At 44.8% G+C, this 60,604-nt stretch overlaps 2 protein-coding genes across 6 annotated transcripts; both read right to left on the bottom strand.

The window, feature by feature from the left end:
- Positions 1-9,261: 9,261 nt before the first annotated feature.
- gfod1 (glucose-fructose oxidoreductase domain containing 1) lies at positions 9,262-25,595 on the bottom strand. Of its 3 annotated transcripts, none has more exons than XM_033325781.1 (5): positions 25,039-25,595; positions 16,499-16,692; positions 14,112-16,019; positions 11,467-11,566; positions 9,262-10,863 (listed from the first exon to the last, which is right to left on the bottom strand). In XM_033325781.1, the coding sequence occupies exons 1-3, from the start codon at positions 25,289-25,291 to the stop codon at positions 15,285-15,287; spliced, it is 1,182 nt and encodes a 393-aa protein (XP_033181672.1). In that variant the 5' UTR covers positions 25,292-25,595; the 3' UTR covers positions 9,262-10,863; positions 11,467-11,566; positions 14,112-15,284. The 3 variants fall into 3 exon arrangements, with proteins under 3 accessions (XP_033181672.1, XP_033181671.1, XP_033181673.1); XM_033325780.1 differs by having other exon boundaries at positions 14,142-16,019; XM_033325782.1 differs by having other exon boundaries at positions 14,982-16,019.
- A 1,655-nt stretch (positions 25,596-27,250) lies between these two features.
- On the bottom strand, positions 27,251-54,180 carry slc12a7b (solute carrier family 12 member 7b). Of its 3 annotated transcripts, none has more exons than XM_026292712.1 (26): positions 53,918-54,180; positions 43,650-43,744; positions 43,424-43,558; positions 42,668-42,814; positions 40,228-40,282; positions 39,883-40,013; positions 39,377-39,618; positions 39,009-39,220; positions 38,581-38,748; positions 38,393-38,491; positions 38,093-38,150; positions 37,768-37,942; positions 37,455-37,573; positions 37,220-37,318; positions 36,741-36,860; positions 36,374-36,478; positions 35,586-35,754; positions 35,097-35,292; positions 33,917-34,086; positions 33,677-33,808; positions 33,283-33,390; positions 32,139-32,246; positions 31,824-31,999; positions 31,014-31,028; positions 30,165-30,298; positions 27,251-29,642 (listed from the first exon to the last, which is right to left on the bottom strand). In XM_026292712.1, exons 1-26 carry the CDS (start codon positions 54,000-54,002, stop codon positions 29,551-29,553), a joined length of 3,345 nt encoding a protein of 1,114 aa, XP_026148497.1. In that variant the 5' UTR covers positions 54,003-54,180; the 3' UTR covers positions 27,251-29,550. The 3 variants fall into 3 exon arrangements, with proteins under 3 accessions (XP_026148497.1, XP_026148498.1, XP_026148499.1); XM_026292713.1 differs by having other exon boundaries at positions 31,824-31,993; XM_026292714.1 differs by lacking the exon at positions 31,014-31,028.
- Positions 54,181-60,604: the final 6,424 nt, after the last annotated feature.

Here is a 60,604-nt window from a genome sequence, read left to right as displayed (position 1 = left end):
GGAAGCTTTTTTATTTACACTAAACGAAAAAAGGCAGCAAACTGCCCCACTTCCTGTGGGCAGGTTACACAGCTGCTGGGACCCTGTTCCCAGAGGCCTGATGCTTATGGGGGAGTCCAACGTGAAAAACCCAGTCCACTGCAGTAACAGTGTCCTGTCACCTCAACCCTCATTCTGTTTGAACAGTGGGGGAGGAGACTAATATCAGTCCTGCACGGGGCCTTTTAGAGGGTCAGGACTGTGGCTTTTATACAGACCAGAGAACCAGAATAACATAAGAGAAACAGCAACTATAAGAGGAACTTGTTGTTTCTGACGCACTTTTCTCAGAAAGGTCCCAGAGCTGCCGTCTCCAGAAACTCTGAAACCCTCAGGAAGGTCTGGACTTCCATAGACCTAAACCTGAACACTGATACTGGTCCACTGTGAACTCAGGGAGCTGGAGCGGTTGTAGTTTCTGTTGATGCTGCTGATGGACCCTATGGTCCAACAGTTGGCTGTCAGACCCACAAACACACAGACCCCTAAAGAAAAGCATCGACAACAACAACAGCACAGACTTGGTCATATTTGTTTTTCATATCAACACTGTATCAGCAGCTACGGTTTGATCCCGACACAATCAGCTGGATAGAAAAACCTGAGTCACGTTTACCAGCTCCTTCACAATAAAAGCCTCAAAGCATTTCTGACACCCCTCAATATTTTAAAGACTTTTAAAAATAGAGGCGTCCTTTACTTTGAAGGGCTGACGTCAGGCTGCTTCGTCCCGCGTGATTCACTGAAAACCCCCATTTCCATCAAACACACGTGGTAACAGGAGGAAACAGCCTGTTACTGCCCAAAGTCTCTGTCTGTGGTACTGACCTCTGCAAACACAAACATGGTTTTATTGATTTCACATCAATCACTGATCAATTGACTGTTTATGGAGCCCTGAATCCACAAATGCTCGCAGACAGGAAGTTTCAAAGTTTCTGAACCAGGCCATTGAAGTGACACAGTAAAAAAAAAAAAAACAGAAAACAGGTAGTCCAGCCACACGGACATGAAGCCAGAGTCCAGTGGACTCAGAGCAGGCAGCACAACAACTGTCTTTAAAGCTGGGCCTCTGTTCTGGGCTCAGCTGCAGCTTTAATGTGGATTCTTCAGCGGATCAGGACTTTGTGTCCACAGGAAGTCACGGCCTGTTGTTTCCTCCTTTAGTTTCAGAGGCTTTGTGTGGACCCAGGTTCTTCCCTCCACAGTCCACAGAGAGAAAAGTGAGTGTGAGCCTCCAACAGTCAGATCATAATAATGTTGGATTAACACTCACCTGCCTCAGCTTCTCTTTTCCTCCTCCTGCTGTCTGCTCTCAACATGGAGTCTGAGCTCACCCACTGGACACTTCCTGTTGCACCACAGGAAGTCACATGACTCTGTGGTTACAGCAGTACCACTATACACACATGAGTACACTACCCGCTCTGATCTGGGTTTAATGTTGTACTGCAGCTCTACTGGGTACTGAACTTACAGGTACTACTTATATACTTCTAGCCTGCTTTTTAGTGTATTTGCAGTACACTTTGAAGTACACGGCAAATAAACTGTGATATATACTGTTAGTTAGTACTCACATTACACTCCAATCCTTTTAGTGTATTTGCAGAAAGACCAGTCCAACCAGGATCCCAAGCCCACTACACAACAAAGTCCAGGACATGGTCCCAGCAGCTGGGACTCTGAGGGTCCAGGTACCAACAAGTGGAATCTGAACTCACGGACTCAACATTTTCTGCTGCGCCACATTTATAGGAAGTCACATGACCCTGAGTGCGTCTGCGTGTTAGCGATCACACAAACACACACACTTTAACATGACGTGTTCATGAGCTTCTCTCAGCTTGAACAGGGAGAATTAAAATGTTTTTGAGTCCAAATCAAAAATAAATAAGAACAATCCCAGGTTTCTTTTCAGCACTGTAGCCAGGCTGACAAAAAGTCACAGCTCTGTTGAGCCCAGTGTTCCCTTAGCTCTCAGCAGTGATGAATTTATGAGTTTCTTTACAAATAAAATCACAACTATTAGAGATAAAATTCAGCAGATGCTTCCTATACCTGCAAAAAATGAATCTTCTACTACAGTAGCTCTTGAATCATCTGTTGGACCTCAGTTATGTTTAGACTGCTTCTCTCCCATAGATCTCTCTGAATTTACATCAGTAGTTGCTTCATCGAAATCATCAACGTGTCTCTTAGACCCCATCCCGACTAGACTGCTTAAAGGCACCCTGCCATTAATGAACTCATCTTTATTGGACTTGGTAAATTTATCTCTAGTATCAGGCTACGTACCACAGGCCTTTAAGACTGCAGTAATCAAACCTTTACTCAAAAAGCCTAGTCTTGATCCAGGAGTCTTGGCTAATTATAGACCAATATCCAACCTGCCATTTATTTCTAAAATCCTAGAAAAAGCTGTTGCTAAGCAGCTATCAGACCACTTACACAGGAGTGAACTATTTGATGATTTTCAATCAGGATTTAGAGCACATCATAGTACAGAAACAGCACTGTTGAAAGTTACCAACGATCTTCTCTTAGCCTCAGATAATGGACTTGTTTCAATACTTGTCCTCCTAGACCTTAGTGCAGCATTCGACACCATTGACCACAACATCTTATTACAGAGACTGGAGCATGTGATTGGTATCAGAGGAACAGCGTTAAAGTGGTTCCAATCCTATTTATCGGACAGATTCCAGTTTGTTCATGTCCATGATGAACCTTCCACACGAACAAAAGTTAGTTATGGAGTTCCACAAGGCTCCGTGCTAGGACCGATTCTGTTCACCCTGTACATGCTTCCTTTGGGCTATGTCATTAGGAAGCACTCTATTAATTACCACTGCTATGCAGATGACACTCAGTTATATCTATCTATTAAACCTGTTAACACAAACCAGTTAACCAGACTTCAAGCCTGTCTAACTGACATAAAGGCCTGGATGACCAGTAACTTTTTACTTTTAAACTCTGAGAAAACAGAAGTCATTATATTTGGGCCAAAAAATCTCAGAAATAACTTTTCTCAAATTATAGCTACTCTAGATGGCATAGCCCTGGCCTCCAGCACTACTGTAAAAAACCTTGGAGTTATTTTTGACCAGGACATGTCCTTTAACTCACACATAAAACAAATCTCTAGAACTGCATTCTTTCACCTGCGCAACATTGTCAAAATTAGGAACATCCTGTCTCAAAATGATGCAGAAAAACTAGTCATACATTTGTTACCTCAAGGCTAGATACTGTAACTCATTACTATCTGGATGTCCCAATATCCCCATAAAAAGCCTCCAGTTAATCCAGAATGCCTCAGCCAGAGTCCTTTAACATGACGTGTTCATGAGCTTCTCTCAGCTTGAACAGGGAGAATTAAAGTGTGTTTGAGTCCAAATCATCATCATCATGTTTCATCATATTGAAATGGCCCATTTGACTGAGTGGGAACATGTGTCCAGGCATCTCAGGTTGTGAAGCACATTCATTCATACTGTTTCTAGTCCTGTCTGTACGAAGCTCATGGTGTTTGGAAATGAAATCACATGTTTAGTCACAAAGTCTCCTCGTTCTTCTTCTATGTTGCTTTTACGTTCATGGTAGATAAAGTCCTGTTTCCTCTCTAACTAATGAAATATATACGGCTCTGAAAAGAAGAACTGAATCCCTGCTGTTTCATCCCAAGACCTTCTTCTGCTCCCTCTTCCAGGAGTTAGTCGGCCTCCACTTGTCCACGTCCACTGAGGTCTGACAGAAAGGCCGTTTGATTGACACAAAGGGGGTCATCAGGTCCACAACAACACCAACACTGGGCTACCCACAGATGAGCCTGTCTGTTAATATGCTCAGCTACATGAAGACGACGATGGTAAAAAGGGTCAAATCTGGCCGGAACAATCAACCGATCAGTCGACCTCTAGGGTTGAGGTCACACAGCATCTGAGTGACATCATCTTCATCCTCAGACAGACAGAGACCACTCATGGTCTATAGACGGAGACATGGTCCTCACCATCTGGATCTATGTCTGTCTGACACAAGGTGCTGCGACACATCAGTGATGTGGTTCCTCACAGGATCATTATGAACTCAGGACTAACAGACTTTGGTCTCTGGATTAAAGCTCAGCTCCTGGAGCAGACGTCACTTTGCAGCTCATGGGGCCACATTTGATTCATTCACTTGGTACAAAGACAGTTTGATTTGATGTGTGGATTTTCAAAATAAAACACAAATATTTCTACAATATTAAGATGAATGAAATTGATCATTTCAAGACTAAAGACAGAACAAATGCATTAAAAAGACACGACTGCATGTTTATGTACCAAATGTTCTGTTCACCTCTTGGTGTTAGTCGTGTTTTATGTCAGAGGAGCCTGGTTGTTCCTAAAAGTCAAATATTTGAAGAGAACTTCAACTTACTTTGCTGACTTCATGAGGATCCACCCGGGACACCCAAGCTGCTTCGTCCCACGGGATTTACTGGATCCACCAAAGACATGATGATGAGGAGGAAACAGTCTGTTACTGGTCAAACGTCTGTCAACAAATCCAGTGTTTCCTGTTTGTTTGTGTCTGACTGTGGAAACACACAGAGTATCAGAGGAATCAGAGACAAATGAATCCACATCATGTGTTCTAACTTCTTCCTGTGCAGTTGTCAGGTCCTGACATATTAAACACATGGATGAAGTGTGAAAAACAAACATTGGAAACTGTCCCTCCAGAGGCCTGGGGCCAGTTCTCCGTACGTCCTTATCACATCTGAGATGATCTGATCCAGCTAATCGTTCTCTGGCTGATCAGGTTCTTCAAACACACCTGTTGTTGATGATCAGTTTGACTGGACTGAGTTATCTGAGATCACTGCACGTCCATGCTCTGGTTTAAAAGGGGCCATGTGTCCATAGTAGAAACACTGATCAGCTACGCTGCTATTGGTTCCCACTTTTTCTCAGCGACAGAACGAGAACTCTTAATGGAGGGCTATGGAGGGTTCCAACACTGAATTAGAACATCAGGGAACAGCTCCAAGGCTGCAAAAGCCAAGAGGGAGGGTTGGCAAATTAAATGTGTAAGTAGTGACAGTGTTAGATGTTTCATCACTTCTTACACTTTATATGATGCACTTTTCTTTGTTAATGTTCATAATTACTTTAATCTTTTATATTAGAGCCACCACAGGACCCACTAGAACCTGGGAACAAGTAAAGGTGAACTACAAGAACATTCTCCAAAATGGGAATATGAACTACATGTACTGTTCTTTTTAAAGACTGTGGCATGACGGGCTTGTTTGTTTATATCAGCAACCAGGAAAAAGGCAGAGCAAAACCAAAAACAGGTGCTGGTCCTGCACCCCCACGTCACAGCCCTGCAGAAGAGCTGGCCGTTGGGTTAAATGTGAACCGGCCCAAAGTTCAGAACATCCCTGGGGGCAGGTCTTCCTTAGACCCACAGCAGCAGCACCTTCATTCCTGGTAAAGAGGCTTTTGATTCTCTGTGTGTGCTGTGAAATGATTGGTTCCTACCTTGTAGCTGGTGTGATCCACATGTCAGCTACAGTCACTTCAGCTGTTAGACCTTGAGTAGTGCTCTGAACTGCACTGACATGAAAGGAAGCAGCTAAACCGACTCTGACTGAAGGTAAAAGTGCTGCTGTGTCTTTCACTGGGTGTCTCATTGTGATCAAAGTCTTTTCCCTTTGTGCAGTTTCACGTAACACACCAACACTTTGACCTGTTCCTGTGCAAGTGGTGGCTGAAGCCTGTGCAGGGAGTTTTTCCATCAGTAGTGAGGACAGTGTGTCACTTTGTCACACCATTTATTGTCTTTGCACAGGACAGTGAAGAAACCCTCTGGGATGATGAGTGTCCTTTGGAGGAAGAACCTGTAGGTGCACGACTACACAGAAACACACACTTTATAATACACACTATAAAGCTGATGTGTTGACTGATGAACTTCCTGTTTCTGACTGCAGTATGAGTCCACATGTGCAGAGAAGTGATACAGAGGTGGACAGTGCTGCACATCTGTTTGGTTTGGTTTTGACAGCTCAGGTTCTTTTCTCAGCAAATGCCACAGGGTGACATCTGTTCCCTCTATAGACGTCGTCTGCAGCTTAGACTGAATATTTGGAATTAAAAACCAAACCTGAAGGGAGAAATGGATCCAACGGCTAAAGAAGAAGAAACTTGCACTAGAGATAGAGGTGCTGCCAAAGGAACTTCAGAGTAAGGACTTAAACACCATTTCACCCAGAGCACGACTGTTGACTTTGCATAACAACGTCTGTCTCTGCAGGAAAAGATTAACCTTTTTATCAATGAAAACCACATTTGACACGTCTGTGTCTTTATTTATTTTTAGAATTCCTCTCAAAAACAGTGTCCCACAATCCTGTGCAGCTCTGCCACTAGGTTGGTCCAAGTGCACTGGCTGGAGGTCGTCATCAGGCTGCACCTCCTCTCCTTTCTAATGGTGCTGATGTTGTGTGATACAGCACATGTGACAGTGATGCCCTGTCAGGTTCAACCCTCAGACTGTTCAGACCCTGAAATCTTCCCTTTAGTTGCCCAAAGGTCATGTCACTGCCTTGTCCTGCCTAGACCTGCATTGTAATGGGTTTGTGGCCCAGGATAGGGGTCAGGGAATGTGGTCATAAAATCCTGCCTACAGGCATAGCACCTGTCCCCATGCAGGATCCCATTGTAGTCCCCTGTACGATGGTCAAATGCAGTTGTGTTAGCCCAGAATAAGTGTGTAAAAGCTTGACATTCATATTTTCTTACCACATTTAAATAATGTGCATCAACGTGAAAAGTCTTGAGTCAGTCCCAGATCCTGGCTTTTGGCTCCCACGTGGTGATATGGCCCATAGAGTCCCACACCATCTAAGACTCTTTAGTCAGTCACCTGCACTTATTGGACACATTCCTGTATATATTACCAATCCACCATAAAAAGAACTGTAATAGTAACTCACCTGCACATTGATACTGTGAACCCCCTTTAGGTTTACAAAACCCCCTTCACTGGGGCCTGGAGGGGCCTTGGTAAGAATGTGTGTGCAGCCTATGGCACCAGTCACATTAGGAAAGCCTGGGGCACAGTCAGTTCATATTTACTGGTGTGGTCTCAGTCACATGGTTTTCATTAACAAGTAGAATGTACCTGCAATGGCCACAAAGCTGTTTTACTACTTGGGGTCTTAAGTGGCTTGGAAAGACCACAGAACCCCCTAAAAACTGCTTGAGGGCCAAGTAAACTTTGGCCAAGTTCTCCACATCTGCAATAGTGTAAAGGAAAGTGCCACCTACAAAGAATCTCAGCGTGATGCCCAGTTTGTGCTGCTGCTAAAGGCCAAACTTTTAAAATGAGGTTCCAGCTAATTAATTATGTCAATGACAAACTCAGGTGAAAAACCATGTTGTTCAGAAAGTCCAGGATCCTGGTCTCCAGCCTGCTGGGACTGTTATTACTTCAGTCCTTATTAAAGCTGTTTACAGCACCAGGGGAACAGGTCTGAGTCTATTGTGTTGGTGTTTGTTTCAGCCACAACATGAGGAGCTGCAGCTGAAGCTTCAGGGCTGAAGCTCAGAAACTACAGGTCCCAGCAGAAACATCAGTCAGTTGGTTGATGGGAAATTAAACCACAGCTGTCTGGTCTTTCTGTGGATCTATTTTAGTCCGGTCCGTGTCCCAGGTTTGAGCCCAGCTCGTCTCCCTGTGTGTCGTCTAAGTGCAGTTGAGCCAAAAACCCAGTGTTGGATGTTTGAGCCTCAGCAGCACCACCTGCTGTCCAAAGCAACAAACTACCTGGCTGAAGTCACAGCTCCTCACACATCCTGCAGTACAACAAGGACTTTGACAGCACTGGACTGCTGATACTGGTCCTGACTGTGAAGACTAGTGTTCATGAAAATCTCCAGCTGTGGTAGAGGTGATGGTGACAGGCTGGAGCAGTGGATTTATCAGCAGGAAGAGGAGCCGTAAGTTCAAATATAATAGGGAAGTGGTCTGAGAGGCAAGTGTTAAGTTATTTCTAAAATGGAGACTGGAAAGACCACATGAGGTTATAAGGTCCAGTGTGTGTCTGTGCTGATGTGTGGGGCCATGTACTGATTGTGTCAGGTCAAAAGAGGACAAGAGACTCTGAATCTCATTAACCAGTTGGCTGGACGGACAACACACATATATGAATATTAAAATCTAACCCTAACCCCCTGAGCTCTGGGCCCCTGGTTAATCCACCTATGACCTTTAGACAGTTCTAGCACCCCCTTATGGGTCGTCTCCTGCACAAATAAACCAGGGAATTGAATGAATATACAATATAGATGAAATGAACAAAGGCAGTGCTACCTGCTCACCTTAGCATGGCTTCCACTGTCACTTCCTGTTGGCTTCAAAAGATGCAAGACAAGAAATAAATGAAAAGGAGCCAAAAACACAGAAACTGAGGCCAGAGAGAAGAAAGTGACATCAAATGACAATGTTGTGTCTCCATCTAGTGGCTGAAACAAACAACAACACTTGGTTATTTGGTTTGTCCCATTCACTGCTACTTTCTACAGAACTACATTACAGAGACGAAGCTTGGACTTTGGACTGCACAGCATTTCTCTATATATGAGATTTCTTCTATAGTTCATTTAGAAGTAATAATTAGAGTCTTTATAGTTTGTTGTTTGGAAATAAACTGAATTCAAATGTCAAACCTGCCAAAATATTCATTGGATCTTTGAAACGGAGTTTGTTTTTAGTTTGATGTCATTATGTGTTTTTCATTCATTGTTTCACTAAGAAGAACTAGAAGAACTCAAAGCTCAAAGTGTGACAAGGACTTTAGTCTCACACTTTAGAGGAGGAGGAAGTAGCTTCTATGATTTCCTTGTTGTCATCAGTCTCTTCAGCTTCTGTCCATAACAAAGATGTTTCTCAGACTCTATATTGTCCAGTAACAACAACAATAAAGACGTGGCAGGCTGCTCTTTTCTAAACTCACAGTGAACAGTGAGGACAATGTGCTGTTCCTTGGGCTTTGAAAAACACCTTCTGGTCCACCTTCATGTCTCCGTGACTCCAGCTGGACCTCAGCGCCGATCGACGACCCTTTGGACCGACACGTCCGTGACGGCGGCCCGGTCCGAGGGACACGAGCGTAAACGCCCGAAGCTTCCCACAGGAAATAATCACAGGTCACAGCTGTATTTGATATTGTTTTATGCTTCACCTGACACACAACAGACACATGTAGGCCTGAGACAGGCAGGTCTGATCCACTGATATTACATAGACATCACATGTTTTGAATCCAGCTGCAGTGGGGCAGCAATCAAACAGAAAATCCCATTTTGTCCCACTTTCACACACACAACCTCAGCCTCACTCCCAGTCTGAGTCCACGTGCAGGGAGACGAGACAGAATCACACAGTGGATCAGAAAAGACCAAGAGGAGGGAGGTGATTTAGCAGAAGTTCACTCTCAGAGAACTAAATGGCATTTTGTCCTCAACAGACTCCTACGGTAAATACATTCTGTAGATTAAGACGCATAAAGACATATTCAGATTACAGGATATTCAGAAGTCAATGCATTCACATTCTACACTAATACAAACTCATATTGGATATAGTGCACAGCCAGATGGACCTTTTACTTTGAAAGGACACAGAGAGAGAAAGAAGTGGTGTATTAGCTTTGGTTCCTTATCACATGATGTGGTTCCTACTCTCCTGTTTTTATTTCTGTTTATTTCTCCCCCTCAGTCAGTCGCCAATTTGCATCGGCTGGAAAAGCAAAGACAAACAACTGATCCACCTGTTGGGACCAACAGCCGGTTCCTCCTCAGCAGCCTATTCCAGTCCTGTAGCTCAGTGTTAACACAACATCAGTTTGTTGTCTGAACATCAGCTGGGACATGTCAACAACTTCTCAACAGGCAGAAAAACACCTGGAGAAGGATTTAGCCCAGAAAAGAAAAGCTCTCAGATATTTCACAGAAAACATGTCGTGCTGCTGATGCTTCAAATGCAGAGACCACTGTGCATTAAACAGCAGTGAAGGATGATCGTTGGATTCAAAGGCTCATGTAGAAATCCTTTTTTCTTTCTCTCAGCGTCAGCATCATAATGAGACCAAAGACATGTTGCATGTGTCTGTTTTCATGGAGGACCATGAGTTTGTGTGGACATGGATAAACCTCCAGGCAGCACCGATTCAATCTGGTCTCTGGACTTTAAAGGATTCCAGAGATCCGATCAGACTCATGTCAGGACTTCCTGTGGGGCCTTAAACACCATCTCACCGTTAAGACGCTGAATCAGATCGATGTCAGTTTGTGTCCCCAGCTGATTGACACACAATATGTTTCTTATGGATGGATATTCACAGCCAGATGCCAAAACCTGTGCAGCTCTGAGTTCTACCAAGATTTCAACTCTACTGGTCTAAAAACAGGTGATGAAAGGGGGCAGGTCCATGTGCACCTCATGTCATGAAGCTAACAGAGATCTTTGACTGAAGGTCAACCACTAATTCCCACTGGAAAAGTAGATGAGACCATCAATGACATGTTTCTGCAGCATTTTCACAGCACAGAGTTTCTGTGAAGTGAGATTAAAGCTGCAGCATCATTTCCTGTAGCTAACAGCTAATAATAATGGAGGAGGCTCATTGGAGAGAGCCATGTGTTTCATTTGAATCACAGGGAGAGTTAGGACTCTGTTCACTTTCAGCTCATTCCAAATGTTCAGATTTAACATGCAGACATGCTCCATCTTCAGACTCACATATTAGAATGAGTAGATCTGAAATATAGAGAAACAAGATTCAAGTCCCAGGTGTCTGCACTGGAGCTGGAACAAACACTAAATAATGTCGTTCTAGGAAATATTTGCATTTGTATTGATTTGTTTGGACAATAAATGGATCATATGAAGGTTTAAAAGACACAAGAACAGAAAAAGATTTGTACAGCGAAGATCAAAAACTCCAAAGGTTTGATCATCACGTCTCAACAGAAGGAATTTCAAAATCCAACCGATCCAAAGAAACAACATGAGACATGAATAAATGTCAAAGATTATTATGTTGTTGCAAACTTGTCCAGTCAGATCAGATTGAAAAATCTCCAATGATTCTTTATTGTAGCTACTTCACTGCACTGGTTTATGTGTGTATTGAATAATTCAACTGGAAACAATCATTGGAAAGTCTGAGACACCAAATCAGGCTGATTCAGACATTTGGAGATAAACTACATGTGAAATATACATGAAGATCAAAAATGATCCCAATATTTAGTTTAGAAAATAAAGGAGCTGAGTGTTCAGTTCATCTACTTAGAGCAACTCTCACTAATCTTTTCTGGAAACATCCTTGGAAGTTAGGAAACAATTTGTTGAACCAACCTGTTGATTTGGTTGATGATGTTATTCCAGTTTCCATGATATTTCATCTTAGTTTGGCATCAGACTTTTTCCTGATGACGTCTGAGAAAGTGGATTATTCCTAAAGTAAAGACAATCATTAGATTGACAGGAAATATTACACACTTCAATTTACTGAGACTGAAGAAAAATCGATTCCATTGACACAATTGAGACATTTTTCTAGTTCACCATTTGTGCTGTTCATTTCCCAAATCCACAGTTTGGAAAAGGGAACAAACTAGAACATCATGTGCATAAAGTCAATGTAGGTGAAGGAGCAGGAGCCATGTGATGAATAAGAACGGGCCCTTTTGGTACCACACAGGAAATATCAGCAGGATATTAGTGTTCACATCAGTTCAACACTAATATACTGTTTCTGATTAGCAATAGAATTGAATCCAACTGAGGCTCTTATCTTAGACTCCCTGGTCATATCTATCATGGAGAAACTCATTCTAGTTCAATCTCTTGGTTTCAATCTGACATTTGTGTTGGACTTCTGTTTTCAGACAAAGGGGGAAAGTAGAGATGGAAAGTTCAGAAGGTGTTTGGTGACACGATGGGAAATAACAGAGGTTTGGAAATATCAGTGTTGTTGAGGCAGAGCGGTTAACAAGGATTGTGAGGATGAGGATGGATTTATTTCCTAAAACTAGAGGAAAGGAACAAACGTCTGTATATCTGACTGTGGCCTCAGCAAAGCTTAGTGTGATGAAAACCAAAAGACAAAACAGCCATTACTGCTACGTCCTGGGACTAACGAGTCCTTCTGACTTCTCCTCGTCTCGTCCGATCGATATCACGTAGACGAGAAACCGAGAAGCTGGACGCTCCAAACAAACACTGCAGATCAGTTCCCAAAACTTCAAGAGCAAAGAGACAAAGTCCAAACCTCAGCACTGACTGAAACATGTTCCAGTTCCTGAGCTTTGACAAATCAAACACATATTGCATTGGTTTATTTCTGCTTCATACAAACACATTGTTTTAGAAGATTCTCTAGATCCATTTTCAGTAGTTGGCACATAGACAGTATTTCAGCACAGCTTGAAGAACTTGACTCCACACATCACAGGTGCCAAAACAAGAAAGAACTTATCAATCCTTTTGGCTCATAGGCCACTGTTGTTTTCTTCTTCACCTGTATAACAAACATTATTGGCTCATATGTTTGATGGTCTGTTTCCTGTTTCAACTGAACAACAGATAAATGACTTCACTTCATTCTCATCATGACAAGACAAATGTCTCTATTCCTCAGCACTGACTGCACACGTGATACGTAAAGCAGGAGCTGTACTCATGCTCCATGCAGAGGACCAAGAGAAATATGCTCATATACCCTCATTTCCAGACTAGGAGTCACTTTGTTTACTTGTCCTGTGACTTTCCACAGTCACTACCTTTAGAATCAACTCAGGACTCAACTGAAGATCATCTGAATATACAGATCAATCAATATGTTGACACTAAACTCTGACTCCTCATGGAACAGCAGTGAAAATATCAGTCTCAGACCAAATGGTGTTGACATGTGGGGTCCCCCAGGGGTCCATCTTGGGACCCCTTTTGTTCAATCTTTACATGTTTCCTTTAGGCCAGTTAATACACAGCAATAATGTGTCCTACCATAACTATGCAGATGACACTCAGATTTACATTTCACTCACAGCTGGTGAACATGGACCAATCGACTCACTGTGCAGCTGTATTGAACAGATCACTCTGTGGATGCAAAACAACTCTCTCCAAATAAACAGTGACAAGACTGAAATAATCATCTTTGGGCCTCAGAAACAAAGAGAAAGTGTCAGCAGTCACCTCGAGTCTCTGTCTCTAAAATCTAAAAATCAAGTTAGAAATCTAGGGGTAATCATGGACTCAGACATGAATTTTAACAGCCACATTAAATCGATAACATCGTCAGCATTTTACCATCTCAAAAACATTGCCAGAATCAAAGGGATCATGTCTAAACCAGACTTGGAAAGACTCATCCATGCTTTTATCTCTAGCAGGTTAGATTACTGTAGACTTCAAAACAGCACTGCTTGTGTATAAGTCTCTTCATGGCTCAGCACCACATTACATCTCTGACATGTTGGTGCCATATGAACCATCTCGAACTCTGAGAACATCAGGGACAGGCCTTCTGCTCGTGCCCAGAGTCAGGACTAAACAGGGAGAAGCAGTGTTTCAGTTCTATGCAGCTAAAACCTGGAATAGTCTTCATGATGATGTTAGACAAGCCTCATCTCTGGCAATGTTTAAGTCCAAGCTAAAAACCTTTCTTTTTAGTGTGGCATATGACATATGACCAGACTAGATCTGACAGTGTTTTATCCAAACCGATCTATCTGCACTCAGTTTCCTCTAATATTCATTTTTAATTAATGTTAACTTTTTATTATTATTATTTTTATTCTTGTTTATGTATATTTAACCTGTCTTTTATTTCTGTAAAGCACTTTGAATTACTCTGTGTATGAATTGTGCTATATAAATAAACTTGCCTTGAAAATGCTGCTCCAAACAAAGAGCTATACTGCAGACTGCAAAGTGCAGCTAATAAAGTCTGCAGCTAAAACCCAGTTTGGACTGAGTGTTGACATTCAGACAACCTGAGAGAGGAGGAGGAGACGCTGCTTCACCTTCTCCCTGATGTTGGTGCAGTTGTTGAACGTTCTTTGACACAGATGAAGGAATTTCATGAAGCACTTCTGCTTGTTGTTCTGTCTAGTCCACGTTCTTCACAGGCTCATTTAGTCTAGAATTAGGATCATTAGAAATGGGACTTATCCAGCCAAGAGACTTCTAGATGTTCTTCTCTCTTCAACAAGGCTGTTTTTGCTCAAAATCACTAATATTCTGCTGCCACTTCTAGTCTGGAAAATACGCTCCAATATTTTTCTGTCTCTGAGATTTGTTTTTTATTTGTGCCATCAAAGTAGAACTGGAGCTGCAGCTTGTGGATTAATCAGCAACTAGTTTCAGATGCTTGTCACTAATTTAGTTGGCAGAGATTCTTCAAATGAGGCTCCAGGCAGTTACAGATGGTCACATGGGAACAACCGTCCTTCTCATTGGATGTTCTTCTTCTAAGACAAACAACCATCAGATAAAAACCAAGTGTTTCTGCTTTGGACGTCCATTTAGGATGCACAAGCTGTTGGAACAGCATCAAGACAAACTCTAACTTAACCTCATCCCTTTATTCCAGGCTGGTAAACCCAATTCTTTGTCCTACCAATGACAGCCTCACTACACTGTGTTCTTCAATGAGAAAGTCCATCCCTGTGACACACCAACACATTATTGACTTTTTCTCACTTATTTCACCTAGAAAGAAAATCTAGAGCACAGACAGACTAAAGCTCTCACACACACAGAGTCTGGACACATTCACTTGGTCCAACTAGGGACTACTTCAGATTTTAACCACAGTGGGACCCAGTTTTAACCAAGACCACGTCCTTCTCCCTCAGACCCACAGTGTGACCTGCTGATTTCCAGGGCCAGTTGTGTAGAAGAAGAACAGACGGTGGTCCTTTGGACTTCCTGTTGCATGATTTCCAAGTGCATGGCAGAACACAAACCAGTGAAGACTTCTTTGTAAATAAAGGTTTGAATATTAAACAGAATTCTTTTCCTCCACGAGAAGCAGGTTGTGAAGAAACCAGAACTTATAGTGGTTCATCCTTTCTCTTAGTAACAGCAACAGATTGAACAGGATCAAAATGAAGAACTAAATCCCATGACCTCGTGTTTGCAGGGTAACCAGGGTCCTGATGATGTTAACAATACAGGGACATCCTGCTGCGCCGCATGGCCTCACTGATCAGGTAAGCTGGGCTGACCTCTGGTTCCTCTGTCATCACCACAATCTTCTGCCATTCTCCGCACTGGTTCGATTTCTTGATGGCGTCCACCACACAGAGAGAATACAGGCAGTCTTCAAAGGTAGCGGCCATCGTCAGAGGCCTCCCGTCCCACGTCCGCCGGTCTTCTTGGTCCTGAAAGGCCTGCCGCACAGCCTGGATCATGCGGATCATCCCGGTAAGATACGGGGATGGGATGTCACTGAAGGCCTTCTCTGGCAGGGAAGCCTTTTCAAGCGGTGTGGCGTCTTTGAGCAGCAGCTCTGGGCTGCCACCGGTTCCCCCACTGTTCTTTTGTCCGTACAGATCTGTCCCCGTGACCGTCAACCGCCCATCGGTCCCCACGACAATCACTTCCTGACGAAACTCTCCAGGCACGTTGAAGTTGAGCGTGACGGTGCAGCAGGCCCCGCCCTCCAACACCATCTGGAAGGTGCAGAAGTCGTCACTGGTGATCTGGCGGATGCCCCGGATGTGGGCCGTCTGTTTGACGAAGGTCTTTAGGAAACCGTGCACTTTTGCTGCGTGCTGGCCGGTCAGGAACGTGAGCAGATCGATGATGTAGCTGCCGACCGAGTGCAGGCCGCCACCCCCCATCAGATCATCACAGCTCCAGTTGTATTTCTTCCCCAGGAGACTACCGCTGTGGACCTTTGGACCAAAGAGGAGAAACAGCTGGTTTGTACAGAGTCAGGACTTTTAACATTTGGAAATGTTCAAATAAGAAATGCAAGAGCTGCAGCAGTTTATACAGTACAGGGTCAAAGGTCATGTCAGAAAGGAGCCATATTACATGAGCCACCACAATCACACAACTAAAACCTGCTGCGTGTTCAGTAACCTGGATATGATCTAACCCTAACCCTGGGCCAACATGCAAATCCAAAAACAGCCTCAGCATCTTTCATGCACCCATGGGTGTCAGCAAACATTTCCTTTCCTTTCCAAATCAGGAAGTAAAGATTAAAGTGGTTCTTAGTAATGAGCTGAGAGTGATAACGTACCTTCCATGGGGGTTTATGTTTAATCATGCTGGTCTTGTGGTTCCTGGTCTAACTCAACCAAAGTACAGTTTTATGAATCATAAACAAAAACAGAGCTGCCTCCATGTCCAGTAAACATCATCTCACCTGAGCCTCACAGACCAGAAGCTCCCCAATGTACCCTTCTTCCAAGAGCTCCTTCATCCGAACGAAAGCTGGCAAGAAACGCAGCACATTTCCCATGATGCTCAGCAGCTTAGGGTAGTACTGGGCTGCCGACATCATTCGGAAAGCATCCAGAGGCGTGGCCGTCCTGTCGCAGATCACGTTCTTTCCAATACCTTAGAGAAAACAACAGACACGCAGTGAGTTTCACTGTTGTGCCGCAGACTGTCACTGACCTGGACTTCCACACTGTGTTTCTGTGGAGGTTCTGTTCTGTTTCCAGAGTCTGGTTAGAACCCCAGTAATTTGTCATATCACAGTGATGGCAGGTTAAATGTGTTGCAGGAGCATTTTGAAACAGTAATGGCCTCGTGTTTTCCAGTGTCAGCTGAGGATTTCTAGCATTTCTAATAGTTTTGTGCAGTGAGGCTGAACCTGGAAGAGCTTTGCCTTATCAATATGAATCAGCTGTTACTGATCAATATACAGGAGCTGTTGTCTGAGCTTCAGGTCCATCAGTGAGAAGCATCATCTCATCCAGCTGTTAACGCCTTTGGACTGGAAGGAGCACAGCGTTCCTAAATGTGTTCAGTGTTCTCACCTCACAGGCTGAACCATCAGAGAAGTGGCTGCACGTTAATGCGCTCACTAAAAGCACATGTTAAGAACCAGTGTTCACTCAGCAGGGTGGTCACTGTAGGAAAGAGGAACCTTAAAGTACAGAAACTGACTGAACCTTCTCTAATTATTCAAAGTGGAACTAAACCCTCAGCTTTAAATAAATAAACCCACCCACTCATTTCAAGACTGAAGCAGCTTTTTCAGTTAATACACTGAAAACTGTTGGAGGATGTTCCCACAGGAACTATAACAGAACCATGATGGTTCTTAGAACATTGTTTTTGGGACTGTTATAGCTCCTTCGTCAGCATAAATACAGTGTTTATGTTCTGTACAGTACAACAGGAACCATGAGAACCGTATGTTTAAGCCAACACAGAACCAACAAATCCCATTTGAACAGTTTAACAGTGTAAACAACAGATTTCAACACAGAAACTTTCAGATCAAACAGTCAGAGAACCAGTTCTAGGAACGATCCCACTGAGGAACAGACCTGAGAACTACAGACCTCAGGTTCCATCAGTGGTCCTACTGGTGGTCTGAACGGGAACAGACAAAAGGTCTGTGGTTCTCAGGTCTGTTCCTCAGGACTACACTGGAAAACTGGAAATGATTCATTTCTTTGATACACGGTTTCAAACGTTCTCCCACTGCTAAATGTGAAATGTCCATATTTGACAACACATGAGTGAACAGAACAGCTGATAGATCCTGACATTCTACAGGAATAACTTTGGACTAAACACAGACAAACACTTTAGAACGTCATCGATCCTTAGAGAAGCTGAATGAGTTAAGTTTAGTGCGGTTCTCCTGTTAGTGTCCTCTTCCAACCAGCAGGTGTCACTGCTGCTTTTGCTTAGAGCTGCTGACTCAGAAAATCATTTGTTGGCCTGATTCTCATTTAAACTTTTAAACACATCCATTTAAAGTAACAAACATTTAAGGGAACAACTGACACAAATTGTGCTGAATATAATTTTGCACTGAGGCTCAAAGGAACCCTGGCTGTTCCTGTGTTAACCTTTTGACCTCATGTTCTTTGGATGGTTCCTGCCTCCCTGACTCAGGTGCACTACAGGTGCCTGATGGCAGCACGTTGGGTCATATCCCTTAGTGAGCGTGAGTCGTAGGGAGAAGCCACAGGTGATAACATGCTGTTGGAGCGAGATACGAACAGAGATTGTCAATAAAGACAAGAGCCCCACTCTGTCTATTTTAGGCCTGGGCTTGAAAAATCCAACTGATCTTCCTTTAAAACACTGAATCATGAAATCCATGGATGTATTTTTAAATGTCTGCCATGAGTCCACCTGCGAGGGAGAACCTAAACATGAAGAAGCTACAACAGCGTCGGGCCTGATATCAGACGTGTGGCAGCGTTTTGGATTCAAAAGTATGACGACCAAGAAGAGCTGGACCAAAGCAAAGCAGAACCGAGCTGTGCCGACCCGAGGTAAAATATTGTGGAAACACCACAAATCTCCAAAAGCTTTAGAACAGACATCAGTCAGCATCAACGTCTGTAATAACCAGGCAGGATCGGTTTGGAAATGGAAACATCAGGAGTCGACACTGATTCGATTCATGAAATTGGAAGTGATACCCAGTCCTGGTCTATAGGTCCTAATCTGCTGGAGATCTACTTCAAGGACCTTCAGAATCTGGATGATCAAGCACAGAATAAGTGAATCACACAGTGATGGGATTTAGTTTGGGATTTAGTGGAGCGTCAGAACTATACTCCAATAAAATGTCTTAATAAAATATGTCTTCCTGTAATTTAAGTGGACTGACCCTTTAAATGGCCTGGACCATCTGCTGTGACTATAGTGGACTGTGTGTGTGTGTGTGTGTGTGTGTGTGTGTGTGTGTGTGTGTGTGTGTGTGCGTGTGAGTGTGTGTGTGTGCGTGCGTGAGATTAGGTCTAAAGCTGCACTCTGGTTCTCCAGGGTCTAATTAACTGCTGGGCTGAACTGCTACCACTCCTTTGTTATCTCACACACACACACACACACACACACACACACACACACACACACACACACACACACACACACACACACACTTTCTGTCCCATTTGCATTTTACTGCCACAACTTGTTTTCCTGTCAGTGACACTTCGAGCAGAAAACATCAAGTCTTTTAGTTTCTGTAACTGCAAAGTTCAAATGAAGGAACAGTTTAGTTCATTCAGGTTCTAATGAGCAGTTGGAACGTTCTACCACAGCGACCTGGCAGACAAAATGAACAGAGCTGTGTGTTATCTGTTCACACACGACTCCATGACTGAGCTCCACCTACATTAATAACACGTAGTCAATGATTGATCACCCACAGAGACTGTGGCTGCTGCTAATGTTCCACTGATGCCTCAGAAAACTGATGCTAATGACTTTAGAGCAAAACACCAAGCATGAGATCAGCGTCTGAAGCAGACTGCAGCTGCACTGTGGGTCTGGGTTCAGACTCACAAGCTGAACTGTGTTTTTACATTATTGGTTCTCCAGGTGGAACCGTAACGTAAAGCTGCCTGTAGTTTCAAGGTCAGCTGGTCTCCTCTGTTCTGGCAGCTTCTTTCAACAGCAGGAAACAATCTGCAGCAGCAGAGTCTGTGTCTGAAGCTGCTTTAAAAGTTATGACAACCCTGAGAACCTTTGGGAAGCCTCTTACAACAAGAACCTGCTGATGTTCTCCTCCTCTGGTACAACGCTAACACCTGGAAAGAAAACGTGCGTGTGCTACAGGCCTCCATGGATCAGGTGAAGGCTTCATCCACACAGTGTCTCCTGCTCAAACCCAATGAGGTTAATGTGCTCGAGGTTAATGTGTGATGCACCAAAGAGTCAAAGAATAATCTAACTGTGTCTGAGCAGCCAATACTTTGATTTATTGATTGATTTATTGGAGACTCAGTGTAGTGACACAGAAAAGTAAACACTGGTCTCAGCTGGTCAGGATGTATGGGGGGCCATAATATGACAGTGGATGCTAACAAAGCTCTGTCAAGGCCAAATGTGTCAACGTGTTCGTCATAGGGTTAGAAAGTGTGAGGCAGTGTTGTGTTTACAGGTCGATCTACTGCTCAAAGGGCCAAAACTATCAAACAGGATCGTTTTAGTGCAGGAGATTGGTGTTGAACTTGTAGTTTCATTCTCCAAAACAAAGTCAGGTTTGATGTTATTCCAGGAAAATGTCTAGAAATATTGACTTAAGTGTCTTCTTTATATAAACGATGGGATGAACGTTGTTTCTCTTCTTTTCCAAAACATCAGTTCTCTAGAAAAACAGAAGAATCCTTCATTTGAACTTTGAGTCATTTATGAGAAGAGCCTGGATGGACAGAAACATTAACATGAACCTGAGGCTAAATTACTTCTCACACATGAAAACAGACAACAGACACAGGAAGATGTGTCTTTGATCTGTCGCTGCTCATGATGTTCTTCTCCCCCACGTCACTCGTTACATTTCTGCCTGTTATGGTCAGGAAGTGACAGAGAAGATGCCTCAGTGTCACACAGACACTGTTCCCGCCCACACCGAGCACAACAGGAAACCAGACACTTCACTGTGCTGCACCTAAATATCACTTCCTGCACCGGTTTGAAGTGTAGAGGCCTAACTCATCAGTCTGTCTCACCAAAGGAGGCCACGTTTCATGTTTCGTGCTCTGCCTTCAAATGAAGCTGAAAGAAGCTGCAGAAGCTGTGCGAGGTACAACCAGGTCACCTGATCTCACATCTGCAGCCTCTCGCCCTCGGCCCCTGAGGGCCAATTATAAAGACACACACGGGCCTATTCCTGAACACTGGGACACAGAGGATTTAACAAACCTTACTGGACTGTGAGGCTACACAGTGATCAGACCTGTGGCAGAAACAGAAACAATACAGCACCTGATGTGTTGGTGCAGCTGATTATACAGGGGTCTGTGTTTTCAGACTGTTACAAACAAACAATAAGCAGGTGTGTTGTCATCAGTCTGTTCTGGGGAGGAAAAGCCTTAATTACTCTGGTTAGTGAGACTTAAACCAGTGACCTGATGAACAGCAACAACACTACATGGTGCCAGTGCAGCAAGAGAATAAAGCTCATGAGACCCTGTGTTCCTTGTGTTCTGTAGGAGAACCTTCACCTGAGGAACACATCTGACTCTTCAGCTGTTTGATTCTCTTCATCCTTCAGTCTGTTGCTCATAGAGGCTCATGGGAAGGATGAGAGACAAACAGGAAGAGCCTGCATCACTTCTCCACACAAGACAAATCATATTAAGGCTGTAAGGGAAGAAGGAAGCTCTTCAACAGCTCAGCTGATTATACAGGTGTTGGTGTCTGAGCTGACAGAAACCACAACAGCAGCCTGAGCTGATTTATATATATGTCATAGTACATATGTGTATATGATGGTAAACCTCTGCAGTTTATATATATATATATATATATATATATACATATATATATATGTCATAGTACATATGTGTACATGACGGTAAACGTCTGCAGTTTATATATATATATACATCATAGTACATATGTGTACATGATGGTAAACGTCTCCTCTCCCACCTCGGTGTCAGTCAAACACACAGGGACAGGAAACACACCTGACACTTGTGTGTTCTCTTTATGTTTCACTTCAACTTTCAGATCCTCTTTCAACACAAACATGAGAACGCACCAAAACTAAAGAGCAGAATCAGTCAAGATTGACTGATTTAGTTGATCTGTGTAAAAAAGATGATTATAAAAAAGAAAAGTTAAGTTCCACGATCTTTTCCTTCAGGATCATTTGACACTAAGTCTGTCTCACCTGAATCACCTGAGCTGTACGACTGAATACCTGTTCTACTCAGATCTATTTCTATGACACAGTGTTAAAGTGTGTACAGTGAAACATGTCAGCATCTTTAGAAAAGGCCAGAGAGGCTCAGTCTCACTCCCACACACTGGTCTGCAGAACAGCCTCACACACACCTGCCCTGGAAGGCAGACTGAAGGTGGACAACGTGAGGCGGTTTCTGCAGACCCGGTCCTAACTAGTCCTAACTAGTGACATCAGATGCCTCAGGAATGTCACCGCACAAGGAGGGAGGAGGAACAACAGCCACTAAAATCTTCTTGGAAGGAGAGAAGCTGCTCAACAAGCCTGACTGGTTTCCTGCTGTCAGACCGACTGGTTTTCAGACCGACTGGTTTTCAGACCGACTGGTTTTCAGACCGACTGGTTTTCAGACCGACTGGTTTTCAGACCGACTGTCATAGTCTGAGCTTATTTGTTTTAATCCGAACATGTGACGGTTTTTCACTTCACAGGCTGTTTTGGAGAAACTGAAAATATATGTGGGAATATGTCAAGTTTAAAGTCCTCCTTGTTCTAGTGCTGATACAGGACCAGGCCGGTCCACATCACTGAGACTTAATGTAGCGCTGATACAGGACTAGGCCGGTCCAGATCACTGAGACTCGCTGTAGTGCTGTTACAGGACCAGGCCGGTCCAGATCACTGAGACTCGCTGTAGTGCTGATACAGGACAAGGCCGGTCCACATCACTGAGACTTAATGTAGCGCTGATACAGGACTAGGCCGGTCCAGATCACTGAGACTTAATGTAGCGCTGATACAGGACTAGGCCGGTCCAGATCACTGAGACTTAATGTAGCGCTGATACAGGACCAGGCCGGTCCAGATCACTGAGACTCGCGGTAGTGCTGTTACAGGACTAGGCCGGTCCAGATCACTGAGACTTAATGTAGCGCTGTTACAGGACTAGGCCGGTCCAGATCACTGAGACTTAATGTAGCGCTGATACAGGACTAGGCCGGTCCAGATCACTGAGACTTAATGTAGTGCTGTTACAGGACTAGGCCGGTCCAGATCACTGAGACTTAATGTAGTGCTGTTACAGGACCAGGCCGGTCCAGATCACTGAGACTTAATGTAGTGCTGTTACAGGACCAGGCCGGTCCAGATCACTGAGACTCGCTGTAGTGCTGTTACAGGACTAGGCCGGTCCAGATCACTGAGACTTGTCTAATCATACAGGTAGATCAATATGGACGAAATCACTGACGGAGGAGATGAAAACTGCTTAGTCCTGTTTTTGGAAATGTCTTCAAAGTTCACATTCCTCCGATGTGTTGACAAAGACTGATCACACTAAGAAGTCCGCTCATGAGTCAAGCCATGAGCCAGACAGGCGGATTAGTATCAGCTCACACACCCTGAAGGGAAAGAACGTTAGTACGTAATGTTGTTATTACATTTGCTTAACAAATGAAAAACAGTCAGAGACCTAATCAGACCACAACACGAGTCAGTGCTGAGAGTAATGATCAGCCCTGCACTGTTTTAGTGCACAACAATCAGTATTTACAGCAGTAAACACTGTAATACAAGACAGCTCCACTCTCCAAAGGCCAGAGCCCACCTGAGTCCACCTGAGCCCACCTGAGTCCACCTGAGTCCACCTGAGTCCACCTGAGTCCACCTGAGTCCAAACACAGTCAAATGTTTGCAGACTCAGAGCCAAACGGCAGAGGACCCAAACTCAACCAGGCAGCTCTCAGTGACGCTGGGAGGAAATGAGGGGCAGACGGGGAGAATGGCCACTGACATCAGTGTGGTTTACTGGAATATATATGACCTTTGACCTTTAGCTGCTCTCCTAAAGGCCTCCTGATGTCAGACACACTAAGTCGTTTATAGACCCTGAGCCCACATGAATCGTGGTCCCACAACAGTCAGGTTTCATAACCTGGGACCACCATAACGTTCCACAGGAGAACGAGTTTGCTGCTGTCTGGATGTTTCTGACGTTAACGTTCCTCCTCATGTTTGTTCCTGTGCTGATGTTCCAAACTGAACGTATCAGATGGAGCTGAAACAATAAGCAGGTTATTACAATCATCACAGCTTCATCTTTGACCGGTCCGTCATACGGGAGCATCTGGGTCGGTCCTGAGGCCCAGGACTTTAGTTACTAACAGGACATTTAATTTCACATCATCACCTGAACAATGTTCCACTTTGAAAGGAAACGCAGCAGCTTAGAACCCTCAGACATTAAATTACCAACGTGTGTTAGTCTGGTTAAAGTCTAGTCTAATCTAGTCTAATCTAGTCCCAGTTAACTGTTTTATGTTTTATCGGGCATCACCTGCAGGTTTGGGTCCACATGTCTGACCCGTCAGACTAAATGTGATCTACAAAACAGTCACTGCTCCAGATTCGACCTGGAATGACCCTTGGTCTGTTTCTGACAGGCTGAAACTGGACTTGTTTACACAGGTCCATCATCTGTACCCCCTTAGTTCTAACCAGGGTCCCAGGGACCTGCTGGAGCCTATCCCAGCTCTCTTTGGGTGAAAGGCAGGGGTCCACCCTGGACAGGTCCCCAGTCCATCACAGGGCCACATAGAGACCAACAACCTCACACACTCACACTCACTCCTATGGGCAATTTAGAGTCACCAATCAACCTGACATACATGTTTTTGGACTGTGGGAGGAAACCAGAGTACCTGGAGAAAACCCACACAAGCACAGGGAGAACATGCAGACTCCACACAGAAAGGCCCCTGATGGGTTTCAAACCAGGAACCTCCTTGATGTGAGGCAACAGTGCTAACCACTAATCCACCATGCTTCCTCTTTAAAGGTCATAAGATCAGATCTGTGCCCATAATACGCATCATCCACCCTCAGTTCACCTGCACCTTCAGGCCTCTAACCAGGAGCTCCCTCAATGAAGGAGGCTCCTGTGCTCCTGTGCCCCCCCAGCCCAGCTAACCCAGGACCAGCCTCAGAGGCCTCTGGGTGTCTAATGAAACAGGGAAACAGCCACCTTGCACCCAGCATCCACCCCACGACAATAAGGCCGCAGCAGCAAAGCTCACCCAGGGTTTTCACCGCGATCTGTCTCGTCAGAGGCGGCGGCAGGTTGATGCAGACCAGATCCACATCCTGGTGCAGCAGCACGTCGTCGATCCGGTTGGTGTAAAACGGCACGTTCATCTCCTTGGCCAGTTCCTCCGCCTCCTCCTGGGTCCGGCCCCACAGCGCCTTGACTGCGAAGCCCTCGGTCTTCAGGAGCGGGACGATGACCCTGGTGGTCAGGCTGGTCCCGAACACGCCGACCCCGGGCAGCATGGCTCCGGTGTGTGCGGCTCTCAGGGCGTTTTCCGAGCTAAGGACGAAGCCTCGTCCTGCTGCAGCTGCGGGGAAGCAGCGACCGGGACCCCGAGGGAGGCCATCCACCTGCGGTCAGACGGCCGCGGGGCTGCGCGCTCCCGTGGCCCCGGTATCGGCCATGAACCGGATCAAACGCCCGGTAGAAGCTTTAACAGACTGAAACTCGACCGCGTCGTCCTCCACCGCAGCAGGAGCACAATGCCGAGGGCTGCTGTCGGTGCTGCAGTCCGGACCTGCAGGGTCAAGCTAGAGTCTCTGACATGACCGGGCGACCGGAAATGTCAAAATAAAAGGTTTACCGACAAGCATCTTAATCCTCAGCAAGTTATCGATGTTTTAACAACAACAACAACAACAATAATAATAATAATAATAAACACATACATTTTTATTATTATTATTATCGTTAGTGATACTAGTACAAAATAAAAAACTCGTATCATGGACAACTTCCGGTCTTTTTTGACTGTCACTTTATGCAGCTGTTGTTTCCTTCCCCTCCCGTTTAAACCTACATGTATTTATTTACATTTGTGTATTATTTATTATTTACATTTATTTATTTTTATTTGCCTTTATTTAAACAGGAAGTCCCAAACTGGAGGTCTCTGATGCAAAGTCAGAACTTACAAAATACACAATAAAACAATAAAACAATAAAAAATAGCAGCTATTCATACACAATAGCTCTTCATGATCCTCCTGAGCTCATTAATGGATATGACACATATGTGTTGGAAAACATGGTGCAGGGGAACCCGAGGTCAGTCCAGGTCCAGGGAACACTTAGGAGGAACCACTTGGATATGGTTCTGAAGTTGTTGCCTATGAATAGTTAATGACGTCTAACCAAGTCACAGAGCAGTGATGAGTCATTTAAGAGGAAACGTAGAGACTCATGATGCACTGACTCAAGACTCTTAGAGACATGGACAGTCCATCACTAATCCAGGTAGACAGGAGGCCTCCACCAGCTTTTACTTTGTAGGGAAGGAGAACCAGGACTCATTTGACATATTTGTCATGTGTTGGACTAAACAGGGTGACTGGGACACTGGAGCACAGTTATAAAAACATACAGAGGAGAACAAGTGGGGATATGCTCAGTATCCTCCTGTTTTCTCTGCAAGTCATGTCTCCAGGTGTCATATCAAATTAACTGCTGGTCCAGAAACCCAAAGGGATCTGGAAAGTCTGTGCCACATTAAAGCTCCAAACAGCCTGTAATGTGATAAGTGTGATCTATCACCGTCTTTAGGGCCAAAAGGTCACACTAATAAAAGTCTGTTAAATGATTTTACACACATAACTGAGGACCACAAGGTCGCCATCTGGTGGGACAGGCTTGCTCCTACAACATGGACTCTTTGTGTGTCCTAGTTTATGAGGATCTTTGGTTTTACACACCAGATCTGGTTGTGACTCCTTTTCCTGAAGCTGCTTCTCTTTGTCACACACAGATATGGGATTTTCTTTTCGTGCCAAAAGCTGTTGACGATGCTAAAATGAACTTTTACAAGTGTCGGTCGCTGGTTCCACATCGTGTACGTCACACCTGGTTCCTACTAGTACCTACTCTGGAGCAGGAGCTAAAAAAGTCCCAGGGGGTCTGAATCTTCCCTTTCCATCAAAATGAGAGAAGCAACTACGTGCAGAACTGTTCCTTTAATTATCAGCCCACAGTGTAATGTCACACATCAAACAGCACATTGGCATGAAAAAGGTTCCACACAAAAACGACAAAGGTTCATATGTAAGAACGACAACATTTCAGCTCTTTTAATAATTACTCACACACTCCACACAAACACACACCTTACACAAACACACACCTCACACAAACACTCAGCTGGCCCTCCCATACAGCAGAGGCTTTATTTACCATTTCTAAATGTAACGTGAGTCATGGAAGTGATGTTTTTATTGAATTATTTTATTTTCATTATTAACACAAATGAAAGTTGGTAATTATTTTTATTGAATCGTTGTTTGAGCGAAGCCTCAGTGACATGTTGAGGTAGATAAACTCCAGTCACCTCAAACATCAGAGCTGAAACATGGTTTAATGTGTTAGTGTAAACAAAAACTAATAACTTCCAGTGTTTCAAACTAGACATGTTTGATTTATATATATACAGAGAATTATCTCTGTGTGTTTGGAGGCTAAGATATGAAACTAAAAGAAATAATTCATACATGATAATTATTCGAACAGTTCACGTGAACCCTGGGTGCTGTACTCGTGTGTCCTTCCAGTCCAGGTGGGTTGGAATCAAACAAGTGCAGTCATTTTCACAGGTATGTTCTCTCTTCCTCTAAAATAACACTTAATGTAACAGAAGATCAGGTTATATGTCAATGAACACAACTATTTAGTTATACAGGCATATATCAACAACACAACACACACACGTCACACGGCCTTACAAAGAACTGCAAGACCATATGACGTTCTGCTTAACAAAATACTGCTCAGCTAACTTTAAAAAGAAGGTACTGAGGTAAATATGCATGAAGTTATTCTTTTCACTTCAATTGATCCAAATCAGAAGGTTCGAAATATCCTGGAAATGTCCATAGTTACTGTATGTGCAGAATTTGAGAATTACCAGAAGAAACATGGCGTAAATGATGAGATCCAGCATTAAGCGTCTAAGGATTAAAGAGGGTCAATGTGAGCAGCCACAGCAGGTCCTTGTTCAACACTTCCAGTCTCTTATTTTGGCACTTTTCCTCCTCCATATATACATAACGCAGGTCATCTCCTCAGTCTGGGACTCACAGGCCCAGAATTGTTGGTTTTTTAGTTTAACATCAACATTGAAACAGTAAATTAGATGGAAATGTTTGCCGTGTACGTTTTATCATGAACGTAGTCACCAAACAAAGTGTTACTGTAGGCGATAACGTCAAGAACACAACAATGTAAGTGCTGAATGTTCCGTAGTGCAAAGTTAATTTGTGCTTTTACATTTGAAAACGTTTGTTAAATGCTAATAACATAACAAGGCAAATTAATCTGCAGACTAGTCAATCTGTAAGACTAACTAGTTTATAGAATATATAACTATGTTATATTAACTAGTTTATATAACTATGTTATCTTAACTAGTCGTATGTCACCTTCATTTCCAACAGCACTACTGCAGACACTATAAATACACTTTGTACACATGAATATGTTAACAGATTATATTAACGTTGATTGTTAATTATGGCTATTTCCCATATTAAACAACATCGTGACTGATGATGAAGATGAAGGTGAAGATCCAACACCAGCATCCTGTCAGACTTTCCATCTACAGACGTTTACCGTGGTTCTAGACAGACTGCTGTCTAAGGACATTTCTCTAGTCAGAATGAAAACAAGTTTCTGAAAACTCCTAAATAGCAAATTGAGATGCAGAAAGTGTTTGATCTTAAAACCCAGACTGTTGTTCTGGTGAGATTTCTGTGGCACAGCACAAAGTCTAGTTTTCTACGTGTCTCTATAAACAGACTAATGACGAATGAAGGTAAATCAGTAAAGTGTTGGGCCACCATGTGCCAGAACAGCTGGACTGTGCTTTGATTCTACCGGTGTCTCACGGTTCTTCCAAACGGACCTGATGGTGGAGCAGAGCGCCGTCTGACGTGTGTCCAGGTTCTACCACTAGTGTTGACCATACAGTGACCCCCCTCCTCACAGACGGGGCCATGGTGGAAGAGACCAGTCCCATCAGGACAGAAATGTAATAAGCTGATCACCCAACAGATTCTGGACCCCCAGATTCTGGACCCCCTCACTGTGATTCCCTTTAATCCCCTTTAATCTGTTATTCGTTTATGTAGCTTCTAGTCTTCTTTCAGGTCCAGCAACCTCTCAGAGTCACGTGCACCAGACGACATTAACCAGTCATATCACACGTGAGCTTCTTTGCCCATGTTTGCACGTGAAGTGCCAGCAACACGCTAAGATCCAAACAGGAGGGAAAGAACATAAAAACATAAGTTAAATGAAAATAGAAAGTTTCTCTTCTCTGTCTCCCATATTGCCCATCATGGAATCACGTCGAGCTTGCTGTCTCAGCTGGTCCAATGATTCAGCAGTTTTCTTCAGTCCAGGGTCCCCCAGTCAATCAAACATGGTCCCGCCTCCAAGAACCCTGCCCTCCACTGAGCCCAGTTAGACTTCTTCATCCCAGAACCATGCAGGGTAGGACATGAGAGGTATTTTAGGAGTAGATGGTGATGACTTCACGGCCACCTCCTCGCACCAGGAGAACCCGGTTCAGTCCCTCGAGCAGAACCTCCAGGAACTCCATGTCTGAGCAGAGATCAGTCAGGGTATAACAGACAGGGGCCTGGAGACCATTACACAGCACTGAACCCCCCCTCTCAGATCTCATCCTAACAGTGGGGGTCACAAAGTCACAAAGTGACTCCAGGATTTGAAAGGTGGAAAATATTTTTAATGTGTTTTAAAGCTGAAGGTTAAACATTTAAAACTAAATGAAAGAACTTCTTTCTTCGGTCAATGGTACAAATCTTCTTCAGGCTTTTGAAGCTCGACCTCTCGTTCTGTTTCTGAGCCCGTTTTAACACAGGAAATGATCTGAAGCTGCAACAGCAGCTCTGAAAAGAGCTGAATCACTGGGAGGAGGGTGTTGAATGTCAACAGGAAGTTTCAACAGCTTGAAGACAGTTTGGTATCACTGAAAATATCAAACATTATTTTATATGTTTATATTTTACACTTTTCAACATCTATTTTCAACCTTTCAAATTTTCATGCTTATAAATCCTGCCATCACTGACAGTCAGAATGAACGGCTTTAATTCAGGATACAGTTTTCATCTCCTCCTCTGTTCTGTGGTGGGCCCGGCATGTTGAGCAGAACCAGGTGAGCCCCCTGTGATTTGTTGACCACCACCTCGTTCAGCTTGACGGCCGTGTGCATCCGACGGACATTAGTCTGGTTCCTAACATGACAGGAGCCAAACCACATACGGTGTGTTGGTTAAAGGACTTCTTCAGTACTTTAAACCCAGTGTGAAAACTGGAGCTGCCATCACATGTAAAAACACATGAATCTCCAGGACCACAGCAGAAAAAGCACAGGTGCTGCTCAACACGTCAGTGATATAGTCACTAATGCTGGACTCAGTCCTGAGTAAAGACTCTGAGTCCTTCTGTCAATGGGACATTTCAGTTCTCACTTTATCCTGATGTGGCACTGACTGGAGATTCAACACGGACCAAAGCGAAGGGTCTGAGTCCTTCCTGAGTGACACACTTTGTCATGTTAGTCATGTTAGTTTCAAACAGAAATCAGGAAACAGATGGAACATGCAGATTCATGCCCCAGAATCCAACGTGATTATTTTACCATCAGCCTTTAATAAAAGAAAAGGCATTTTTCCATGTGGCCTCTTCATCATCACAGTGTTGGATCATGGGGCAGCTGATCACATTAAGGAGGAGTCAACACTGATTGGATCAGGAATCACTGGGTGGATAATGGGAGGGAAGCTCATGCAGACAAAACAATATAGAACATCCATGCAAATTAAACACCACAGGACAGACAGCCACAGACACCCACAGACACTCACAGACACTCACAGACACACACACAGACTGAGGACACAGCACGAAACAACAAATATGGCCTAAAGCGAAGAAGACGGGACTTACAGACTCTCCCACTCTCTAGAAGGAGGAAAATGGGACAAAACAACAGAAACAGGTTTAGATGTTTCTGTGTCAGCTTCCAAATGAAATCTTGCTGTGACACCCAAAGGTGACTGGAGACCCAGAGAGTCACATTAAGGTGTTCACCTTGGTGATTCATGTCCTGTGAGACTTTCTGATGTTTGAACTACACATCATGTATCAGGCAGGTACAGTACTGAGGCGGAGCCTATGTGGTCTGGCCGTGCACTGAGACTGAAATGGCTGGAGTGTGCACACACACATGCATACACACACACACCAATGCAGCCTGAATGCACACACACATGCACACACTTGTCCCATTTCATCCTGTCAGACTCATTACAGCTACAACTACAAACACTGTGGTACTGTCAGTACTGAATGTAGTACTGCAGTATATATATTTATGTCCTTCATGAGTGATACACACACATAGATATACAGATACACATTCTATTACAGTGACACCTGTCAAGTCTAATGGTTGGGACCAGGGTCATAACCAGGTCGACCGACTGTAGATTCATCTTTTTAATCTCATTCATCCTTTCTGAGAGAGGCCATGTTGACTCCTGTGCACAGTATTTGGCAGGAAGTGCTAATGTTACGGTGGATCAGTGTGTTTTATTTTCCAGTAAAATACAAAGTCGATCTCTAATGTACCTTTAATCTGAAATGTTCACATCTACAGGACAAGACTTTCTCTTCCTGTTTGTTTAGTCCTTGAGTTAGAAACATGCATATGTTGTTTACTGGAGACTGGATCAGAGCAAACAAATGTTTACTTACGGTTTCATGTTAAACAGGTCACGCACAGCCACATTGGCATTTGCCTCGCGGTTACGGTTACGCTCTGTGAACAGCTTATCCTTGGTCCAGGTCATGTGGACCCGCTCGGGCCCGGTGTCGGACTTGTCGTTGACTGTGGCCTGAGTCGCTGAGTTCCTGTCATGGAGGAGCTGGGCCTCGATAGAAAGACCAAAAAGACGGTTGGTGGTTTATCCATTTATTTTCTGTGTTTGTATCTATTTTCTATTCCTGTTGTGTTTATGTGCAGGCCAGTGTGTCCAACAGGGAAATACGATGAGGTATCAAAGTGGCTACCTCATCCTCCTGAGCAGCCTCCATGGACGAGGGCTGCTGGCTGCTCTGGGTAGCACCTTGGTTCTTCCTCCGGATCGAGCTGCGCGATTCATCAGTGATACTCTGAATCTGAGCAGTGCAGATCAGATCATCATCAGAACAGAGCACATTGTAATAAAGTGCAGCTGCTGTCCAGATTTTGTTCAAATCCTGCTTCACTTAGATACAGACAGACAGACAGACAGGCAGACAGAGAGACAGACAGACAGACAGGCAGACAGAGAGACAGACAGACAGGCAGACAGACAGGCAGACAGACAGAGAGACAGACAGACAGGCAGACAGACAGAGAGACAGACAGACAGGCAGACAGACAGGCAGACAGACAGACAGGCAGACAGACAGGCAGACAGACAGAGAGACAGACAGAGAGACAGACAGACAGGCAGACAGACAGGCAGACAGACAGACAGGCAGACAGACAGGCAGACAGACAGAGAGACAGACAGACAGGCAGACAGAGAGACAGAGAGACAGACAGACAGAGAGACAGACAGACAGACAGGCAGACAGAGAGACAGACAGACAGGCAGACAGACAGGCAGACAGACAGACAGGCAGACAGACAGGCAGACAGACAGAGAGACAGACAGACAGGCAGACAGAGAGACAGAGAGACAGACAGACAGAGAGACAGACAGACAGGCAGACAGACAGGCAGACAGACAGACAGGCAGACAGACAGGCAGACAGACAGAGAGACAGACAGACAGGCAGACAGAGAGACAGACAGACAGACAGGCAGACAGAGAGACAGACAGACAGGCAGACAGACAGGCAGACAGACAGACAGGCAGACAGACAGGCAGACAGACAGAGAGACAGACAGACAGGCAGACAGAGAGACAGAGAGACAGACAGACAGACAGACAGGCAGACAGGCAGACAGAGAGACAGAGAGACAGACAGACAGACAGACAGGCAGACAGACAGGCAGACAGACAGACAGGCAGACAGACAGGCAGACAGACAGAGAGACAGACAGACAGGCAGACAGAGAGACAGAGAGACAGACAGACAGACAGACAGGCAGACAGGCAGACAGAGAGACAGACAGGCAGACAGACAGACACAGACACAGACACAGACAGACTCCATAGATTACCTCTCTCTCCCTCTCAGTCCTGGATAGTTGCATCTGCTTCAGCATCTGAGACCTCTGCTCCATCACCAGTGTCTTTTCATAGGTGAAGGCTGAGATGTCGCTATCATGCTGCACAACAACAACATAAACTGAAACCACAGCTTCCAGCTTTAGTTTGTTATAAACCTTGTTCCATAATCTGCCTCGGTCACGTCTTCGGTTGTAACAGACGATCTCACAATGGATCCTGGAGTTTATCCCCTTTATAAAGACTCAATCAGCTGTTCAGGTCAGAGACTGGAAGGTGACCAGAGATGTTTTCAAGCTACGTCTGCCTGTGACACTGGGTAACTCTTTAATCTCACGTTAACCTGCTGCTGACAGCCAACACATTTATCTAATCACACAGACTCACCATCTCCACCACCTCCACCTCTGCATCCAGTCGTAAGTGGTAAAGGAACATCTGGAGATCTTTCTTCATTTGGATGCTGTTGTCGTCCATTTGGGCCACGGTGAAAATACGCATCTTACATTTCCTCCACACCTGGAGGGAGATCAGACAGTCATTTGTTTCTTCTTCTCTCAGGAAGTACCATGAACAAGAGTCCGCAGTCATTGGTTAAAGAGAGACAAACACAACACACACACCAACCTTGTGCTGTCGTAGCAGGAAGGGCAGCAGCATCAGCATACCTCCATCATGAACCACCCACCACACATCAATGGTGCCCTCGCCCAGGCGGTCCTGGTTGGTGGGGAAACTGTCAATGTTCTTAGCCACAAGTAAGGCCTGATGGGCCGCCGTGGTCTCCCGCACTGTTTCTGGACAGGAAGAGGACAGAGTGTGTTTATGGGCCGCTGCTAATTACTCAGTGCTGGTTGTCTATGAAGGCGCTGACTCAGCACAGATGTGCACATAAAGAATATTAGTAGATTCTCATTTCTCTGACTGCAGGTTAAACCAATGTGGCTTCTATTTATTGTCCCAGATTCCTTCTGATTTTGCTTCTCTTCTGGAAATTATAGATAAAACCACACAAATCTCATCCAGCAGCATGAAGCCAGTGTCACTGCAGGATACATCTGACAACCACAGACCTATGACCACCTTGCTGCATTTCTGATTCTTTGGCAGCTTGGTCAGCTGCTGTGATGATGTCTAGACCAGTGCTCATGAAATTAAACAGGGGGAATGTCCCTCAGCAGAAATGGGACACATGGGACTGGATGATTCTTCACCAAGGCCAACATTAAGCCAGAGGTCATCAGTAGGCATGGGGGATCTGGCTTCAGGACCGTACGGAAATGTTGTCTACACTTTCAGTGCTCTCAAACTTAGGGATCTTCATCCAATCACTAAGAACCAACTCAATAGTCTGGTGGTTTCTGATCAGGTAGGAAATCCAAGTCAAGGAAGACGACTTTGGCTTTTGCCGTGAAACAGTCCCAAGCAAACTGGGCCTAAAGGCTGAACTGGCCTCCAAAACACAAGTTCACATGTCTAGTAATGAAGGATTCTGCTCTTTGCAGCTACCACAAGGGGGCAGTGTCCACCAGTCAACATGTGGGTCTGTCATCCTGAGAGTCTGCTGACACTCTGCTACAACAGAGTGGAAAACACTGCAGCATTTCCAACAGTCATATCTGTAAACAGCTTCTCCTCCAACACACAAACTCAGGTCTGTGTCATTTCAAAAAGCAGAACCACATAACCCAACTCCACATGAAGCTACCCCAAGACAAGCATCTACCCAGCAAGAACCCAGAACCATCTCCAGCCCCGAGACAAGCATCTACCCAGCAAGAACCCAGAACCATCTCCAGCTCTGTACCTATAAAATTCCTCCATGACACTGGGTCATTGGACTGCCTCCAGGTTCCAGGCCAGGCCATTAGGACTGTATTGTGCTTCATTCCCCCCAACCCAGCAGACTGGATGAGGTGGGAGACGCCATCTCTGAGGTTTGAAGACACCACGACGTGACAGAAACCTTTGGTCCGCTCTGCCGACATGTGAGACTTGATGTTCTGGATAAAACATGGGAGAGAACCACAATGAAGGACGTGGGGTAGAAAACTTTACTAACTGATTCATCGTATCAGCAGTGAAGACCTTTACTGTTCAGTTCCTGCTCATTCAAAACAATGTCCATGACCACAGCAGCCGGTGTCAGTCAGGGCTGACGCAGCACTTACATTCACACACGTAGAAGAAAAACATCTGATCTCGATGACTCCCACTAAGACGCTGAGCTGTGGAAGGTCAGATCTTTACACAAGCAGCATAAAACATGATCCGTGGTATTTAAGGTGTGTTTCACCTGCTCAGTCTTCTTGGCCTCCGTCTCTTTAGTGAGATAGGTTCCCTCTAAAACGCTTCCCACTATGGTCAGGCCTTTTCCTGCCTTCAGCTGGGTACAGAACGACAGCAGACGAGGATGTTTGACGCCGTGATCTGAGTCCAGGTTCAGGAGTACCAGCAACTGAGGCCTGAGCACATCAAGAGGGACACGGATATTTGTTTGTCTCACACAGAAACCAGAGTAAAGTGATTAGGAATCAGCACACACACACGGGGAACCTCTGTCTGAACGCTGGTTTTGGTGGTTGGTTTATGATTCACACAGAGAACCTTTAGTTTGTGCTTAGTCAGGTCCAGTTTGTTTTATTGAGGTCACTGATTTTGACACAGCCACTTATCGTCACATATTTGGGTCAAGGGTCAAGATATTTGTCACTGCACCAAATCAACTGTGTATCTGACCCGGCAGCATTTACTCTGGATCCTTTCAGGCTGCAAAGTCTTATCTTCCCCACGTTCCCTAAACATACCACCATGCAAGGTCATGTGAGGTCATGTGAGGTCATGCAAGGTCATGTGAGGTCATGTGAGGTCATGCAAGGTCATGTGAGGTCATGCAAGGTCATGTGAGGTCATGTGAGGTCACGTGGCGTGGGGTCAGCCATTGCCTCTGTAAAGATGAATCAAATTCCCCCTCTGTCTATTCTGGTCTGTGTTTTACACACCCTGACAGTGACAGGTGGCACCGTATCAACTGTAACACACACACACACACACACACACACACACACACACACACACACACACCTCCAGTTCTTGGTGTGGGGCGGAGCCTCCTCAAGGCGAATCAGAGCATAGCGAGCTGCATTGAGAGACAGACCACGAATGCCATCCCCCCACTCCTTCTCTGCCCTGAAACATAAAACGACTGACAATGAGATAAACAACAATAACAAACATGACTCACATAAAAATAGACTTTAATGGTGTTTCAACAACAACAACCTGTGTGTTTGCTCCAACAGTGACGTTCTGTACAACATCTATAGGTGTTTCAGAGCTCACACTGAAACATGCACTGTCAGTGCTTATAGTCTCCAATGTATGTGAAGCTCTTCTGCTCCAAAACGTTGATGTGAATGATGTGAATGTTGTGAATGAGGCCAGTCCTTACCCTCTGTATTCTATGTATTTGTAGATGCAACCAGCAATGGCCATGGCAACAATAGCATAGTACCAGGAGGAGATAAACATCAGGGCAAGACACAGGCTCATCCCCAGGAAGGACAGAGTCCTGTGGAGACAAGTAGTCCAATCCATTAAATACATCTCCATTCATTTTAATAGAGTCAGTGCAGTTCACTAAGATGACAACAAAGATATTTAGCTTTCCAAATGTCATAACACACACACACACACACACACACACACACACACACACACACACACACACACACACACACACACACACACACACACACACACACACACACACACACACAGGATAATACAGCTCATTTGTGTCGACTTATATTTCTAAAGAAAACGTCAGTAGTAGATTGTTGACAGAATAAACTACATGTTTTATTATGTCCCTGTCTGAAAGTAACGACAGAGAATGTCGTGCACATAATACATTGACTGCAAACCCACCAGTGGTAATATTTGAAGCGTGGTCTCCAGTTGGGAGTCCGCAGCAGAGTCTGAACAGCACAGGCGAGGTTGACAAACAGGTAACACATGAGGAAAAACCTGCAGGAGGATGAGACAAATCCTAGAACACTTCTCTCCCATCATGCCTAGCTCCACGTTGTGACCCCAGGTAAGGGGCTTAAAGATAAAGATAAATACATCGAGCTTATTTCTGGTGAAACAAACAAATACTGACATGGAAAGGATAGGAGCGACAGAGTCCAGGGAGGCGATGAGGATGCCGATCTCACAGATCCCAGCAGTCAACAGCAGAGCCCAGGTGGGTTCTCCATTAGCCTTCCCATGACCAAAGACCTAACATACAGAGTCAGGTGTTAACGTTTAGGGTGAACATGTGTATGGAAGCTTTTTGGTGACTTTATTTAATTTGCAGAGCACAAATCAGTAATATTTCCATAATTTCACAGCTTCTCCTCCGTCTGTGAAGAGCTTCAGCAGCTGCAGAAACAGCAGCGGACTAACAAACTTCTGCTCTGACTGTGACTGACCTGGAGGAAAGGCACGATGCCGTCACGTGCGATGGCCTGTAGCAGGCGGGGGGCACCGGTTAAGCTCTGCAGCCCTGCCCCACAGCAGGAGAAGAAGGATCCAATCACAATAACCCAGGGTGACGGCCAAGATAACGTTCCTATGACGAGGTTCCCTTTAACGGAGTCACCAAATCTGCAATGAAAGGACCATCATACACATTTTCATTCAGCCACGTCACGTGTTTATATATATATATGTGTGTATATGTAGGATCCATCTGATCATTTGTCTGTCGCTGAGTGTGATGTGTGTGTCTGGCTTTGTGATGACTGAGGCTCCTACTTGTCTCGAAGCAAAACTCCCTCGATGCAAGCTCCAAATAGAACCACACAGCTGATGTCTGGGAAGGGCAGTTCAGGAGGGTATTTTTATTCCACAGCTGTGAGGCTTTAAAGTCAAATACTGACAGGTGCTTTTGTTTTGGTCCTAAAGAGTCCGAGGGAACATTTGCTCTAACATGTGGCAGCTTGAGCTCTGATTCAAACCATCAAACTAATAATACTAATTTGACAACTCTGGCTTTAATAAACACTTCAGACATTTCTCCAGATGTTCAGCGCCACAGCAAAAGTTCAGGGATACAGATGATGGACGTGGTGGTGATAGCCAGGATGGTTCCAATGGGGATGGACTTCTGGGCGTCCCGTAGGTCACCTGATCGGTTTGAACCAGCCATGATACCTGGAAGGAGAAAGTCACACATGAAATATTAAGAAATAAAATGGTTCATAAGTCCGTAACACCAACTCCAACATAGCAGAGCGTGTTACCAGTGACTGATGGGAAGTAGATGCCGACCAGCAGCGTGAAGAAAGTGGTGATGTCATTGACCACGTAGGGCATGTAGAGATCCTGGGTAGGGTCACTTCCCCCTGAAGACGGCAGCTTCTTGTTTTCTACCAACACACCGGCTGGGCCGTACTCTGACCACATGTTCTCTGCATGAGAGGCAGAGAGAGGAAGATCTGAATCCAAGCAACAGACGCTGTAATAACATGTTTCCTTAGATGAAAACAAATAGGAATAAAACTGAAATCTGAACAAGAGGAGGAGGAAACAGATCAAAACACTCAGCACACACAGTTATTTACTACAAACTTGACTGGAGCCACACTAGTCTATGTAGTTCCTGTAGTTCCTGTGTGGGAACTAAAGGCAGGAAACCCTTTTTTAAAAAGCACAGTGTCTGTGCTCCAACCTGAGATGACTCCGCTGGTCAGCCCGGGGATGCCCTGCACCTGGGTCACATTGTTGTTGAAGAAATAGTCGTTGCAGGTGGCATTGAGCTCGGGCCCATCACAGAACAGCCTCCACAGCTTGGTGGTGACTGTCATGTTCTCTATAAAGTCTGTCTTAAGACACTTGTCAAAATGCTGGTTCTGCAGAGTTCTGTTCCCCAACATGCAAACACTGTATGAGGGAAAGATGAGTCAGACACACGAGTTAGACATAAAGCCAATGTTTTATAATCATGTAGAAATGTGACTATGTGACTACTAAATGAACGACTATGGCTCAGTGGGAAGACCAGTCCAGGACTTTTTGTTTTTAAAAAAGTGGACTCACGGAAAGTCTGGTGGTTCAAAGATGGTCTTGATGACGCCGGCATAGATGGCGAGGATGGAGAGGATGACACAGGCCAGGAAGACCAGAGCGAGCTTGTTAACATACTTCACACCCACAAAGACAACCACCGCCATCATGGCCAGGCAGCACGTGCCATAAACACGCATGTTATTGAGCAGGGCATCTGCCTCATCCTCCTTCCTCTCGGCTATGAAGATGGCCGCCTTAGGCACGATGTAGGTCTAAAGACACAGAGAGGACAAACAGCAACACACACTCATCAGCTTCAGCAAGGAGACGTCAAAAAACGTCACCTCTCACCCCTTTGTTTACAAAAACCTGACGACATTTAAATTCTGAATTTAAATGATATGAGTTCCATAATTAATTCCACAAGTTAAAATGTCAGTCTGGTCAAACACCTGTGGGTGAAAAGGAAAGACGCCTCCCCTGAATCTTAACTACAGATGCAGGATATCACCTGTTCACCTTATGGAGTCACTCACCAGCAGAATCTCAATAGTGCCCAGGATGTACATGGAGCCAGCAAAGGTCGTCCCCAGGTAGAAACAGAGACCTACAGCTCCACCGAACTCTGGGCCCAGAGATCTGGAAATCATGTAATAGGAACCTCCAGCTGGGAGAAAAGAGGATAGTGACGTTTATTAAACAAACATTTTATTTATAATTCTGTCAAATAGTCTGAGGCAAAAACATGACCTTTAAATAAAGATGTCAGTAAGAACACACCAGCTACTGAAATATATTATTTTATCCTTTTAAGAAACGAAAACAAAAAGACTAATCATTTGCAGTCACACTTCCTTTTCTATTCCTTCACATCTTCATACCTGGCACGACACCATTGGTGGCGATGGCACTCATGGATATGGCTGTTAACATGGTCTGTGGAGACAGAGGATCAGGTTCAGACCTTCAAACAGAATGTGGATCTATATCTCTGTGATCCACTAAGTCCAGAGTTCCACACTACAGAGCCAGTACTGCAGCTTGTTTCAGACCATTATGGGATGTAAGGGTCATTGTTGCTGAGTATATTTATAAAAGCCTGTTACATAACAGGACGGGGAAAGGACAGAAAGCCTCAAGATAAGAAGCATCAAAGAGCCGAACAAAAGGGAGGAAGACTTTGGGTGAAAGAAAGAGGACGAGGAAAAGGCATGAAAGTGGAGGAACAAAGAAAAGGGAGGATGTGGAGGAGGAGAACGAGGACAAGGTCAGGACCAAGATAAACCGGGTGCTATTTGCTGGGCGTCCTGTTTAAAGTGGCGGACAACGTAGAGTAAAGCCAATTACGTGACAGTTTTACCTCCTGCTTCTAGTGAAAGCCTAAGCAGCTATGTGGCCTCGGCAGCTTGGGCCTGGCCACAAATAAACAAAGCAGCATGTCCTCACTGATAAAAGACTCAGTTCCCACAATCCATCTGGGCTGAGGTGGAGTGACAACAGGATCATCCATCACCAAAAACTAACCAGTGATATAAATATCTAAGTGTCAGTCTGTTGGAATAAAGACACCTCCAGGTAACTCAGAGTCACCTGTAGACCTAGTCTGGATTGGACTGTGGGGTAAAGCTGCAGTACCTGGACAAAGACTATGTCCACATATGTCCACACATAAAGAGCCATGGTTTTCTGCTGGGTCTTTCCAACATATAGAAACAGAAACGTCTGGGATTCATGGCTTCGATTGGTCCTTGGTCCTTTTCTGGTTTTGTCCACAGTGTAAATTAAATGGAGGCTGGTAGAGCATTTCATCATGGGACAGAAATAGTCCTGAGGGGTTTGTGCTTTTCCTGATTAAGCTGAAGTAATCCCTGCAGCGGGATTGGCAAATATAGGCACCGTGTGTGTGTGTGTGTGTGTGTGTGTGTGTGTGTGGAGGGATTACACATCAAGCTGCCAAGTATCATCAGACACTAGTGTGTGTGTGGGAACAGTCACCTGTGGCTAAATATAGAAGGGGTGCTGGTCATTGTTGGGTTGCAGTCCCCAGTTCCCAGTCCTCAGTCCCCAGTCCCCAGTCCTTAGTCCCCAGTCCTCAGTCCCCAGTCCCCAATCCTCAGTCCTCAGTCCCCAGTCCTCAGTCCTCAGTCCTCAATCCTCAGTCCCCAGTCCCCAGTCCTCAGTCCCCAGTCCCCAGTCCTCAGTCCCCAGTCCCCAGTCCTCAGTCCTCAGTCCTCAGTCCCCAGTCCCCAGTCCCCAGTCCTCAGTCCCCAGTCCTCAGTCCTCAGTCCCCAGTCCTCAGTCCTCAATCCTCAGTCCCCAGTCCCCAGTCCCCAGTCCTCAGTCCCCAGTCCCCAGTCCTCAGTCCCCAATCCTCAGTCCCCAGTCCCCAGTCCTCAGTCCCCAGTCATACTTTCAGCTACAAACTGAACAATGTCTCTATATTTTTACTTCAGTTCAACTTTCATGTCACTCACACTGTCCCTTTAAGTCAACTTTCTCTGAACCTCTGTAAAAAGAGGCAGAAGGTTCAGAGGTCAAAGGTGACATTCTCAGATTAATTAATCTAAATATTTTCTAACTCGACCTCAGGCCACAGACTGGACTCTTGATAAACCGTTTTCTCATCAGTTCTAGATCAGTTTGTCTGGATCCACCAAAACCAGCAGGCCTATAGATTTGTTGTCCTGAGCCTTAATGGACAGAAGAACCACCAACCACACACACACACACACACACACACACACACACACGTTTCCACTTGGCCATTAGCTGCAGCTGTAAATGAAGTTCAGCTCTTCATGTTATTAAACACTCACCCACTGAACTTCAGCCTCATCCAGTTCTTAAATAAACTAAAAACTCACATTAGGTTTTTCACACTTATTGACATTTGACACTGTTCGTCCTGTTTCCTTTTCCTCTCGACTCTGCTGCTTCGTCACACACATTATTTCACTGCAGCTTCTCCCAGTGTCCAGCAACTATTCAAACCATTTGACAGTTCGGCTTCAGAAACTGTATTTTCTGGTCCATCGGTGTAATCAATACATTTCCACCCTACAGCATTAAAGGCTGAAGCAGAGACTTTGCCCCCAGTGTCAGCAAAACACAGACGCCCTTGTTAGACTCCTCTTCACCATCAGTGCCATGGATTCATTAAATGACTGGGTATGTACTTTGATTTTGCTGGTCATTGTTGTATTTGTAGTTCTAGAACCTCACATCTCTAGATAAGGACAGATATTATAGGAAATAATAATAATAATGTAACAATAATAATCTTAATGCCATTACTGCATCTGAGAGTGATCGAGTACTCACACAAGAGCAGCACAAGCCAACGATGACCAGGGACTCCAAGATCCCTGCAGTACCGACAATCCATGTGAGGCGCAGAAACAGGATCACCCCTAGAATATTCTGGAGGCAGGGCAGGTAGACTCCCATGAAGGTTCCCATCTGTGGGCTCTATAGAGAGAAAAGACAATTACTGGACCAATCGAGCGTCAGCTTCGCCCAGTTGTTCCGTTATCATCTAATGGGAGGAGCCTGAGGCATAAATATGAAAACATCTTCAAGTCAAATGTTTGACTGGTCTTTGGACTGGTCTTTGGACTGCTCTTTGGACTGCTCTTTGGACTGCTCTTTGGACTGCTCTTTGGACTGCTCTTTGGACTGCTCTTTGGACTGCTCTTTGGACTGCTCTTTGGACTGCTCTTTGGACAGATGAAAAGCTAGAGAGCCTGATAAACAGGAGACTCTGGGTCATACAGGTATTTTGTAAGACACATCACTGCTCTATGTAAGTGTTGCTGTGTTTTATAACTACATGTGTCCAACTATTGTTTCTACCTGAAACTGACTTGGGGTCTAAAATCTTCAGTCTTTAGCTTTAGGAACCACAGAAGTTCCTAAAACCACACAGTCCTTCTGTGTAATAACTGGTTCAAGCTTTAATGTGGCAGGACGGATGGAAATGTATTAGACGCTTTAGTGCAAAGCAACAACACAGCATGAAAACATTTATATTAAATATAATAAAATGTAAAACTGCAGTATCCACTGAACACTGAGCACCTTAACAGCCTTCTTCTTGGAGCCTTCATCGTCATCATCAGCATCCTCGTGTTCCTGGGCACCCTGGGTGAGGTTGGTGTAGTTTGCCACTTTATTAAGCAGCGATGACACCATGGGGTTACTGTCCATTTCCTCCTGCAACAGACAAAGGAGACATTACAACAATCCAGATGTGGTTAACGATGATTTGCTAAAGCTGGTGGAAGAATAACTGCTGGTCTGTTACCTCAAACAGAGCCATGTTTGTGCCGTCATAGCTGTTGCCTTTGTCGTTGTCAGTGCTGTTGATGAAGGGACTGTTTTCCTTTGGGACCCCATCACCTGTGCAAACACAAACACAGGTGATGGCACATAAACACACCCCACTACCCATAGTTCCACACCACGAATGAAGAAGATGCCACAGTGAGAGTTTCTTCCGTAACATCACTATCTCAAGTCTTCAGTGAATATTCTTCAGTTCAGTTCTGCTGCTTCTCCCTTGTGCTCAAATGAGGGTTGGGGAACCCAAACAGACGTTCTAGTGCAGGTGCAGGGCTCTTTAAAGGCATGAAGCCCTGAATCTGAGAACGTCTTCAATGAATCACGCTTGGATGAACTTAATTCTGTAATACTACTATAATGCCACTTCCTGTATACGTATATGGTCGTACTCCCATAAATAATAAAGAATACATTAAGGTTAATTACAGACCCCCCCAATAGGGGCTAAGGCCCCCTATATCTAAGTCACACTCACACACTCACACTCACACTCACACACACACACACACACACACACACACAGAAGCAAACAAACGAACGATTATCTAATCTGATTATACAAACATATCTTTAGTAAACCTTCAGTGTAGTTAAGAAAGATCAACATGTTGAACTTACACAGTCGATCCACATCATACGGCCTCAAACCAGTTAATTCTCTAATTCAACCTGAGGACGCACAAATACACAGCAGACTGTGTCTTCAACACAGTTAAACACTGTACTGCATCAAGACACAAGTACAAATGCAGTACTCATTAGATAATGTGTACTAATGTTTATTGGTTAACTTTATTAACAACCAGTCCTCTGGTCCATCTCATTAGTCCCTGGAGCTGGACTGTGGATTTCATGGGTAACTTTTACTACTTGATCCAGCTGCAGGAGGATAAGAGGCTTAGTCTGCTGGTAATCACAGGGAAAGTCACTCTGTCCTTGGTCTGCATGCAGTGGGAAATCTACACTTAACTCATTCCTTCTTTTGTGTGTCACAATATAATTATTACTATTGTTGTCCCCCAGACAGAGAGCCAGGGCCGCTGAGAAGGGTGGCCCCTGAAGCAAGCTGGGCCGATCAGAGGCAAACTGGAACCTGAACCCTTCTGCAGAGCAGTCCCATAGACAGGAACATTTATGGTCATGGTCTCTGCTGGGATGGCCAAGCCGCATACAGCAACAGGACTTGGGCAGCAAGTGTCCTCTGGACCACTTGGAGCATCAACATGGGCATCCCCTCTGGGCCACAAGAGGTGTCATCATGGCTGGACCCCTCTGGGCCACAGGAGGCATCGGTGTGGTTGGCCCCTCTGGCTGCTGAAGATGTCAGCATGAGTGGCCGCATCTAGGTTGCAGGAAGTGTCCCCTCTATGCAGCAGGAGTTGTCAATATAGACAGCCCCCTCTGGGGTGCAGGAGTGCAGGGACTCTGGAAAAACCCTGGAGCTACTCCACCCTTATACTGTTGACTCCTCCAGAGCTTGGCAGCACAACTGACACAGATTCATATATGAACTGGGGCTCAGACCAGGATTGGGGGGCAGGGACACAGGCTGGGATTTAGACCCATGCAGGGACCCAGATTCAGGGAGGGATGTGGACTGGGGATCTGGTGGTGGCTCTGTATGTGGAGCTAATTATGGAGCTGTTTGGGGAACTGGCCATTAAACCTGACAAGACCCTGTCAACATGAGAGAGCACAGCTGAGTCTCATGAGGGCCTGGACCTCTGACGACAGACTGTGGGTCACATTCCCATCATGGAGCAGTCGTCACATTCAGTTACGACAGTTAGTTGTTTCAGCTTGAGTTAGATAATGTGGGTGCAGACAGAGAGAAGCAATGAAAGATGGTTTCCACTTTAATCTAAGTAGAGGTTCCTCTGCAGTGTCAGCATGAACTGCTCGTCACGTAAAGAGAAGCAGGGTTAAGTAAATCCTGCAGAAGAAGAGAGAAGGGGAAGCCAGAGATGAGGAATAACAAGTTACAAGACGATACAGGAAACTATGGTCTGTATCATGTGTCAGGATCGATACAGCTAAGACTGTCTGTCTGAAGACTCTGTTAATATGCTGGGCTGAAAACCACTGGTGCTGTTCAAGACACTGGGATAACAGAACATTTGAGGTGGAGCCTCAAAGCTTCCACAAGCTGAGATAACAGGAAGTGAATTAGATCAATTATGGATGAATTTAATTATTTATCTGTCAATATGTTTTAAGAGAGTCCGATAAAAACCATGACGCCTGCCAAGAGCAGTTTTAACCTGAGACTGTTATTGTCTTTGGGTGGGAAAACGAAATAAGCTACGTGGAGAAAGGTTGGAGCCAAGCTGGTGTGATCATGGGGCTGATGGTTCAGGGAATGAGCAGGACACAGTGGAGTCTAGGCCCAGACTTTGTTATGTAAACTACCCAGCCGACCATCATCCTGTAGAGGCCTGGATCAGGGGGTGGACTCTGGCTGGAGCTGGTCCTAACTGACACGGGTCGGGAGGCGTGGAACATCCTGTCTGATGGCTGATTTTATGCCAGGATGCAGGGTTTTCCTGGGAGGATTTAGTTTGGTGTTGGGCGTGGGAGGATGCAGCCAGCCTATCAGTCATACATCACTTCCGCCCGTCCTACACACCACAGGTAACGCTTCTCTTAAATGACACCAGCTAAATCCTCTTTCAGGATTAAACTGGCAGCACCGTTTCCAACTGGGCTGACGTTCCCTCTGTTAAAGGTGTCTGTTGCTGAGGTTCTTTATTTGCCCATCAGGAAGTGCTTACAGGTTAGAAGGTTGTTATCACAGAGGCCACACAAACACTGGTGCTCAAACTTTATGTTTGGGTTTTTCAAAGACTGTCACCAAAATGTAGAGTGTTGAGTTAAAGAGCTTCAGACAGTGTGGGAGAACAGTTTTACCTCAGGACCCCACTAAATTATGTCTTGGGAACATAAGACATCAACGACTAAACATATTCAGATTTTAAATACACCACAATTTCCAATTCTGAATTTGACTCGTTGACTAACAGAATAAAAATAAAGTTCAGGTCATGAAATCCTCCTGTGACCTGTGACCTGTGACCTTTCCAAATCCTTTTGCTGCCACACAGGACAAAGACGACGTGTGTGTTTCCTACAGTCCTGACTGTTGGTGTGTGCACAGCAACATGCCTGTTCACGTGTGAATGTGCTGTGGTCCGGTCCTGAGGGACATGATCCAGATTCATGTACAGTAGCACCGACGAGCCTTGTTAGCAGATGTTAGCCTCTGTGCTCATTACTGACACAGCTCCACAGGAAACCCCACTGATGTCCAACATCATTAGGAAGAGTTGGTCCTTATTATCCACAGGGGCAGTAGATTTTAAACTCAGGGCTTAGCACCGTCACCATATATTTCATATTTCTAACAGAAACTCCCAGCTCGTCCCTGAGGTCTGCCTTTTCCTTTGAGTATATTTTTATACTATTTAAGCTACTAAATGTACTTTAGTGCCGCAGGATCTGATATTGTGGCAGTTTGTACATGTACGTGTCAGGTCACTAAACCTGTTGACCAGGACCCTGAGACAGTCTTGGTTGGAGTAGAGGAGGTGACTAAATTTATAAAGACACAGCTTCAGATTCCTTTAGCTCTTTAGTTTATTAGCTTGGCCCCAAACTTCAGCTAAATCTGAACCTTGTTTTCAGTGAAACTCTAACAAGTTAATTAAATCCTTGTTCTCCTTCTGGTTCAGGTTATTGTAGAGTTATTCTAATATTCTCACCTACCCAGATTATGTCAATTCAACTTTAATTCAACACAAAAACTAAAATATAATAAATTCAGTTTTCATGCCTTCATTTGAATTTGATTTAAAGAATTAAATCTAGTTATTCTTCTTCTCTCAGGAGTTTATTTTCCCTCATCCCTGAACCATCAGCACACGCCTGGACTCTAACACAAAACTACCAGAGACACTAAATAACATTTACATTAAGACAAGTGCAAGTTTGTCCCACACAGAGACCAGTCTGTCCCGCACAGAGACCAGAGACCAGTTTGTCCCACACAGAGACCAGTCTGCCCCGCACAAAGACCAGAGACCAGTTTGTCCCACACAGAGACCAGTCTGCCCCGCACAAAGACCAGAGACCAGTTTGTCCCACACAGAGACCAGTCTGTCCCGGACAGAGACCAGTCTGTCCTGCACTGAGGACAACTTGGGTTGATAAAGTCTTGTAGCTTGGTGTCTGTCTTGCTACAGGTGGATTCAACAGTACAGACAGACAGACAGTACATACAGACTGACTAACAGACAGTAGACAGTCAGTACAGACAGACAGAGAGTACAGACAGACAGACTGACAGACAGACAGACAGTAGACAGTCAGTACAGACAGACAGAGAGTACAGACAGACAGAGTGACAGACAGTAGACTGACTGACAGTACAGACAGACAGACTACCTAACAGACAGTACAGACAGACTGACAGACACTCACTGACTGACAGTACAGACAGAGTGACAGACAGTAGACTGACTGACTGACTGCCAGTACAGACTGACTGACTGACTGACTGACTGACTGACTGACTCACAGACTGCAGCTGTATCGTCATTAAATATTAGTGTTGATAAACATCTCTGTGTTACTGTGATATGTCACAGCCAAAGGACGGAGGCTGCAGAATAAACACAGACTGTATATTTTTGTGTCTGGTCTTGGTTTTGTTGCTGAGAGAACAAAGAGAGAACAAAGATAAAACTTCACTCCGACCTTATTGCTGAACTTTGGCTGCTGGTGTGACAAGAGTCACGGTTTGACCTTCAGCTGAACTGATGTTTCTAAAGTGCGTTATAAAATAGTCATTTGAGAAAGTTTCTTTAAAATAGAGCAGAAAGATAAAATATACAGAGACCTAAGCCTGGTCCTGGTCCTGGTCCTGGTTCTATACTGTGGAGCAGTGAATTATTAAAATGATCTGCACATGTTTGATCAGGTATTAAAACAGTATCAAGTCACAGTTTTTGTCCTGATTCATTTTAAAACTGGGATAAAGTTAAAGTTCATCTCTGCCCAGTGACTTTCACCGATTCACCTGCAGGTTCAGGTGTCACTGATAAATGACCGTGCATCCTATTTGTCCCCACTAAGCTGCATGCGGTGGCGAACCGTAAGCTGCCTAACTCTGTTTAGTTCATGACTCACTGCACCAAACAAAACAGCAGAAGAAAGAAAAGCTGGAGAACAATGTTCATTTCAAACGGAGACAAGTCAGGACTCAGCTCACACCTGCAACGACCGCACAAACGTTCAAAAAGCAAACGGCAGCTGAAGCGGCAGCAGCCAAACGTACCCTTACGTCGAGAGCCTGCCCTGTGCTCCATTCTGAGGAGCTGGAAGGGGGCGGGTGGGGAGGGTCCTAGTTGTGGTCCCTGGGGAACTCCAGTGAGGGGGGTCCAAAGTACAGAGGTAAAAGCAAGTGAAGCGCAGAAGTCGGGAATGCTGCCTGTGCTGTGTGGATTAATGAGAGGATCAGCTGCTGCTGTGACAGAGTGTGTGAGAAACAGCCCTGTGACATCAGACAAGCATCACACACACACTGACACACACACACACTGTCACTAACACTGACACACACACACACACACTGACACACACACACTGATACACACTGACACTAACACTAACACATGCTAACACATACACACACACACACAGTCACTAACACTAACAGTGACACACACACACACACACACAGATACACACTGACACTAACACACACTAGTACATACACACACACACACACACTGACACTAACACTGACACACACACACACACACACTGATACACACTGACACTAACACTAACACACGCTAACACACGCTAACACACACTAAAACATGTTAACACACACACACAAACACACACATTTACACACACAAACACACACGCTAACAACAGGTGGCATCAAACAGCTGTTTGTTTCAATATATATGTTGTTTTATTTTCAAACTCATTCTATTGTTGTTATTCTATTGTTATTCTATTATTATTCTATTATTATTATTATTATTCTATTATTATAGGAATCCTAACCAACTCTACTCTCTGCATTTGGCCACAGGTTCTCATCCACATCACATCGTATGTGTTCTAGGACAACACACCTAGAGAAGAGTCTTTGTCCATGTCTGATCCATCCCTGTCAGTCTCATATGAGCACACGTCCAGTCAGGCTGCAGTCACTGTGTCCAGGAGAGACATCTGATCATGAGGTTGTTGGTCATAAACATTCCACCTCCATGATTTATTACACGATCGATTATAGTTGCCCTGATCTCATCTGAGTCTACAGCTCCTGATCTTCCTCTTCTTCTTCTTCCTCCATCACACACGTCTCCCTCTTGGTCTTTCAGCCACTTGTCTATGTCCATGTCTACGTCACAATGCAAATTATTTATCTAAATTATTGTCCCCTTTTAATAGATGGCAATGAAAATTATGTAAAGGAGACAAAACAAAGGCTGAGCTGCAGATGATTTTGAACCAATAATCATTTATTATTTGAAACTGCAGATAATTCTGTTCCCTAATTTAACTGATCTCCAGCCTGAGCTTCAACTGTTTGAATCTTTATAATAATATCAAGTTTGAATGACAGACTGACAGTGAACTTCACTGAGGCTTGGCAGCTCCACCTTACATGTGAGTTAGTTTTAAATGACTGCTTCAAAGTCATAACATATGAATGACACTTAAACTCAGTATTTGATTTATGTGCAAACTTTAGTTCAGAGTCATCAGATAAAACATTGACGCCTTTTAAAAAATTGTCAGATGATGAAAATGACCTGGGACGGTCGGAGCTGGATGTGCTGCAGAGACACTCCGAGACCAGACAGTGGTTCATAAACCTTGTACTGGTTTGTCTGCGGTTGATGTGGTGGATAAATCTGTCCATCTAAGACACTGGGGACACTAATCAGCTAATGAGATTAGACTAATCCTGGACTTTTATGAAGCACAGGAGTCAAAGCTTTAAAACCACCTATCACTGCATATAAATACTGCATATAAATACTGCATATAAATACTGTGAGTATTAGTATCACCGGCCCAAGGACACAGGGGGAGCTCCGAGTGTCATAATACCTGGGAAAGAGAAAAACTTGTTTCCATCTTTATCACTGTCATGGCCCAGATGTGACAAGGCGGAGCTCAAAGACGAGCTACCAAACGACACAGCACCAAAGATTTAGTGGCATCAAGCTCAACTTGGGTTCATGTTGGACTTTTATAATGTGTGTATCGCTCACTGTGTGTGTGTGTGTGTGTGTGTGTGTGTGTGTTGTGCTCGAGGGTTTAAAAGCTTAAGGCTTCATTAAGATGAACAACACAGCTCGTTACACAACAGTGTCCACACACAGTAGTAGCTGCTCCCAGTGTGTGTCTGTTGTGGTACAGCTCAGCATGTGTTTCTCTATAATGTCAGTAGGTGGCGCTCAGCTTCCACCACCAGACTGTGGCTCACAGTGTAATAAATGTGTCCTCAGAAAGTGGAATAAAGAAAGAGGGTTGATGTAAACTGGGATTATTGTGTGGACCAGGGACCTGCTGGAGCCTATCCCAGCTCTCTTTGGGTGAAAGGCAGGGGTCCACCCTGGACAGGTCCCCAGTCCATCACAGGGACACATAGAGACACACACGGTGCTGCCCCCTTCATTACATTTCAGAGGAAAATGCTGTAAATGCTTTCCCTCCGTTCACCTGTTTGTCCACCTGGGTTAAATACAGTGAGTCCTCTGACACTAGCTTCATTATGTGCTTGATACTTTTCTCTGTAGGTCCAAGAGACAAACAGAGTCTCATGTCGAGTCAAGTCACGTCTGTCTGAGTGTCAGAGAAACATCCATTGAAGCTGACAGGTGAGTTTTATTTGTTTTCCCTGCTGAAACATATCAGCCACCCAGTTATAGACTCAGCACTGACCTTTACAGACCAAACATTTGATTAAGTTATATCACGTCCTATTGCTTCACTCAGTCCCCACGTTCCCAAAATAAGACTAGAATCTATTCTGAATGTTGACAGAACCGACGTAGAGGGGGCAAGAAGTGAATGACCACATCTGATCGTGCTGCTGCGGATGGAACAAACAGAACTGAGCACTGAGGCCAACGCAAACACAGTGAAGGTTGAGTAACGCCGCAGGGTCGGGGCGGACACGCTGCAGTCCAAAGAACCTAGAGGTTTCCAAACTGAGACCAGAAGGTCCATTCCTGCATCTTTCAGACCAATAATTTCCATAATGATCCACACATCACCTGAGTGGAAGGTTATTCCAAACATCGGAATAAAAAGACCCTACAAAGTACCGTATGTTTGCATCTACGACTGTCAACGGCCAATCAGAGCCAGTAATCACATGTCTGGGACAGGGGGGATATCAGACCAACAGAAACTACAGTGTCCCAGACTTAGTGTTGACCTCTAACTAACTGTAGTGATTTATTTCATCCTGCACTGACCCTCTCCACTCAGGGGCAGTGAAGAAAAGACAAGCAGCTCTGACAGATTATTCCAGATTCAGTTCCTCGACTTACTGTTTTCAAAACGGACTCACCAAGTGAAAAAAAGAGGCTATGAAGCGATTTAGAGGCCAAATAATTCAGGAAACATCATCCCCCCATGACAGATTCCCACAGAGATATAATAAAGATCAGACCTGCAGTCCAGGTACATGCAGTGACGCCTTCAGTGGACAAGAGGCCAAAGACACTGACGAGGTTTACAAACAGTGAACCAGAGGCCAAGCAGACTGTAAAGAGTTTGATTGTATGTTCAACCTGCTCAAGGTTTTTCTAAAAACCCAGTGACGTGTTCTGAGACAAGGCCAAGAGGAGGAAAGATGACAGCTGGTGAAACGCGATAAGGAATCCTGAGTTAGTGTGATTTGGTTAAGTTTGCATTCCTGTGGTTTCTTCTGCTTCAACAGGACAAAAGCTTTTTCTTGAGAAACACCCAGAGGGACGAAGGTTTGACATCATCTGCTTGGTATTTTCACTGGCTTGGTGCTCGTGATGTTAAAGGGACGTTCAGACTGTGTATTCATGGTGCAGAGGAATAAACAGTGGGAACAGAAAAGCAGAAGAAGAGACGTCAGTGAGAATAACACTACAGCAGGGGGCGGGGCCTCACCTCCTCCAATACGACCAACGGGAGGCGAGTCGGCAGGATAATCAATACCAGTGGCAGATATTTGACCCTGGACTCAACATGTTCATGAGCCAACAATATTTTCCTTCCTCTCTTAGCAAAGCACACGAGACTGACTGTGACAATCAGACACTGATCCTTAGACAACACAAGCCGAGTCACGGCCCGTGTGACGTGTCCGTCCTGACTCTCCCACTATTATTGTTGCAGCAAGAGCAGGGATGGCGTGTGTGCAAACATCACAGGGGGAAAATCAAAGCACAGAGCCACACTATGATTTCCTGCATCGGAATAAAACGTCTGTGAAGTCCTACCAGGACGAAGCCACAATTGCAGCTCCAGAGCAGCATTTAAAGGTCGGGAACCTATTTGTTCATGGCCATGTGCTATAAAAGCAGCAGCTTCACTAACAACAGGGCCCTTGATGCCCCATGCTAAGAATAACAACAATAAATAAACAGTAAACGTGGCCCTGGCTGGGTTGGACTCTACAAAGCACATAGTGGTTCTCCGATTTTAACTGATGTGCCAAAGTTCATGAACGTTCACGTGTGTCATCCCTCAGATAAAGCACTGTCACAGTTACGCTGCTACTTTTATATTAGACATCACTGGCAGATCTTGGCAATGGGGGGTCGGGGGTCTCACTGAGTCTCACTGAGTCTCACTGAGTCTCATTTAGTGTTTGTTCCTGTATAAACTAACCAAAGGAACAAAGAGAACAAAAGGAACGTGTCAGTGGAGAAAGAGGTCTGGAAAGATATAATTAAAACCAGGCAGCTGTGTGAGGATGAAGGTGGATAACGGGAAACACTAAAATGGAACAAGCTTCATGTCATGGTCCCTTGAGTGGCAGCAGGATGTGAGTGAAACCTTCATCCAGCAGCTGTTTGAAAGTGAAGAAGCCTTCCCTAAATCAGAGTCTTGTTCCCGACACATGCAGGTGGTGGTCACCCCTGACATCAGGGCACTGACACCGGTTCAACAGGGACAAAGTCGCCCTCCTGACCCTGCTGATCAAACCTCTGATCTCACCTGTCTGAGCGGTGCTGCCTCCCCCCTCATCCTGGGCCTGTCGGGTGCCGTCCTTCACCGGGACCACAGTGAAGTTTGTGGGCATTTTACACCACGTGTGTCCTGCTGCTCACACACTTGTCTCTGCTCTGCTCCCTCTCTCTCCTCGGCCGCTGCCTCGTCTCTTCTTCTTCCTCTTTCTTGCTCTCAGCTGTTTGCATTTATATCCTGCCTGGACAGACGTCGGTCGCACCTCTGAGTTTTTGTTCCTATCGCTATGATTCTGCTGCACACCCATGTGACCCCAACCCCTCCCCCATGCCCTGCTCCGACTGTCCAAATAAGGAAGCACAAGACTTCCCTGCCCAGTGGAGACACACACACACACACACACACACACACACACACTTACATGACAGGCATGTGTGCATATCTACAAGTGTGTGTTCCTCTTCCTGGGAAAGTCGCTCAGTCTGACACCAGCAAAAGCTGGAGCTGCTCAAAGAAAAGACGAGGGTCCAGAGCTGTTTTCCACAAAGACACACTGGACCTCTCAGACCTCTCAGACCTCTCAGACCTCTCAGACCTCTCAGACCTCTCAGACCTCTCAGACCTCTCAGACCTCTCAGTGTGTTAGTGCACAATTTAGCACATGCACCTGACAACACACTAACTCAGCTTGTGCATTAGATGCGTAAAAACATTCTTATAGAGGAAACAGCAGCTAAATCAATACAAGCATCAATGTGTTTCCAATCCTTCCTTCTATTTTTTACATGTATCATCCAAACTCACGGTGCCGTCCAGGCCCTCAGATTAGCTTATCGCTAATTTCCAATTGAAGGTAATGCAAAGAAAGCGCCACCTGTCTGTGATGAGACACGCTAAAACAAAGCCATCAGAGGTACAAGACCAGTTCAGACCAGAGCTTCCTCTGGCTTCACACTCAAACACCCTCCGCCCTGAGACACAACACATAGAAGATCAATACGGTCAACACGTCGTTCAAGCAGCAGGAAACAGGAAAGGGAGGAGGTAGAGCTGAAGACACAAGAGAAACACAGTCTCTCATTTATTGAAGCCTGTTAATAAATGTAACACATTAATGTTAATGATGGGTGAGTCAAATGTCTATGTCTATGAGCCGGTTTCCGTGACCCTCTTCAGTAACTGGGTGTGGTTGCAAATACAGGACTGGGCCCAAGCTACATGCAAATCTAATGTTGAGTATGGGAGCTATCGGGGCTAACTACCACATCTAAGACATCAGTGGATGTTTCTGTGCAGGGAAACATCCATCAACACAGTGACCTGACAGGAGAACAGGCACCAGTGATTATGGTGCTACGTCAACAAACACGTATCTGTTCTGGGCTCAGATCAATAGGCCAGCAGCTCAGTGTCAATCGGCAAACAAACACTGATTAACTTCATATTGCTCTGCAGGAGCAGGACTGACACACCACAGCCCAGAGAGTCATAGCGCCCTCTGCAGGCAGCAGGGGGAAGAACAGCTCAACTGCGAGCACCAACACACTGGATGATGATGCACAATCAAAATGATTTATGTCCAAAGGAAATCCTGGTGCCGAACAGGCTGGAAAACCATGTCTTTATCGTGTGACGTTAGGTCACGGTGTTTGTCACATGGCACATTTCCTCTATTACTTCCTCCTGCTCATAAAACTGTACTGCTTCATTTTTCACAGACTGAGGTCACAGCGTAGAAAAAATAAAACCCTGTTTCCCTATAGTACATGGAATATAGTGGACTACACCAGGACAGCGACTGAACACAGATACCATCAATACAGTGATCAGTAAATGACACATGTACATCAACACGGCTCCATCAGCCTTAATGCATCACTCACTGTGATTAAAGATAAGACGTAAATGTTGGCAAAAACAAAAATATGTTTTATGTTTTATGACTTAGTTCAGGATGTTGGTGAAAAACAGACGTCTGTTAAATAAAGTACCATCTTGTCGAGGCTTCATGTAGTGACCCATTCCTGAGCTCTAAAGTACATTAACGTCAGCTGGTGTTACAAGTGACTGAACCTCGAGCTGCTAAAATCAAAAAGCTTGAGAACAGGAAGTGGAAAAAACGTGTGTGACCCCAAACTTGTGGTGATTGTATCATTTACATTACGAGTTAATCTGGAGTGTGTAAGATCACAGGAGCTTGGCAATATAACATCAACCCACTTGACCCTTCCAACAGAACACACAATGGATAAATGAAAGAAGTAGATGATAATAATAATAATAATAAACTGTGTTCTCATGTTCGAGCAGACACAAGGTTCTGCACATGTTCTGTAATAATGTGTTTATTTAGGAAAACCAGGACGATCCATCTGAAACTGCGATGCCATGGATCACACCTGAAAGATGCAACATCACATGTTGAGATGTGTCACTGTGGATAATCTGAGTCGGCTGTTTAGTCACAGCAGGCAAAGGCTGGAACAAACAGCTGGGTTCCTGCGGGTGTCCAGAGCTTCCTGTCTGAAGGTGGAGACCACAACAAACACAAGGTGGCAGCGCAGGAAGGACAGAGACAGTTCACACATTTTTAATTTCTACTGTCGGATAAGCTTCTGAGTCTCTCCGAGCATCTGTGATCCACATGGTGAACTACCCTTTGGTTCCTTTGCTGCCGAAGTAAAAGAAGGAGGCGGCTCTGTGACTTTGCTGACACAGGAGAGAAAATGAAATAGTAGGTGGTGAAATATTTTCCCTGTTACTCACAGCTGAGATCAGACGGAGTCAGATAACCAGCTGATAATGAGCGGACCCTCATTAACACGGACTGAGGGCTGGTTTAATTACAGTTATTAAAGGCCGAGGCATAAAACCTGAAGAATGAGGGTTTCAGATGGTTCCACCATGAGGGCTCTGCTCAAACAGCTTAAAATATGAATAATAATAAACATAAGAACACGCTGAGCCCTGATCTCTGTGCTTCACGAGCTGAAACAACATCAGTAAAGTCTCCAGGACTAAAGTTCCCAAGGCAGCGATGGAACAGACTTGTTCCTGTGTTTTCATTCACCGTGACAGAACCTCACAGAACCCTCTGTCCCCCTGAGACCCCACAACAGCTGAGTGCTAAAAATAAACAGCACTGTACATCATTAATTTCCCTGCTGATCAATACTGTTTAGGAATGACGTCAGTGTTGGTGTGTTTCATTTCTGGATTTTCTCATTTGTTTACTAAAATAGAACCTGCAGTCGCAGCCATAAGGTCCAGGTGGGGGGTAGGCAAAATCAGGTCTGGAGGGTCTCCACTGATACAGAGGACTTAGAAAGTCTGTTTGTTTGTTTGTTTTTAATTCTTGCAGCTTTAGATGTTCACACCCTCAGAGACATGTTACCTGCTGCAGCTCCACACCTGGTGGGTTAGAACATGTTGACATCATGTTTGCACAGAAATGAGCCTGGTCTTCAGTTCAACAGGTAACAGGTGTGTGTGTGTGTGTGTGTGTGTGTGAAGGGGGGCAGGTGTCTTACCGTACTTGTTGGGCTCCCTGCTGTACTCCAATATCGGTACCACTGTGTTAGAGTCCTGCGGTTCTAACACCGGGTCGCCTTCGCCCTCAATGTTCCCCGGGCTGGTGTCGGTTCCCCGGTTAGGAACCCATGCGTGACGGTGCTCCCTCTCCGCTCCTCCGTCAACCCGGACCACCACGAACCTGTCCCCCATGGCTCCAGGTCTGGTCGCGTTTTCTGGCAGTAAACACAGTCAGAATAAACGCGCCCGCCCTCGCCCTTTGCTCATTGGCTGGAAGGGACACAAAGCGCTGTCAATCATCTGACGAGCAAATCAATTTGTCAATGAGCGGTTTCTAAGATGTGCATTAGCTGCCAATCATGTCCTCTCCATAAGTCAGTGCCATGTATGGCAATAGGACAGACAAGAACCTATTCAGGTATCGATATCACAAAGTACTAATAGTACTAGTGTAGTACTGTAGTACTTTATAAACAGGTTTCTGGCTTTAGTGTTTAATACAGATAAACAGAATATTCCTAAAGTCCAGCCCTTTGTCTGGACTCTGTCTCTGTGGAGCCTGAAGTGATTCAGGGTCTGACTGCTCCTTCCACTGAAACTCCATAAATCCTTCTCATTTACAAAGACTTTGCACCTCGCCTTCATAACTCTGGCATGTTACAGCTGAGAATAAATGCTCCGTCAGTGTCTCAGGATAGACCGACCTCTCAAGTGTTGTAGCCTGGATCCCCAGCACCCAAAGGTGACTAATGGAAGGACTGGACTGTCACTACGTTAATTATAGAAAACATAATTGTCATAAATGTCATGTTCGTGTTAGTGCGAGGGCTGATCATTAAGGCTTTGGATCCAAGGAGAAGGACTTTCCGTTCTGGTCTGGACCTTACAGTGAGAGACACAACAGAAATAAAAAGTCTATAACTTCACTGGGAGCATGAAGCTGTTTCTGTGCAGTGAGACTAATTTTCCTTCATGGTTCAAGCATCCATGACTCCTGGAGGACGTCCAGGACTCGGACTGTAACTGCTTGATGGCTGTTATGCAGACAGCTGACGGGGCAGATGGGAAACCCACGCTGGTGGGCGAGGTTGTGTAAGTGTGGGAGGAAAGATGAGGTGGAGCGTTTAGTCCAAGTCTGAGTCTGTCCAGGTTCTGACTAAAGGTTTTCACTTTCACTGAGAAAAGTTTACAAATGTTAGAAATAAACACCAGGTTAGTGTCTTTATGCTTCTTCCTGTGACCAACCCACTGCAGATTACCTGGATCAGGTGTGTTCAGCCAATCAGAGGCTGGAAGAGACCATCTCAGATGAGGGGGGAGACAAAGTAAAATGGTATTTTCCAGCTTGTAACTGGCTGATTTCTTAAAAATCAACTCTTGCTCCAGATGCTCACATTTTGTCTGCCAGAGGAGCAGACTTGTACTAAAGTAGTCTGGACTCATGTGGATCAACAGTCTACAAAGAGTTTGTTCCTGTGGGACGCAGCTGCTGAGGTAAAGCTGTTGTCAGGGTGCTTCAGTCACACACAGTGTTGAGTTTTCTTGTCTCTGCCCTGTAATGTTTAATAAGACCAACAGTTATAGCTTCCTGTTGTTATTGATACTGCACCAGCTGTTAGTTCAGTCGAAGCCACAGGACAATAATCCAAGACGCTGATTTGATACCATCATTACCATTCATACCATAAGATTTCTAAATCTAAAGTTTCCTCCACGGCAGCAGCTGTGAAATACGTGGAGCTGATATATTGATCCGCCTGCTCAGACTGGGGAGATGTGCATCCCTGGCCTCTAAGGTCTAATCAGATCTCACAGGGGATCATGATGTAAGAGATCCCTTAAGGAGCAGAGGCTCAGGTGCCACACCTGCAACAGTAAGTCCAAGAAGCTTCTGCCAGTAGTTTCAATCTGTGCTATAATCTCTTACACATGTGTGAGCATAGTCTGGGAGGATGAGCAACCCCCATGTGATGCCAAACTGAGTCCAGACCGACCACACAAAGAACTGATAGAGGGACTGGCTCCACACCAGACACCGAGTCCAAGCACACAAGAGGAGAAGGACCAGCATCAGGCAGAACAGGGTTTAATGAACACAGGGAGAAACATATATATATATATATATATATGTATATATATATATACAATATTTATTATTATTAATATTAACGTCTGTATCAGAAATGATGCCACATGCTGTTTCTCCCAGTTTAACTTTAATTAAACTGAATATTTATCTTTTAAAGACCACTGTAGGTAACGCCCACACTGAGTGTGAACCATAGAAGATAATACCTGCAACAAGTCGGACTGTAAATCAAGAGTTTCACAGAAAAGGCTGTGGACTCTGGAGCTGAGAGGAAGCGATTAGAGAACGTGTTGATGAGACTTGTTTGTGTCTGTGTGCAGGTGGTGTGTTCGGCGTAACGAGGCCCCATGGGCTGCACTATTCATAAGGGGTCAGGGTTTCTGTGTGTGTGCGTGCACCAGAAATACACACACACTTCGACCTGCGTCGGAAACTCCCTGTATGTGCACGATGGAGTCGGCCGCCGGTGTAAGACGACGTGAAGTAACCAGGTTATCTGGTTGATGGGTCACAAAATAAGTGATCCAAGCTAATCCTGTGGAGGCAGATGTGTTTTTCTAATAGTGTGACGCCTCATATGAACCTGCATCTTCCCAGTTCTATCAATAACTATTTCCCAGTACATGTATAAATGAAATGAGGACTAATCCTGTACAGATAATTAATTCATGTATAAATTATTTTTTTTGATTCAATACATTTTTAACCAACATCATTTTTAGAATAAAAACAATCAGATTTCATAATTAAATACACGTTTCCAATAAGTTGGATGTGCCTGTACCACAGTTTGTATTAACTTGTATATACTTGTATATATATATATATGGTTTCATTTCCTCATTGTAAACACCAGAGGCCAAACTCAGTCAACACATTTTGGTCTGATGGCTCCATCTGGTGGATTCTGTGTTTCCACAGGTCTTTTTTTATGGGGACACCTAAAATATAAACACTTGTTTCCCACTGCAGTAACATTTATACAACTACTGACCCACTACACTCACCAGACCTGTTCCTTGATTTACGTAAAATGCTAAAGGATCTTAAAATCAGTTCTACAGTGAACTGTAAACCACTGAAGAGATTTTAGTGTA

This window comes from Mastacembelus armatus, chromosome 20 (genome assembly GCF_900324485.2).
Source record: "Mastacembelus armatus chromosome 20, fMasArm1.2, whole genome shotgun sequence".
Classification (NCBI taxonomy): Eukaryota; Metazoa; Chordata; class Actinopteri; order Synbranchiformes; family Mastacembelidae; genus Mastacembelus; species Mastacembelus armatus.
The sequence above is the reverse complement of the archived record's forward strand: the minus strand, read 5'-3'. Positions and strand labels throughout refer to the sequence as shown.

Bases quoted from the DNA above. Each gene is read 5' to 3' on its own strand.
- slc12a7b (XM_026292712.1), bottom strand. From the start codon at position 54,002: ATGCCCACAAACTTCACTGTGGTCCCGGTGAAGGACGGCACCCGACAG. The intron at 43,559-43,649 runs GTAACAGACCAG...TGTCTGTTGCAG, and splicing joins CAAACATGGCTCTGTTTGAG to GAGGAAATGGACAGTAACCC. The intron at 37,943-38,092 runs GTAGGAGCCTCA...CTTTCATTGCAG, and splicing joins GGAGTTTTGCTTCGAGACAA to ATTTGGTGACTCCGTTAAAG.
- gfod1 (XM_033325781.1), bottom strand. From the start codon at position 25,291: ATGCTGCCCGGGGTCGGCGTGTTCGGGACCAGCCTGACCACCAGGGTC. The intron at 16,693-25,038 runs GTGAGCTTTGCT...GTTTTCTCTAAG, and splicing joins GATCGCGGTGAAAACCCTGG to GTATTGGAAAGAACGTGATC. The intron at 16,020-16,498 runs GTGAGATGATGT...TTTGGTCCAAAG, and splicing joins TTCTGGTCTGTGAGGCTCAG to GTCCACAGCGGTAGTCTCCT.